This window comes from Triticum urartu, chromosome 3 (genome assembly GCF_003073215.2).
Source record: "Triticum urartu cultivar G1812 chromosome 3, Tu2.1, whole genome shotgun sequence".
In the NCBI taxonomy this organism is placed as follows: domain Eukaryota; kingdom Viridiplantae; phylum Streptophyta; class Magnoliopsida; order Poales; family Poaceae; genus Triticum; species Triticum urartu.
Genome location: NC_053024.1, coordinates 608,719,606 through 608,791,694, shown reverse-complemented (window position 1 = coordinate 608,791,694; position 72,089 = coordinate 608,719,606). Strand labels below are relative to the sequence as shown.

General features: G+C 45.2%; 1 pseudogene; it reads right to left on the bottom strand.

Moving 5' to 3' along the window:
- Positions 1 to 41,984: 41,984 nt before the first annotated feature.
- Positions 41,985 to 47,702, bottom strand: LOC125547016 (annotated as a pseudogene).
- Between the last annotated feature and the right edge of the window lie 24,387 nt (positions 47,703 to 72,089).

Here is a 72,089-nt window from a genome sequence, read left to right as displayed (position 1 = left end):
GATTTCCTCAGGTAACACCGATACTGCTGCAATGCTTCCTTGAAAAGCACAAGCAAGCTTTGCTCGTCATGACTATCCAGATTGACCCTCGCCTAGTTACAACAATGTAATGTAAATCATTGATGTGTTCAATCAGCAGAAAACAGGAAAATAATAACCATGAATAATAGCACTTACACGTAAGTTGGACAGGAAGATGTGAAAATGGTGTTTGTCTTCACAATAATCTTCCCATGATGGGAATATATGCACGTAGTCCCTAACAACATTGAAAGCATTGTCTTTTAAACTGGGAATAAATGGAATGGGGTTCCAATCTGCAGGAATTGGCTGTCTCTGTAGTTGGGATAGGTCTTCGGCTGGTGGACTTGCTGTACTTTTTGCTGGAGTGGGATTTTTCTGTGGTACAGCTGGTGCTATGGCAAATGAAATCGGTATACCTTTTGCTGGAGTCCAGGTCCTGTGTGGTGGGGCTAGTGGTGAGGCCGGTGAAGTATGGGTACAGTCTGCTGGAGTCGGTCCTACGTTTTGTGTCACTGGTTGTACAACCAATAGAAGTGGGGTGCTGTCTGATTTCTCCGGCACCACCACGTTTTTCAAGGACTTTGCTGGTGCTCCTTCAGGTTCGGCAATCACCCTCTTCCTTTTTGATGTCTGATGCACAAGAACAACATTTGAGTGGAAAAACATAGTATGATTACAGATGGAATATGTATTGATAATGGATGGGCATGGCATCTCGACATATATGATGAGTAAACTAAGCAGATGGCGGTGCAACAAAGTAGAAGAAATGCAAGACAACATATGCAAGATACCCGCAATCAATAAAACATTGCCAAATTAGAACAGGCACCTTGATGGGTGAACATGACAGGCCATCTTCCTTTGACTCCTCGAGGTTAGAATAGTCATTAGGATCATATTCTGAACAAGAATCAACAGGTGGGGAGCGTATGAGTTTCATTGCATCCAGAATGGCACTCAATGCCTTGGTGCCAATTTTGTAAGTCATTGCAGTGTTTAGCTTCAAGAGTGGACTGCTGCTAGTGCGACATAAAGCAGCTACACAGATCATAGTGTAGATATAATGGGAAAACCTTAAGCATCAGAGTAAAATCAGCAAAGTGGAACTTCCTGGAATATATGTGCTAGTATTGCCGGTACGGCTAGAAAGGCTTCGGATACCAGCTCTCTTCAAGTGAAGGTGCGGTACTGTTAATATCAGTGTAACTCTCAAAGGCGACACAGCTCCACACATTTCCTTGTTATTCTTATAGGATTCAAGTAGGCAGGCCACTACAAATCCTATTCCTATGTTTACAAGATCCTACAAATCAAAGAGGCTCAAAGTGTCCATCACAACCGACCATATAGACCTCTACACTGCAAATGTCCCTGCTCATCTTCAGTACAAGGAACATACTGTACTACTATCATACTCCCTCCGTTCCAAAATATAAGTCTTGGTAGAGATTTCCACTATGGATCACATACAGATGTATCCAGATACATTTTAGAGTGTAGATTCACTCATTTTGCTCCATATGTAGTCCATGGTGGAATCTATACAAAGACTTGTATTTAGGAACAGAGAGAGAGTACATATTAAAGAAGAATGGAAGAGGAACATGGTAAAGAAGAGCAAGCAAATTTTGGATAAAAAAATGTTGGTTGCGCAGTGCCCACACATGATGAACCAGAGCGCATTAAGAATGCAACTCCCAGCTGTCTCTCGACCATTTCAGGCGGTTGGATGAAGATCCTACGTCTGCTAACCCTTCTTCTTCCTCGTCTTTGATTCTTCCCATACAGAACACCGCACGGGCCGCCGGCCGGACCACCGGCCCCCACCGCCTGTGTTCCTCTGCCACCCCCCCCCCCCCCCCCCCCCCCCCCCCCCCCCCCACCCCCCCCCCCCCCGAGTTTTCTTCGTTTGGCAAGGCCCCACAACCACCCGAGCCCCTTCGATCGCACCGGCAAACTCTGGCGAGCTCTGAAAAATCGACTGACCCAATTTTGAAATTTAGTCTACTGTGATTTAACTAGTGTGGAATATAAAAGGGGAAAACCATAAGCATTGGGAGTATAATGTTGAGCATGCCATGGCGGATCTGAAGGTGCAAACCGGATAAAGGCAACTTCGCAACGAAGACAAGAAATCAGAGTAAAGCAGTGGCGATCTATTTTCTTGCTGTGATAAATAAGTTGAGCAGATACGAAAGAGTACCGCCTCTGGTGCGGCGCCGTGTACGCATCTGCTGAGAATTTGACGGTGCTGCGGTAGCGATAGCTGTCGGCGGTGTGGAAGCAGATCTAGGAGGGTAGACAGTGGTGGCGGGGCGCGGTGGACGAGACGGTCGTAGGAGCGACGCCGGCAAGGTGGACGACGACGGGGATGAAGCGAGAGGATGGGATGCAAGGATCCCAGTCAGAAGCTGTGGATGAGAGAGGTCGGTCTCTTTTAATGGACGGCGGCGTCGGGGTATCAGCTCCAACATGGTGGAGGAGGACGGCGGTGGATGGTGTGGCGGACGGAGGAGGGTGGGGTGGAGAGGGTGTTTTGGCGCCCACGGAGTACGAATGGGGAAAAGGGAGGTAGAGAGGAAGGGGGGAACCATGTATTCAGGGCGCGCTTGTCTCAAATGCGAGGAAATTTACAAACTTAGTCAAATTTCTACTACATCATAGCAACATTAGTCGGTTGGGGATAGGACGGTAATCTCGCATACACCGAATATTTGCCGACAAGAGTTTGTTTTTGGCGCCCACCGTGTATGAATATGAATCGGGGAGGGAGTCATTTTCGGCCGAGGACACACTGTGTTTTGGTTCCCACCGTGTATGAATCCGGGTGAGAGGCGGTTACGTCACGTTTGGGTGAAATTACAAACCTACCCCTATCGAAACCTATAGAAATCCAGCAAATAGGCTTTGTGTGGCAGGGATAGGCAGTAGTGATTTCCATCTCGCAGATTTTGGTTTCGGGCGGTTACTGCGACTTTCCCTGCTTCGTTCAAATTTTACAGAGTGCCAGTTTACCGTGCCAACTCAATTCGAATCCCGTTTGTATTCTATTTTTTTTCGGGCGGGATCCATTTTCAATTGGAATTACATTCTATATACATCATTTTTTTATATATACTTTCAAAAGCACAACAAAGAATTATGCTCCTTTATATGTATAATATGATTTACAAATACAACGATCTCGAAATCTTAATGTTGAATTCAAATTTTTTTAACCAAATTATGTTCTACTAAAATGTATGGATCAGTAATATCTACATATTAAATAAAATAGATGTGCGTGAATTCATATGAGTATGCATGTTTTATAGATCAATTTTGGTTCGAGTATGGATTACATGTATCATCATCTCAAATTCAAATATTTGAATCCCTTTTTTGTTCACTCCTTTCACGCCCATCTATCTCACATGCATGCTCCTTCAGGTAGCTATCACTCTCTTTTCTCCAGCTCACCCGCACGCTCACTTCATGTTTCTCCTATCCTCGCAAACAAGGTCTCTCGACGTCTCCCTTGAGAAGTGTCACACTCTCCCTATCATTATACATTACACGGTTTTCATTATCTCTCACGTCTCTACTGTTCTCTGTTATCACTCGGTACCTAAGCTTTCTTTTTCACCGCCACACACACAGTCTCCACTCGTCTTTCACTTTGTCTTTCTCTCTATGGGATTCTCTCACACACCCTATATGTCTCTACATATGACTCATACCACTAAAATTACTCTCTCTCTCTCCTGTAGACACAACATTTGTTGCGGTCTCCTTTTCGTCTCCATCCCAGACTGACATTATTCATTTGTTTACCGATCAGACAACCCCGACTACCGTCTCCTCTCTCTCACAGACACACACACACAACTCCTGCTTCCACTCCCCTTCGCGACTACCGTCTCTCTCTCACACACACAAAACTCTCACTTTCGCACCCCGACTCGTATTTCTCTCACAAACATTTATCGACTAGCTAGCCTCTAGATAGGTTTATACACCTGCACACTCGTGCTTCCACCATCGCATACATGTCTCTCTCCCGCTCCTTGTATCTATGTAGATTTTTCTTCCCTTCTTGAGACACGCCCTCTCGATCGTGCACACACACACTATCGTATCATTTTAAGCTGATACCTATCGCACACACACTCCTTGTGTCTTTGTCACACATGCACTCCGTCCTCCTCCACTCTCCCTCTCTCTCACACACATGGGCTTTTTGCAACAACTAGCAAGATGCCCATGCGTTGCACGGAACATCAAGATGCATTTGTATGAGTAGTTTATCTTGTGGGGGAAAAGGATGAACGAGGGAAGGCCTTATTTGCAAATGTGGAGAGGGGTGTGGGTATCTTTTTGCAAAATTGCCATAGTTTCCTTCCTATCCGTCAGATATAGATCGGACGACCTATATTGCAGGATGGCAGTCACACGATCATCACCGACAATGCTTTTTTTAAGAGTAGGGATAAAATATAGAGTTGGTGATGATGGTGGGCCTGCCATCCTGCAATGTAGGTCATCCAATTTATATCTGACGGATAGGAAGGAAAATATGGCAATTTACCCACACTCTTCACCACATTTGCAGATAAGGCCTTCCCTCGTCCATCCTTTTCTCCCACAAGATCGATGTTCCGTGCAACGCACGGGCATCTTGCTAGTAAGAGTAGAAATTAGACATATACCACTTCTCGAATCTTGAAACCAACAACATTCCTCCCTTATCTCATCAAAACCGCCAAAGGAATATATTTTGAGTGAAACATAACATATTTTTAGTGATATATGTATTTCAAAACTAGACTTTTTTTCTATCAAATCGGTGAATATGTATTAATCTACTTTGATCGTGTGGCAACGCATTGGCACATTGCTAGTAGTTATTATAATTTTTTGGACACCAGACAAACGGTGGAGTACATATACGAAGAGAAGAGGCGCACGCACGCAGTCGGCCTCTCGCTGTCTCGCACACATGAGTGTTACGTAAAGGCGATGTTAACAAATAAACCCTAAAACCCTAGGTGCACGATTGCTGCATTCGCGGGTACCGGGTACGTGGTGGAGCACCTTTGTATGAATAGTCAGCTCGCATGATAATTTGATCCATAGGAGTTGATGGTCGGGACCACAGGTGAACGACTTGGAGCGGGGTGGCTCGCGAGTTGCCACAGATCGAGTAGCCACGTTTAAAATATCATTTGTTAGCGGGGTTAATTTAATCTGCATGCATGACTCTCCTCCCCCCACGCTCGTCCAATCCGTTGTGACCAGCAATATTTCCACCCCTTCGCTCCCCCGTAATTTACTCCAACAAATATGCCCACGTAGCTGTTACTTAACTGCAGGTGCATTGGGTCACTGACATATGGGCCAAACAGGGGTCTGGCCCACATGTCAGTGATGCAACTGGACCTGCAGTTAAGTTAGTGCAGCTCAGTCCATATCTTACATAGGTGTGCCATTGCTCGCTATAAATACTGTGCCTCCCACGACATCGCTATCTCCTCCCCCTCACGTTCACGTTCATCTCTATCTCCTCCCCCTCCCTCTCACGTCGACCACCATGGCATCGCCCTCCCAAGCCCTAGGAGCCCCTCGCTGCACCGCGCGGACGGTCATGCATCGCCGTTCCGTTCCTCGCCGCCACTACTCGAGGAGGACGCGTCGGTGTTCCGCTCCTAGCCGCTACGTGACACGTCGTCGTTCCGTTCCTCGCCACCACTAGTCGAGGAGGACGTGTCAGTGGTTCGCTCCTCGCCGCGACGCGACGCGTCGCCATTCTGTTCCTCGCCGCCACTAGTCGAGGAGGACGCATCGGTGTTCCGCTCCTCGCCGCGACGCGTCGAGGTGGACGCGTCGGTGTTCCCAATCTCGCCAGCACGCACGCCGGAGGATGCGTCGGCTCCCCGCTACGAGGAGAACGCCGCGCTGCCCGCTGAGCCCCCCCAGCCTTGAGGAGCTTTGGAAAGAAATGGATGTCGCCTTGTGGGAGGCTTTGTGTCCAGCAGAGCGCGCCAAAATAGAGGCGGAGAAGAAGGCCGAGGAAGAGAAGCGCACCGCGGAACAAGCTGCCTGGGAGGCCTATGTCAGGCAATTGGCTCTTTGGCAAAAGGCTTGTGCGAGGGCCGTGAGGGTGGCGGAGGACGCCCGTGCCGACGCCCTGAGTGCAGTCGGGCCCAAGCGCCTCATCTACGCTTGGCGGTACGTGGACCGGATGCACGCTTCCAGCGAGGAGGAGTACCCGTTGGCGCCGGATCACCACACCGGTGAGATCGCGCTCGCCGGCCGGCAAGCCGCCAATCAGCACCTCACGAGTTGCGAGGCTGAGGAAGAGGCGTTGTGTCGGCGCACTTGGAAACGGCCGTGCACCAGGGCACTCGTGGCGCGCCGCAAGCACTCCTGCGAGCGACGTGGCTTTTAGGAGGAGTATAATTTTTGTTTCGTAAGGCTATATCATTAGTTTTGGGATGCAAATGATAAATCCCGAACGTTCAGGAATTTTTAGTGTCCTTAATTAAGTATGTAAAAGGGAAAGTTTGGAAACCTTGTGTATTCGTACGCATTTTGCAAGTATGTGCATATAGCACAAACTTTACTATATACTATCGCACTACACGTCTCTCTCGATATGTGCTTGCAGACTGTGCTACTCCCTCCGTCCAGGTCAATAAGTCATCTTTGGTTGTGCACCGTGACCAAGATGGAGGGAAGACTTATACACCTAGACGGAGGGAGTACTACTATTACTTATGTACTCCCTCCGTCCGAGTTTATTAGGCCTCTCAGCATCACAAGCATGTCCCCTTTTATAAGGCCCCGCGTTGGAAAGGTGCATGCATGCAACCATTTCATTGGTTGTATTGAAAGCTATTGTTGTTGGTGCCATGGCTGAAAAGTTAATACACTTCATGTGTGCTTTTTCATTGGCTGCATGCATGTGAGAGAGTGCATTGGGAGTGGAATGGAAGAATTAATGTGAGCAAATTACTATGTGTCTTTGTCTAAGAGAAGTTGTCTTTAGGCCTAATAAACCCGGACGGAGGGAGTACGTGCAAATGCACGTTTTAACATTACGATGCGGTTTTTGTAAAAGTAGAAAAACAACACTAGTCAAGCTTGTGAAATGATTCAATGCAAAACAAATGCAAAAATGCTCGTTTGATTGTTTACTTTTAGCTTCCTTCTCTGTGGTTATTTCTCTGTCGTACTTTATACGGAGTATCTCACTGGTTGGAAAGGCATGCAACTTCCCAAACCGCTCATGTATCGAATTTTTTGCCTAACAAGTTGTGCCGTGCAATTGGAATTCCAACTTGAGTACTACTACTAGTAGGAGTACCAGGGGCCAGTTCTTTTAGGCTTCTAGATTAGTAATCCCATAACTACTACGTCCGTCCTGGTTTATTGGTCCCCATTGTAATCTGTGTCAAATTTTGATCATAAATTTAACTAATGAAATGTTAGTGCATGTCACATGCACTACTCCATCCATCTAGGTGAGTAAGTCATCTTAGGCTATGCACTGTGACCAAGGAGGAGGAGAAAACTAGAAACGTTAATGTTTATTTGCTAATTAATAGCATTGCATGCAATGAACTAACCACTGGATGTCGTGTTTGATATCTCAAGTCAATAAAAGCATGCACACTCTTTATCTCTTATTGGTTGATATGTCAAGAAACAAGAAACGAGGTAAAAGTTAATGCACCGCGCCTAAGTGTTTTGGGATTATTTGGTTTTCGTAAGATGACTTACACACCTAGACGGAGGGATTACAATGGTGAGGAATAAACCAGTTAAATCTTTGGTCAAAATTTAGCACAAATTACAATGGTGAGGAATAAACTAGGACGAAGTAGTAGTTTAGAAGCCCAAATAAATGAGTAGTACTCTCCACTGTGACTAGTCTTGTGGGAAAAGCTGGGGCCTCCGCCAAAAGAACTGGCCCTAGGAGTAGTAGCTAGGGACCGAGTGTGCGAGATGAACCGGAGAAAGTAAATGCAGAGAGATAAAATGCAAAAAAGACAGAGGGATGTGATGGTTGCTTGTCCGTTTATTTTACCAGGCCACTTATTACTGGGAGTGGTTGGGTTTTGTGATATGACGGCTTTACTACCGCGCCACGAGCGGGGTGAGAGGTAAGACTCCCGTGTAGCGCCGCCCTCTACACTTCTACTACATCGGTCGTGATTTATTAGTCCCCCATTGAATTTGAGTGAAGATTTAACTGACAAAATGTTAGTGCATGTCAACAAAAACTATATCGTTGGATTTGTATTTGAACATAGTTTTGAATGATATAATTTTAGGTGACATGCATCAACATTTATCGTACTACATATAATGTTAGTTCAATTTTTGGTCGTACTAATCTATAGTAGTAAGGTGCCCAAAACTTGCATCCAAAACTTGTGAAGAAATAACACTTATTGTGCTTTGCAAGAAATGATCTTTAAGAATTAGTTTTTGAGTATCGATTGTTATACATGTTGGCTACAGATGACATGGCACTTTCTTATAGTCAATAGTTGGCTATACTATTAAGTAATATTAACCATGCCCTTATACACCTAGACAGAGGGATTAAATCCGGATGACTTGCAAGCGGGCAGAGGAGATGTAAGAAATGGTTCATCGTAAGTCTTTCACCAGTACTGTAGTAAAAAATCATACATGGAAGATTCTAGACTAAACCATAAACGGATACACTTTTATTCATGCACGATACTCCAATAGAGAAAGATCCTGCATGGAAGTCTCCACATGCTTAGACAGCGCATTACATTGAGCGAAGACTGATGATCAACATTTAACTTGATAATGCGTATGTCTAGGTGAACCTCCTTGGAGTCCCCGTGCACCGCGTCGGCGGGTAAAGGATGCCATGGGTTTTCCAAGTCCACATTGGCGGGATAGTCCCAGCTCCCCAGAGTCCAAGTCCATTCGATGAGGCCGGTGTCGCCGCCCACGCGACCCAGAGGGGTAGTAACACTGACCACGCACCCGTACATCGGCCTCGTGTCATTGTCAGCGTCAGCGGTGTCCCCCTGACGCACATTACAGAGACGGGGCGGTGGCCTGTGTGGGCCTCGCCGGTGCCCACGATCAAGAGGAAGATGCTGCCGTCCTCCTCCGAGACTAGCAAGCGGCGGTGATCCTCCAGCGACTCTGGCATGGTGAACGGGTAGCACGTCTCGTACTTGATGTTCTCCGCCAAGGGCCAGCAGTGACCGATGCACGCATCCGTGAGGTGATGCACCATGTCCGCCGGCGAGCCACAAAACGACATCGGGCACTCATAGCAGTGGACGAAGGGCTCCTTGGAGGCATCGACTAGGCCGTCCATGAAACGGGAGTGGCTGTAGGGGACGTTGCGCCAGTTGAATATATGAGCAAGTTACTACGAGATTTAATTCGAATAAGCACAAAATAAATCATGAATTCTACCACGATTTCGAACAGGAAGGACAGAAACACATACGGTGCAACGGGAGCAGCACCGTTGGCGTTGAGGTTGTCGCCCATGTCCAAACACCACGTAGACACGGTCTTTGAGCATGGTTTGTAGTCGTTCCATGCTCGGGCATTGAAGTTTGTAACTATTTTAGATTAGAATATACTACTCCTCCGGTGCTATTAGTAGAGCAGAGTCCTACTCTACTCAAGCAAGTTAGGGCATAGCACTGTAGGGAGTACCAGTACTGTGATCACTCAAGCAAGTTGTCTGGCATCGACATGACCCTACGCTACTGGTATGTGTCTCGTAAGTCAAGCGGCGTGTTGTAGTCATCATCACCTGTCCACTTCTCGTAGCACATATTCGCTTCTCCATCTTTGTCCGCACATAATCTCGTCCAATCTTCCATCCATGCTAAGGCGCCTCCCCCCTCATCCGAAACCCAAGCACTAACAATGGCAGAACCGAGCAGCGTCCACCGAAAGAGTGGCTGGAATTCGCTCCCCACAGAGGTAATCAAGCTCATTGTTTCGCGTGTGGACAATCTCACTACCATGCCGCTCGCCGCGTGCTCGTCGGGGCTGTACCGTTTACTCAAAGCCCTCAGGCCGGAGCTTTTTAAGACAGCTCCTTGCTTTATGATGCCGCCTGATCTTCAGAAACGGCGTGTCACGCAGCATAACGATCGTAGGGTGGTGAGCATCAACCCCCTTGACTGCGATCTGATCCCTTTCAGCCTCAACTACATTAACGGTATGTACTGGGTCGGCATGAACACGTCATGGATGGTGCTTGTCGACGGTCACGGCAGCTGGATGCTCGTGGAGGTCTTCACTCTTCTGGACTGCTTGCTGCTTCTGTTGCACCCCTGGCCCTGGTTGCTGCTGCTGCTGTTTTCAATGTACAATCAGTAGTATATTTTGTCTGTTGGTTGAATAAATGTGTTGTTAGAACTACAAACACAATGTTTTGGAAGTCAATGCACGGTTCGATCCTTTAGTGCCCTGTACCGTATGTAGCGCATACTATTTTTCATACGGAACACATTTTCCACTTGTTGAGAACATGCAGCCCACTGATGAAGGCCCAATAGAGAAGCCCGTAATTAACTGGAAGGGAGGCTCTCACATGAATCCGGCGCAGGTACATGCTCATGGTCCCCTAAACATAAATAAGTAAATAAATAAATAAAGCTAAATGCTCATGCACCAGTTCTTTGGGAAAATAGGTAGCCCAGTATTTCTTTTTAAAGAATACCCAGGCTAGGCCTATTTGTTTTCTCCGAATTACTGGGCTGCAAATCTTTCAAGACGAGGAGGGATGCATTCCGGCCTGGCTTAAGAGTATGGTCAATGTCTGTTAAAAGTAATATCAAAAGGGGTTGAAATTTCCAAAAAAAAAAATTATAGCAAATGGGATATAAGTTTCTTTCTTTGTTTTTGTTCATCACTGATATCTTATACGTATTTCATTGGATTTAACATGACATAGTACTAATTTATTTTTAAATTTGTTTTAGTATGGCTATTAATTTTTGGATTAAGAATATTTCGTTCCCCAACAAAAAATTGCGATTTTTTCAAAATTTCCCACATATGTAGTTAATTTTTTGACCCTGGTACTGACCAGAAAATGGCCAGCAATTCTAAAAATGGAAAACGAGCTGCAATAAATTCCATATGACTTAGAAAATGAGTAAAAATTATAAAAAATAATAGCAAATGGGCTGTACACGCCACGGATTTTGAGGCTGACTTGTTTACGCAAGGCTTTGTCAGTGAACACACGATTCTAGCAGTAGTGACTGTTGGATGTCCATCCAACGGCCGACGTGCTTCTTCAATCTCTGATCTTCCTGCTCCAGCCGCCTAAACTAGTGCCGGCGGGACTGCCTGCTCCCTCTTCTTGTGGCCCGTTGTGATGCCGCGCAGGCTTCCCTGGCCCACCCTACTCCCTCCGCTGGCCTGGCCGCACGCAATCAACTGCCTCCTTATTACGCGAAAAAATGATTCCTCCCACTGACATCTAGGGCGCACCGGTTGGGAGGCTGACCTGTGGGCCTACTGACTTGACGCGTACGCAGGGCTTATCAACTTAGTCAACAAATGATTCTAGCAGCAGTAACCATTGGATTTGAATCGAACGGTCCGGCTGCTTCTTTAATTGCTGCTCTTCTTGCACCAGCTGCCCAAACCAGCGCCGGGGAGACCGCCTGCTCCTGCCTCCAGTGGCCGGCTGTGCTGCCGTTGAGGCCTCATCGCCCCCTACTACTCCCACCGCTAGCCAGGCCCTGCGGCGACGGAAGCCTCACACCGCAGCCGAACTAGTGAACCCTCGTACTCCTCTCCGCGTGGGCATCCACTGCCGTGTCTTCCCCGGCTCCGCGTTGTCCCCTTCCTAGGCCTCGCCGTCGTCCACCGCCTTGGTGCTCTCGGCGCGGCGTGGTCAACGTGGTCAACGGCATTCTGTCAGAAGAGTATTGTACGTGGAGAGGCTGACAGCTGGGTCCACGGCCACAACCCAGTTTTTTTGTGATTTGCCAAGTAAGTCGCTTTGTCAGGCCTGCTGGGCTGCAAATCTTTCAAGACGAGGAGAGCTTTCATTCGGCTTGCCGAGAAAATGTCCTATCAGTAATGAGAAATGGCCTGTACATTTTTAAAACACATCAAACCGGTAATTAGTTTCAAATATCTTTTTTTTCATTTCGAGATTTGAAATTGCATTAATTTTTATGCGTGGAGAATTTGTTGGATTTTATATTGATATACATTTATTTTTAAAATCAGTTTGAATGCGAGTCAAAATTTCGGGATTCAAAACAGTTCGGACCGCATTGAAATATGCAAAATTTCGTATAATTTTTTAACCGTGGCCACAATATGGGTTGTAATGCTAACAAAAAGAATATGAGCCCCAAAAAACCCTTAATAATTAGCAAATGGGCTGTAAATTATTAGAAATAATGGCAGATGTGTTGTATGTTGTTTTCCACACATTTGAGGCTTTCCTTAAAAAAGGTTGACGCACAAGCAGTGACTGTTGGATGGCCATCCAACGGCCGTCGTGCTTCTTCAATCTCTGCTCTTCCTGCTCCAGCCGCTCAAACAAGCGCCGGCGGGACTGCCTGCTCCCTCCTCCCCACGGCCGGCTCTGCTGCCGCGCAGACCTCACCGCCCCACCATACTCGCATCGCTGGCCTAGCCATCCCTTTACTCACCCACACCCGCTGTTATTCTCCGGTGACGGCAGACGAACCAGTAAACCCTCGTACGGTCGTACTCCCCTCTGCGTGGGAAACAACTGCCGAGTCTACCCTGCCTCCGTGTCGTTCCCTTCCTAGGCCTTGCCGTCGTCCACCGCCCTGGTGCTCTCGGCGCGGCCTGGTCAACGTGGTCAATGACCGACATGCATCTGAAGTGGACTGTACGTGGAGAGGCCGACAGCTGGGTCCACGGCCGCACGCAAGGAAATGTCTCCTTATTACGCACAAAATAATGATTCCTCCACCTGACATCAGGGACCCACCGAAAGGGCCTCTGTATCTCGTGAAAAAAACGTTACCGCCGCTGACAGCTCGGACCCACCAGCTATATCTTCGCACGCAAGGAAGTGCCTCCTTATTACGCACAAAAAAAAGAATACTCCCCCTGTTAGCTGGGATCCAGTATAGTGGCAGGCTGACTTGTGGGCCTACTAAGTTGACGGGGACGGAGGGCTTTGTCAACTTAGTCAATATGCATGATTCTAGCTCCAGTGACCGTACGATGTCCATCCAACGGCCGTAGTGCTTCTTCAACCTCTGGTCTTCTTGCTCCAGCCGCCGAAACCAGCATCGGTCGTGCCTCGTGCTCCTGCCTCCCGTGGCCGGCTGCGATGCGGCGGACGCCTCACCGCCCCCTACTACTCCCACCGCTGGCCAGGCCATCCCTCTACTCACCCACACCCCCTCGTACTCCTCTACGCGTGGGCATCCACTGCCGCGTCTTCCCCGGCTCCGCATCGTCCCCTTCCTAGGCCTCGCCGTCGTCCACCGCCCTGGTGCTCTCGGCGCGGCGTGGTCAACGTGGTCAAGGAACGGCTTCCATTGGACATGGACTGTACGTGGAGAGGCTGACAGCTGGGTCCACAGCCGCAGCAAGGAACTGCCTCCTTATTACGTGCAAAATAATTATTCCTCCACCTGACAGCGGGGACCCACCGGACGGGCCACCGTATTTCGTGAAAAAACGTTCCCCCTTGACTGTTGGACCCACCAGCTACATCTTCGCATGCAAGGAAGTGCCTGACAGTCAGGACCCACCTGGTCGAAGCATACGTAGCGTTGTCATTCTGGTCGCGAATGTGTACGTACATATATACTGGTGGATGTAGAGGCGCGCACATGTCGTAGTAGAGGTGCGCACGTAGCATGTACACGTATGTACAGCGGCCAGGGTGCAAGAAAGAAAATACGGCCACGTATGTGTACATACGGGCGGGGTCTCGAACGCCTACTCGCGCATATGTACGACCATGGCTCGGGTACATGGCTCGGTTGGAACGAAGAAACAACGTCGTCGTTGTGTTCATGGGGAGGTAACAAAATGCTTCGTGTTCATGCGGAGGAAACGGAATGCGTCGTGTTCATGGGGAGGCAATGGAATGCGTCGTGTTCATGGGGAGGCAACGGAACGCGTCATGTTCATCGGGAGGCAACGGAACGCGTCATGTTCATCGGGAGGCAACAGAACGCGTGGGAGCCAACCGGCTGGGTCAGAATGGAAGGCGTGGTCGTGTTCATCAGGAGGGCTTGGATGGAACAGGCGATGGAAACAAGACCTGGCGTACCGCAAAACAGAGGAAACGGACCTCCTATGGTCGAAACGGGGGTCCTGTTGATCGGGAGGGGTGTGGCGTACCGCAAAACGGACGAAACGGACCTCCTGCGGTCGAAACGGGGGTCCTGTTGATCGGGAGGGGTGTGGCGTAGCGCAAAATGGACGAAACGGACCTCCTACGGTCGAAACGGGGGTCCTGTTCATCGGGAGGGGTGTGGCGTACTGCAAAACGGGACTCCAAGGGATATTGTTCATCTCCACCATCGACCTCCTCCAGCCTCCACGGGCTACCGTCGACCTCCTCCAGCCTCCACGGGCTCCTGTTCATCCAGCCTCCACCGCGCGCTACTCCACCGGCTACTGTTCAACCACCCCTCCACCGTCTACTGTTCATCCAGCCCTCCACACCACGGGGTCCTGTTCAACCACCCCTCCACGGGCACCCCTCCACCGTCTACTGTTCATCCAGCCCTCCACACCACGGGGTCCTATTCATCCAGAGGCAACGCCACCGCTCAGTGTTCATCCAACCCCCCTCCCCCCCGCAACGCTCACTGTTCATCCAATCGATCGGCTTCAGTTAGCAGTAGTAGAAAAGGAATCGCTCGATCAGGTTCAGTTAACAGTCGTCGATTGATCGCTCGGGTTCAGTAACGCGTAGCCTGCAGTGCAATCGCTCGGGTTCAGTTAGAGCTCAACGCCTCGCTCGGGTTCAGTTAGGCCAACGCCTTGCACACACGCGCATACGTGTACGAGAGAAACGCGCATCGCTCGGCCCCCGACCTCCCACCGTAACCGGGAACTCCCCAAAATTTTCCTCCCCCTCGCTTCTACCATGGTTTTTTCCGTCATGGACGGCCCAAAGAATATCATGCAGCTGCGTCTCCGGCCCGCCCAGGACGAAAAGCCCATTTTCTGTCATCATTTTTTGTCATAGAACTAGGAGCCCACCACATCTATGATGATACCGGGTTTTGTCACAATTATCGTCATAGAAGTGTCATATGTATGACAGAAAAAAATTCATTCGGCCCAAAATGTCACGGATGTGTCTTTTTTTGTAGTGCAGGCCTCAGCCCGGACGGGGCTCAACCCAGACAGCTCAATCCGGACAAGCAGAACCCGGACAGGGTCAACCCGGATTGGCTCAACCCAGCCAGCTCAACTCAGATAGCTCAACCCGGCCAGGGTCACCCCGAACACGTCAACCTGGCCAGGGTCAACCCAGATAGGTCAACCCGGACAGGTCAACCGGGCCAAGATCAACCCGGATAGGTCAACCTGGTCAAGGTCAACCCGGACAAGTCAACCCGGCCAAAGTCAACCTGGCCGGACTCGAGCCAGCCAAGTTCTAGCCAGCCCGAGGGCACTCCACTGGCAATGTTTTTAAGCATCGTTTCGCCGTGTTGGGCATACCCGGGGGTCATTCCCCCGACATGAGAGGAATTAAGGAGACACAAAAGCTCAAGCTTGAGTATTCTATAGTCTCACCTAAATAGCTTGGCGTAATCATGGTCATAGCTGTTTCCTGTGTGAAATTGTTATCCGCTCACAATTCCACACAACATACGAGCCGGAAGCATAAAGTGTAAAGCCTGGGGTGCCCCGGTAGGCATCCCACCTTTCTTCTTCAACAATTATCGGTTAGTATCGGCTGAGCCTAAGTTTTTGCTTCTTCACATGAGTTGTGCTATTCTTAGAATGTCATTTTATTTTCATTTTGCTTGATGTTTTAATAAAATACATTGATCTGAAAGTTTTTAAATAAAATAGAGTCCTCAAATAGTTGCGAGGGAGGCTAAGTAAGCGGCATTCACATCCCGTCAACGAAGCTCTTTTCTATGGAATTACTCTAGTGCTTCACTTATATCCTATTAGTAAATTGTTGAATGAATTGAATATCATGAAGTTGAAATTATATCATGCCTAGTGGTAGCTTCACATTGGGTTTAGAAAGTAAAACATTTGAGGCTTGACAATCACAATATTGGTCACACAAGCAATTCACGAATAATTAGTATAAGGAAGAGAACTTTCACATATAAATACACTATCATAGAAATGTTTTGTGATTGTGAGCCCCCATCAAAATATTATATGCCAAAATTGTTGACGTTGGACAAGGAAGACATCATAATGGTTTATGTTTGTTCATATTCGCATAGAAGTTATATTGTCATAGATCCTTCAACAAGTGGTGCTTGCCCCCCATCTTTGCTAGCCAGAAATTCCGCACCAAGTAGAGATACTACTTGTGGATCCAAAAAACCCTTAAACCCTAATCTTACTTTCAAGAGTCCACCATACCTACCTAAGGATTGAGCAAGATCCTTCAAGTAAGTTGTCATCGGTGCAATAAGGTAATAAAAATTGCTTCTAAAAGTGTGAGATCATTTAGTGTAAGTGAAAATTGAGTGTTGTACGAACTTGTGATGTCAAAGAATAAAAGTGACAGACTGCATAATAAAGGTTGCTATCATAAGGGGCAATATAGCGTGACGTTCTTTTTCACTAAGGGATTGAGCATACAAACAAATAAGTGCATGGCAACCTCTGCTTCCCTCTGTGAAGGGCCTATCTTTTACTTTTCAGTATTTACTTTTATGCAAAGAGTCAAAGTTTTTCTCCCTATTCCCTTTTTATTTTTCTCTTTTGGCCAGTATCATGTGGTGAGGAAAGATCTAGGCACATATGTCCAGTTGAATACGGTAGCATGAGTTATTATTGTTGACATCACCCTTGAGGTGTATTCGTTGGGAGGCAAAATAATAAGCCCCTATCTTTCTATGTGTCCAGTTGAAACTTTTTGCTCATGTGTACAAGGTGAGTGTTAGCAATCATAGAAGACTATACGATGGTTGAGTATGTGGATCTCTTACTTAAACTCTATTGAATAAGTTGAATTGCAATTGCTTGATGACTGAGAACATAGGTTGTTGGGTTTCAAGAGAATTCATTGTTTGAACCTTCACATGTGAATGGGTTGCCACTATAACATGATAAGTTTTATAAGAAAGAATTGCCGTTATGATGCTAGGAAAAGTGATTGAAATTATCATTGATCAAACTTGTGCACTTTGCTAGCATTCACACTTCATAAATTATTTCTTTAGTCATTTACCTACTCGAGGACGAGTAGGAATTAAGCTTGGGGATGCTGATACGTCTCCAATGTATCTATAATTTATGAAGTATTCATGCTATTATTTTATCATTCTTTGATGTTTTACAATCATTTTATAGCCACTTTACATCATTTTTAGGACTAACCTATTGACCTAGTGCATAGTGCCAGTTGCTGTTTTTTGCTTGTTTTCTACATCGCAGAAAATCAATATCAAACGGAGTCCAAACACCGCGAAACTTTTTGTGGATTTTTTATGGACCAGGAGACTCCTGGTGGGCCAGAGCAGCACCTGAGGGGTGCCCTCAGGGGGGCACAACCCACCAGGGCGCGCCAGGCCCCCTGGCGCCCCCAGGTGGGTTGTGCCCACCTCGGTGGCCTCCTGTACCACTTCTTTGCACTATAAATTCCCAAATATTCCGAAACCCCTCGGGGTTAGCCTAGATCAGAAGTTCCGCCGCCGCAGGGCTCCGTAGCCATCGAAAACCAATCTAGACCCGTTCCGGCACCCTGCCGGAGGGGGAAATCATCTCCGATGGCTATCTTCATCATCCCGGCGGCCACCACAATGAGGAGGGAGTAGTCCACGCTCGGGGCTGAGGGTTTGTACCAGTAGCTATGTGTTTAATCTCTCACTCTCTCTCTCGTTATCTATATCGTGGGCTTTGTTAGTATAGTCGGATCATATGATGTTTCTCCCCTCTATACTCTTGTTGTGATGAATTGAGTCTTTACCCTTTGAAGTTTTGTCTTGTCGAATTGAATATTCAGATATGAGAATACATGATATATATGTCTTGCGGTGTGAATACTTGAGGTGACAATGAGGTATCATATTGATTCACTTGATATATGTTATGGCATTCAACTCACGGATTCACGCGGTGATATTGGGGTAATCTATGCATAGGGGTTGATGGACGTTTTTATTATCTTTTCTCCGATAGAAACTTTGGGGTCCCCTTGTAGTTCCTTGTGTGGATTGAGTATTATGAATATGAATTTGCTTTGGTGATATTCTAGTATGGACTCTAGGATAAATTGAACGGAAAAAATAGCTTTGTGTTATTTTAGTACGGACTCTTGAATAGATCGAACAGAAAGAATAGCTTTGAGGTGGTTTCATACCCTACAAACAATTCCTATCTTTTGGTCTCCGCTAATAGGAACTCGAGAGTGATTCTTTGTGGCACTTTGAGGGATAATCATATAATCCAACTATGTTAGCACTGTTGAGAAATTGCACTAGCGAAAGTACGGACCCTAGGCCTCATTTTTAAGCATTGCAATACCGTTTTTGTGCCCGTTTAATATTTTCTACCTTTCTGTTTTTATTTATTCAAATTATAAAAATACATTTCTACCATCCATATTACACTTTTATCACCATCTCTTCGCCGAACTAGTGCACCTATATAGTTTGCCATTGTATTGGGTGTGTTGGGGATATAAGAGATTTTTGTATTTGGTTGAAGGGTCGTTTGAGAGAGACCATCTTCGTCCTACACCTCTCACGGATTGATAAACCTTAGGTCATCCACTTGAGGGAAAATTGCTACTACGCTACAGAACTCTGTGCTTGGAGGCCCAACATGTGTCTACAAGAATAAAATTGCGTAGTAGACATCACTAAATGCTTTCACTTTCGGTCTACGAGGGTATGTGGACACACTCTCCCCGCTCGTTGCTATGCTTCTCCTAGATAGATCTTGCGTGATCGTAGGTAAAATTTTGAAATAATGTGTTCCCCAACAGTGGCATATGAGCCAGGTCTATGCGTAGATGATATGCACGAGTAGAACACAAAGAGTTGTTGGCGATAATAGTCATACTGCTTACCACCAACATCTTACTTTGATTCAGCGGTATTGTTGGATTAAGCAGCCCGGACCGACATTACATGACCGCGTTCATGAGACTGGTTCTACCGACGTGCTTCGCACACAGGTGGCTAGCGGGTGTCTGTTTCTCGAACTTTAGTTGAATCGAGTTTGACTACATCTGGTCCAAGTTGAAGGTTAAAATAGCACACTTGACGAAAAATCATTGTGGTTTTGATGCATACGTAAGAACGGTTCTTGCTAGAAGCCCGTAGCAGCCACGTAAAACTTGCAATAATAAAGTAGAGGACGTCCAACTTGTTTTTGCAGGGCATGTTGTGATGTGATATGGCCAGGACGTGATGAGATATAAATTGTTGTATGAGATGATCATGTTTTGTAAAAGTTATCGGCAACTGGCAGGAGCCTTATGGTTGTCGCTTTATTGTATGAATGCAATCGCCATGTAATTGCTTTACTTTACCACTAAGCGGTAGCGATAGTCGTAGAAGCAATAGTTGGCGAAACGACAATGATGCTACGATGGAGATCAAGGTGTCAAGCCGGTAACAATGGTGATCATGACGGTGCTTTGGAGATTGAGATCAAAGGCACAAGATGATGATGACCATATCATATCACTTATTTTGATTGCATGTGATGTTTATCCTTTATGCATCTTATTTTGCTTAGTACGGTGGTAGCATTATAAGATGATCCCTCACTAAATTTTAAGGTATAAGTGTTTCCCTGAGTATGCACCATTGCTACAGTTTGTCGTGCCGAGACACCATGTGATGATCGGGTGTGATAAGCTCTACGTTCACATACAACGGGTGCAAGCCAGTTTTTCATATGCATCATACTCAGGTTAAACTTGATGAGCCTAGCATATGCAGATATGGCCTCAGATAACTGAGACCGAAATCATCTACTTATTACTTCCCAATGCCTTCCCCTAGGCCCAAAGAATGGTGAAGTGTCATGTAGTCGACGTTCACATAACACCACTAGAGGAAAGACAACATACATCTCATCAAAATATCGAACGAATACCAAATTCACATGACTACTTATAGCAAGACTTCTCCCATGTCCTCAGGAACAAACATAACTACTCACAAATCATATTCATGTTCATAATAAGAGGGGTATTAATATGCATAAAGGATCTGAACATATAATCTTCCACCGAATAAACCAATTAGCATCAACTACAAGGAGTAATCAACACTACTAGCAACCCACAGGTACCAATCTGAGGTTTTGAGACAAAGATCGGATACAAGAGATGAAGTAGGGTTTGAGAGGAGATACTGCTGGTGAAGATGTTGATGGAGATTGACCCCCTCCCGATGAGAGGATCGATGGTGATGACAATGTTGACGATTTCCCCCTCATGGAGGGATGTTTCCACGGCAAAACAGCTCCACCGGAGCCCTAGATTGGTTCCGCCAAGGTTCCGCCCCGAGACGGCGACGCTTCGTCCCCAAAACTTCCTTCTAATTTTTTCCGGGCAAAAGACACCTTATACAAGAAGATGGCCATTGGGAGGCTTCCAGGTAGCCCACGAGGCAGGGGGCACTCCCTCCACCCTCGTGGATGGTGGGTGGCCCCCCTCTAGTGCTTCCTTCGCCCAATATTTTTTATATATTCCAAAACTGACTTTCGTTGAGTTTCAAGACTTTTGGAGTTGTGCAAAATAGGTCTCTAATATTTGCTCCTTTTCCAGCCCAGAATTCCGGCTGCCGGCATTCTCCCTCATCATGTAAACCTTGTAAAATAAGAGAGAAAAGGCATAAGTGTTGTGACATAATGTGTAATAACAACCCATAATGCAATAAATATCGATATAAAAGCATGACGCAAAATGGATGTATCAACTCGCCCAAGCTTAGACCTCGCTTGTCCTCAAGCGGAAGCCGATATCGAAAAATATGTCCACATGTTTAGAGATAGAGGTGTCGATAAAATAAAATACGGACATGAGGGTGTCGTGATCATTCTTAGAATAGGAACACACACACACACACATATATATATATATTGTCATATGATTTCTTATGCTAAAGTAACAATCTATTCACAATGTCAAGTATGAATCATAAACTTCATTGAAAAACTAGCAAACTATAATCTCAGTCATTGAAGGTATTGCAATTTATGATAACATCGGAAAGAGTCAATATAAGAGTGCTACCTCTTGAGCAATGCATTGGCTTTCCCTTGAAGAGGAAAGGCTGATGCAGCAAAGTAGCGTAAGTATTTCCCTCAGTTTTTAAGAACCAAGGTATCAATCTAGTAGGAGACTACTCGCAAGTCCCTCGTACCTACACAAGCAAATAAGAACCTCGCAATCAACGCGATAAAGGGGTTGTCAATCCCTTCACGGTCATTTGCGAGAGTGAGATCTGATAGAGATAATAATAATATGATAAATATTTTTGGTATTTTTATGATATAGATTGAAAGTAAAGATTACAAAATAAATAGTAATAGAAATAGCTTGTTGACGGGAGATTAATATAAAGGAGAATAGACCCGGGGGCCATAGGTTTCACTAGTGGCTTCTCTCAAGACAGCATAAGTATTACGGTGGTTGAACAAATTATTGTCGAGCAATTGATAGAAAAGTGAATAATTATGAGAATATCTAGGCATGATCATGTATATAGGCATCACGTCCGCGACAAGTAGACCGAAACGATTCTGCATCTACTACTATTACTCCACACATCGACCTCTATCCAGCATGCATCTAGAGTATTAAGTTCATAAGAACAGAGTAATGCATTAGGCAAGATGACATGATGTAGAGGGATAAACTCACGCAATATGATATAAACCCCATCTTTTTTCCTCGATGGCAACAATACAATATGTGCCTTGCTGCCCCTGCTGTTACTAGGAAAGTACACCGCAAGATTGAAACCAAAGCTAAGCACTTCTCCCATTGCAAGAAAGATCAATCTAGTAGGCCAAACCAAACTGATAATTCAAAGAGACTTGCAAAGATAACCAATCATATATAAAAGCTTTCGGAGAAGAATCAAATATTGTTCATAGATAAACTTGATCATAAATGCACAATTCATCGGATCTCGACAAACACACCGCAAAAAGAGTTACATCAAATAGATCTCCAAGAAGATCAAGGAGAACATTGTATTGAGATCCAAAGAGAGAGAAGAAGCCGTCTAGCTAATAACTATGGACCCGAAGGTCTGAAGCAAACTACTCACACATCATCGGAGAGGCTATGGTGTTGATGTAGAATCCCTCCGTGATCGATGCCCCCTCCGGCGGAGCTCCGGAAAAGGCCCCAAGATGGGATCTCTTGGGTAGAGAAGGTTGCGGCAGTGGAAATAGGGTTTCGTGGTGCTCCTGGATGTTTTTGGGGTATATGAATATATATATATATAGTGTTAGTATTCATCACCCATGGTGTAGAATAAGCTATTCTTCACCCGAGGTAATCTTACGATCATTTCATAATTAAATTATGTTTCGAATTCAAATAATTACATTCCTATTGATTCACTACTTAAAATTTGACATAAGAAAATAAAAATATAGGTCATAAGACAAGAAAATTTGCAGTTTATGTGTATTTTAGACTATGTTTTTACGTTTGTAATTTTACGAAACATAAAATATTTTTTACGGAGATTATATATTTTTTACGGTCCCTTTTTGTGTCGGAAATAAGACAAAACTTACGGAACGTAAAATTACGGTGCATTGATGGTAAAATAGAGGGGGTGAAGAATAACTATTACTCACCCAGGATGACGAATAGCGCGACCCTATATATATAGGAGGAAGAAGTAGGTCGGTGGAGCCACAAGGGGCCCACGAGGGTGGAGGGCGCGCCCAGGGGGGTAGGCGCCCCCCTGCCTCGTGGCCTCCTCGTTGGTTGCATGACGTCCACTCCAAGTCCCCTGGATCACGTTTGTTCCAAAAAATAACTCTCCCGAAGGTTTTATTCCGTTTGATATTCCTTTTCTATGAAACACTGAAATAGGCAAACAAAACAACAATTTGCACTGGGCCTTGGGTTAGTAGGTTAGTCCCAAAAATAATATAAAAGTGTATAAATAAGCCCATTAACATCCAAAACAGATAATATAATAGCATGGAACAATCAAAAATTATAGATACGTTGGAGACGTATCAAAGAGCTTTTCAGCAAGTCCACATACTCAACTATTATTTAGTCTTTCACAATTGCTAAAACTCACGCAATACTTATGGGTATGATGTTTTAATCAGACACAGAGAAAGATAGGGGCTTATTATTTTGCCTCCCAACGAATACACCTCAAGGGTGATGTCAACAATAATAACTCATGCTACCGTATTCAACTGGACATATGTGCCTAGATCTTTCCTCACCACATGATACTGGCCAAAAGAGAAAAATAAAAAGGGAATAGGGAGAAAAACTTTGACTCTTTGCATAAAAGTAAATACTGAAAAGTAAAAGATAGGCCCTTCACAGAGGGAAGCAGAGGTTGTCATGTGCTTTTATAGTTGGATGCACAAAATCTTAATGCAAAAGAATGTCACTTTATATTGCCACTTGTGATAGGGACCTTTATTATGCAGTATGTCGCTTTTATTTCTTCCATATCACAAGCTCGTATAAAGCTTATTTTCTCCACACTAATAAATCATACATATTTAAAGAGAAATTTTTATTGCTTGCAACAATGAAAACTTACTTGAAGGATCTTATTCAATCCATAGGAAGATATGGTGGACTCTCATGGCAAAACTGGGTTTAAGGATATTTGGAAGCACAAGTAGTATCTCTACTTGGTGCAAAGAATTTGGCTAGCATGAGGGGGGAAGGCAAGCTCAACATGTTGGATGATCCATGACAATATAATTTATTTCGTATATAAGAAAACATAACCCATTACGTTGTCTTCCTTGTCCAACATCAACTTTTTAGCATGTCATTTTTAATGAGTGCTCACAATCATAAAAGATGTCCAATTAGTATATTCAAATGTGAAAATCTCTCTTTATTTATTACTTGCTATTAATTGCAACGATGACGAAAACTATGTTTGTCAGCTCTCAACAACTTTTATTCACCATACTCTTTATATGTGAAGTCACTACTCTCATAAGATCAATATGATCTCTTTATTTATTTTTATTCTTTCTTTCTTATTTTATTTCCTCAAGATCATAGCAAGATAACCAAGCCCTCGACTCGAGACTAATCTTTATTATATATAGCTCACGGACTCGATTACATAGATAAGGATCAACACAAAAACTCAAAGCTAGATTATACTAAACTTTATTCTACTAGATCAAGATATAACCAAAAGGATCAAACTAAGAAAACTGGTAAAGATAGAAGTGTGATGGTGATACAATACCGGGGCACCTTCCCCAAGCTTGGCAGTTGCCAAGGGGAGTGCCCATACCCGATACTCAGTTCTCCTTTGGTGGTGAAGAAGATGGTGCTGATGATGACAATTGTGCCTTCGGCTTTTTCATATTGTAGTTGAGGAGAGTAATTTCCTCCTTTAAATCATCAACCTCCAACTCCAACTTCAAGATCTTGTCACATAAATCTCCTTTACTCTTCTGCCAAAAACGAGAAGGAATAGATCAGTTATTAGACCGGTTAGCCATCTTAGGAGACTAGACTTCTTAAACTTCATGTGCATATCCCCAGGTTGAGGTAGAGGAACATCCTCCTCCTCCGAACTTTAATCATCGATCCTCATCAAATGAGCATCCTCATCATCATCCGTAGTTAGACCATAAGGAGATAGATCCCTAGAGGTCTTTGGGTCAGCAATGAGATGTGAGACATAGCTCTCCGTCAGAGTCTTGAGATGACATCTTGCTCTAAATCTGCTGTAGAAACAACTCGAAACAAAAACAGAGGATTGTGTCGTGGTACGGTGGTCAAAACTGTCGGGAGATTATATAATGAATTTTTACCGACCAAAAGAAGTAATGTGCAAGAAAACGGAGTCTAGAGGGCACACGAGGTGCCCAAGAGGTAGGGGCGCACCCAGGGAGGTAGGGCATGCCCTCCACCTCGTGGACGCCTCGTGTTCTTTCCGGACTACTTCTTATTTTCCTATTTTCTTACATATTCCAAAATGGAGAAAAATTGCTATTAGAACTGTTTTGGAGTCGATTTACTTACCGTACCACATACCTATTCCTTTTCGGAGTCTAAAACGTTCTAGAAAGTGTCCCTTATGTACTCCTCCGGGGTTATGATGTCAATAACATTGGTTTTAAAATTTACAGGATTACCTGAGATATAATGTTTGATTCTTTGATCGTTCACCACCTTCGGATTTGTGCCTTCAAAGTTGTTGATTTTTATGGCACCGGAACAATAGACCTCCTCGATAACGTAAGGACCTTCCCATTTAGAGAGGAGTTTTCCTGCGAAAAATCTTAAATGAGAGTTGTATAACAGAACATAATCACCTACATTAAACTCAGTCTTTTGTATCCTTTTGTCATGCCATCTTTTAACTTTTTCTTTAAACAGTTTGGCATTCTCATAGGCCTGGGTTCTCCACTCATCAAGTGAGCTAATGTCAAATAGTCTCTTCCCACCGGCAAGTTTGAAATCATTTTTGAGCTCTTTGATGGCCAAATATGCCTTATGTTCTAGTTCGAGAGGTAAGTGACATGCTTTTCCATAAACCATTTTATACGGAGACATACCCATAGGATTTTTATATGGAGTTCTGTAGGCCCATAATGCATCATCAAGTTTCTTGGACCAATTCTTTCTAGATCTGTTAACAGTCTTTTGCAAAATTAATTTAATCTCTCTATTACTCAGTTCTACTTGAGCACTAGACTGTGGGTGGTATGGAGATGCAATTCTATGATTAACATCATACTTAGCAAGCATTTTATGAAAGGCACCATGAATAAAATGTGAACCACCATCAGTCATTAAGTATCTAGGGACTCCAAACCTCGGAAAAATAACTTCTTTAAGCATCTTAATAGAGGTGTTATGATCAGCACTACTAGTTGGAATAGCTTCTACCCACTTAGTAACGTAATCAACAGCAACTAAAATATGTTATACCCATTAGAGGAAGGAAACGGTCCCATATAATCAAAGCCCCAAACATCAAATGGTTCAATAACAAGTGAATAGTTCATAGGCATTTCTTGACGTCTACTAATATTACCAATTCTTTGACATTCATCACAAGACAAGACAAACTTATGGGCATCTTTGAAAAGAGTAGGCCAATAAAAACAGGATTGCAATACCTTATGTGTAGTTCTATCTCCAGTGTGGTGTCCTCCATAAGCCTCAGAGTGACACTTGCGTAGGATCTATTCCTGTTCATGCTCAGGTACACAACGTCTAATAACACCATCCACTCCTTCTTTATAAAGGTGTGGGTCATCCCAGAAGTAATGTCTTAAATCATAGAAAAACTTTTTCTTTTGCTGGTATGTGAAACTAGGTGGTATAAATTTAGCAACAATGTAATTAGCATAATCAGCATACCATGGAGTAGTACGAGAAGCATTTATGACAGCTAATTATTCATCAAGAAAGCTATCATCTATAGGTAGTGGGTCATCAAGAACATTCTCTAACCTAGACAAGTTGTCTGCAACGGGGTTCTCAGCTCCCTTTCTATCAATAAAATGCAAATCAAATTCTTGTAGCAAGAGAACCCATCTAATAAGTCTAGGTTTAGCATCTTTCTTTTCCATAAGGTATTTAATAGCAACATGATCAATGTGAATAGTTACTTTAGAATCAACAATATAAGGTCTGAACTTATCGCAAGCTAATACAACTGCTAAAAATTCTTTTTCAGTAGTAGCATAATTTCTCTGGGCACTGTCTAGAGTTTTACTAGCATATTGGATACCATTTAATTTCTTATCAACTCTTTGTCCTAGAACAGCACCTATAGCATAATCACTAGCATCACACATAATTTGAAAGGGGAAATTCCAATCAGGTGGCTGAACAATAGGTGCAGAAATCAAGGCTTTCTTAAGTATTTCAAATGCTTCTACACAATCATCATCAAAGACAAAAGGAACATCTTTTTGTAAGAGATTAGTTAGAGGCCTAGAAATTTTTGAGAAGTCTTTAATGAACCTCCTATAAAAACTGGCATGACCAAGGAAACTTCTTATACCTTTAATGTCCTTAGGACATGACATCTTTTCAATAGCATCAACTTTAGCTTTATCAACTTCAATACCTCTTTCAGAAATTTTATGCCCTAAGACAATACCTTCATTAACCATAAAGTGGCACTTGTACCAATTCAAGACAAGATTAGTTTCTTCACATCTCTGCAAAACTTGATCAAGGTTGCTTAAGCAATCATCAAAAGAAGTTCCATACACAGAGAAATCATCCATGAAAACCTCAACAATCTTTTCACAAAATTCAGAGAATATAGCAGTCATACATCTTTGAAAGGTAGCAGGTGCATTACATAAACCAAAAGCATACGTCTGTAAGCAAAGGTACCGAAAGGGCAAGTAAAAGTTGTCTTTTCCTGATCCTCTTTCGACACGGGTATTTGAGAGAAGCCAGAATAACCGTCTAGAAAGCAAAAAAATTGTATGTTTGGATAATCTTTCTAGCATTTGATCAATAAAAGGTAAAGGGTAATGATCCTTTCTACTAGCTTTATTTAATTTGCAAAAATCCATTACCATTCTATAACCTGTAACAATTATTTGTGGGATCAATTCATCTTTATCATTAGGAACAACAGTAATACCTCCCTTCTTAGGGACACAATGGACATGACTTACCCACTGACTATCAGCAACAGGATAAATTATACCTGCCTCTAGATGCTTTAGTATTTCATTTGTTACCACTTCTTTCATCTTAGGACTTAACCGTCGTTGGTGATCAACAACCGGTTTAGCATCTTTCTCCAATTTTATTTTGTGCTGGCATAGAGTGGGACTAATGCCCTTAATATCATCAAGAGTATATCCAATAGCAGCACGGTGCTTCTTCAGAGTTTTCAATAATCTCTCTTCTTCCTGCTCTGAAAGGTTAGCACCAATAATAACAGGATATATCTTCTTTTCATCAAGATAAGCCTATTTAAGAGTATCAGGTAATGGTTTAAGCTCAAACACCGGATCACCCTTGGGTGGAGGAGGATCCCCTAAAATTTCTACATGCAAGTTGTGTTTCAGAATAGGTCCCTGTTTAAAGAATACTTCATCTATTTCCCTTCTTTCATTCATAAACATATCATTTTCTTGGTCTAGCAAATATTGTTCTAACGGATCATTAGGAGGCACGGCAATAGAAGCAAGACCAATAATTTCATCTTTACTAGGCAATTCTTTATCATGGGGTTGTCTACGAAATTTAGCAAAATTAAAATCATGAGACATATTCCCTAAACCAACAGTAACAATATCCTTTGTGCAGACTATCTTAACATTAACAGCATTCAAGAAGGGTCTACCGAATATAATGGGACAAAAGTCATCTTCTGGGGAACCAAGAACAAGAAAATCAGTAGGATATTTAACTTTGCCACACAAGACTTCAACATCTCTAACAATCCTAACTGGTGAAATAGTATCTCTATTGGCAAGCTTAATTGTAACATCAATACCTTCTATCTTAGCAGGTGCAATATCATGCATAATTTCTTCGTATAAAGAATGAGGTATTGCACCCGCACTAGCACCCATGTCGCATAAGCCATGATAGCAATGCCTACAACATGTCTATGCTTACAACAGGTCTATGTTTAACAGAAACAACAGGCACGCCTACAACAGGTCTATGTTTATCTTTAGTATCGGGTCTAGCAATTCTAGCAGCCTCATCACAGAAGTAAATAACATCCCCATCAATATTATCGACCAAGAGATCTTTAACCATAGCAATACTAGGTTCAACTTTAATTTGCTCAGGGGGTGTAGGTGTTCTAGCATTACTCTTACGAAACACAGTTGAAGCTTTAGCATGATCCTTTATTCTAACAAGGAAAGGTGGTTTCTCAATATAAGCGGTAGGAACAATAGGATCAACATTGTAAGTGATAGTCTTTTCTTCAACTTTAATAGGTTCAACTACTTTTACTTCAGTGGGAGGACGATATTTAAACCACTTCTCCTTAGGGAGATCCACATGAGTAGTAAATGATTCACAGAAAGAAGCTACTATCTCAGAGTCAAGTCCATATTTAGTGCTAAATTCACAAAAAGCATCAGTATCCATAAAAGATTTAACACAATCAAACTTAGGTGTTATACCTGACTCCTTACCTTCGTCGAGTTCCCAATCTTCAGAGTTGCATTTAATTCTTTCCAATAAATCCCATCTGAATTCAATAGTCTTCATCATAAAAGAACCAGTACAAGAAGTATCGAGCATGGAGCGATTATTGAGAGAAAGCCGAGCATAAATTTTTTGAATAATAATTTCTCTTGAGAGCTCATGATTGGGGCATGAATATAACATTGACTTAAGCCTCCCCCAAGCTTGAGTGATACTTTCTCTTTCGCGAGGCAAAAAATTAGATATATAATTACGATCACGATGAACCAGATGCATAGGATAAAACTTGTGATGAAATTCCAATTTCAATCGGTTGTAGTTCCATGATCCAATATCATCACATAGCCTAAACCATGTCAATGCCTTTCCCTTCAAAGATAAAAGGAAGACCTTCTTCTTGATAACATCCTCGGGCATACCTGCAAGCTTAAATAATCCACAAACTTCATCCACGTAGATTAGGAGCATAGCGGGATGTAATGTTCCATCTCTTGTAAAAGGATTGGCTAGCAGTTTCTCTATCATACCCGAAGGAATTTCAAAGTAAACATTTTCAGTAGGTTGAGGAGAAACTCTTTGCTCTACTGGTCGGGGTAAAGATACCCCGAACAAGCCCCTCAAAGGATTATTTTCCATAGTAACAAGTGACAGTAAATTTCAGCACAATATATAATTTTTTCCTTACCAAATTCCACCTACCAAAGGCGCTTCACTCCCCGGCAACGGTGCCAGAAAAGAGTCTTGATGACCCACAAGTATAGGAGATCTATCATAGTCCTTTCAATAAGTAAGAGTGTCAAATCCAACGAGGAGCAGAAGGAAATGACAAGCAGTTTTCAGTAAGGTATTCTCTGCAAGCACTGAAATTATCGGTAACATATAGTTTTGTGATAAGGTAATTCATAACGGGTAACAAGTAATAAAAGTAAACAAGGTGCAGAAAGGTGGCCCAACCCTTTTTGTAGCAAAGGACAAGCCTGGACAAACTCTTATATAAAGAAAAGCGCTCCCGAGGACACATGGGAATTATCGTCAAGCTAGTTTTCATCATGCTCATATGATTCGCGTTCGTTACTTTGATAATTTGATATGTGGGTGGACCGGTGCTTGGGTACTGCCCTTACTTGAACAAGCATCCCACTTATGATTAACCCCCCTCGCAAGCATCCGCAACTACGAAAGAAGAACTAAGTAAAACTAACCATAGCATGAAACATATGGATCCAAATCAGCCCCTTACGAAGCAACGCATAAACTAGGGTTTAAGCTTCTGTCACTCTAGCAACACATCATCTACTTATTACTTCCCAATGCCTTCCCCTAGGACCAAACAATGGTGAAGTGTCATGTAGTCGACGTTCACATAACACCACTAGAGGAAAGACAACATACATCTCATCAAAATATCGAACGAATACCAAATTCACATGACTACTTATAGCAAGACTTCTCCCATGTCCTCAGGAACAAACATAACTACTCACAAATCATATTCATGTTCATAATTAGAGGGGTATTAATATGCATAAAGGATCTGAACATATAATCTTCCGCCGAATAAACCAACTAGCATCACCTACAAGGAGTAATCAACACTACTAGCAACCCACAGGTACCAATCTGAGGTTTTGAGACAAAGATCAGATATAGGAGGTGAACTAGGGTTTGAGAGGAGATGATGCTGGTGAAGATGTTGAAGGATATTGACCCCCTCCCGATGAGAGGATCGATGGTGATGACGATGGTGACGATTTCCCCCTCCCGAAGGGATGTTTCCCCGGCAGATAAGCTCCGCCGGAGCCCTAGATTAGTTCCACCAAGTTTCCGCCTCGAGACGGTGGCGCTTCATCCCCAAAACTTTCTTCTAATTTTTTCCGGGGCAAAAGACACCTTATACCAGAAGATGGCCATCGGGGGGCTTCCAGGTGGCCCACGAGGCAGGGGCGCGCCCAGGGGGGGTAGGGCGCGCCCTCTACCCTCGTGGACGGTGGGTGGCCCCCCTCTGGTGCTTCCTTCACCCAATATTTTTTATATATTCCAAATCTGACTTTCGTGGAGTTTCAGGACTTTTGGACTTGTGCAGAATAGGTCTCTAATATTTGCTCCTTTTCCAGCCCAGAATTCCGGCTGCCGGCATTCTCCCTCTTCATGTAAACCTTGTAAAACAAGAGAGAAAAGGCATAAGTGTTGTGACATAATGTGTAATAACAGCCCATAATGCAATAAATATCGATATAAAAGCATGATGCAAAATGGACGTATCAATGAACTATAATATGCAAGGAATAACGGGAACAATTCCCGAGTTCTTCGCGATGCTGAAATCAGCGAAGGTAGAAATCAAGAAAGAGCATCAAGTGTTGATGGTTAATAAGACCACTAGTTTCAAGAAAAAGGGCAAAGGGAAAGAAAGGGAACTTCAAGAAGAATGGCAAGCAAGTTGTCACTCCCGGGAAGAAGCCCAAAGCTAGATCAAAGTCTAAAACTGAGTGCTTCTACTGCAAAAGGACTGGTCACTAGAAACGGAACTGCCCCAAGTATTTGGCGGATAAGAAGGATGGCAAAGTGAACAAAAGTATATATGATATACATGTTATTGATGTGTACTTTACTAGTGTTCGTAGTAGCCCCTGGGTACTTGATACTGGTTCAGTTGCTATGATTAGTAACTTGAAACAGGAGTTACAAAATGAACAGAGACTAGTTGACGGCAAGGTGACGATGTGTGTTGGAAGTGATTCCAAGGTTGATAAGATCACCATCGCACACTCCCTTTACCTTTGGGATTAGTGTTGAACCTAAAATAAATATTATTTGGTGTTTGCGTTGAGCATAATATGATTGGATCATGTTTATTGCAATACGGTTATTCATTTGAGTCAAAGAATAATTGTTATTTTGTTTACATGAATAAAACCTTCTGTGGTCATACACCCAACGTGAATGGTTTATTGAATCTTGATCGTAGTGATACACATATTCATAATATTGATGCCAAAAGATGCAAAGTTGATAATGATAGTGCAACATATTTGTGGCACTGCCATTTAGGTCATATTGGTGTAAAGCACATGAAGAAACTCCATGCTGATGGGCTTTTGGAATCACTTGATTATGAATCACTTGATGCTTGCGGACCATGCCTCATGGGCAACATGACTAAGACTCTGTTCTCCGAAACAATGGAGCGAGCAACTGATTTATTCGAAATAATATATACTGATGTATGCGGTCCAATGAGTGTTGAGGCTCGCGGCGGGTATCGTTATTTTCTGACCTTCATAGATGATTTGAGCAGATATGGGTATATCTACTTGATGAAACATAAGTCTAAAACAATTGAAAAGTTCATAGAATTTCAGAGTGAAGTGGAAAATCATCGTAGCAAGAAAATGAAGTTTCTACGATCTGATCATGGAGGTGAATATTTGAGTTACGAGTTTGGCCTTAAATTAAAACAATGTGGAATAGTTTCACAAACTCATGCCACCTGGAATACCATAGCATAATGGTGTGTCCAAACGTCATAACCGTACTTTATTAGATATGGTACGATTTATGATGTCTCTTACCGATTTACCACTATCGTTTTGGGGTTATGCATTAGAGAGAGCTGCATTCACGTTAAATAGCGCACCATCTAAATCCATTGAGACGACACCGTATGAACTAAGGATGATGATCATGAAACTTCAGATCAAGTTACTACCGAACCTCGTAGGTCAACCAGAGTAAGATCCGCACCATAGTGGTATGGTAATCCTGTTCTGGAGGTCGTGTTACTTGACCATGATGAACCTACGAATGATGAGGAAGCGATGATGAGCCCAGATTCCGCGAAATGGCTTAAGGCCATGAAATCTATGATAGGATCCATGTATGAAGAACAAAGTATGGACTTTGGTTGACTTGCCCGATGATCGGCAAGCCATAGAGAATAAATGGATCTTCAAGTAGAAGACTGACGCTGACGGTAATGTTACTATCTACAAAGCTCGACTTGTGGCGAAAGGTTTTCGACAAGTTCAAGGAGTTGACTACGATGAGACCTTATCACCTGTAGCGATGCTTAAGTCTGTCTGAATCATGTTAGCAACTGCCGCATTTTATGGTTATGAAATTTGGCAAATGGATGTCAAAACTGCATTCCTTAATGGATATCCTAAAGAAGAGTTGTATATGATGCAACCAGAAGGTTTTGTTGATCCTAAAGGTGCTAACAAAGTGTGCAAGCTCTAGCGATCCATTTATGGACTGGTGCAAGCCTCTCAGAGTTGGAATATACGCTTTGATAGTGTGATCAAAGCATATGGTTTTATACAGACTTTTGGAGAAGCATGTATTTACAAGAAAGTGAGTGGGAGCTCTGTAGCATTTTTGATATTATATGTGGATGACATATTGTTGATCAGAAATGATACTGAATTTCTGAATATCATAAATGTATACTTGAATAAGAATTTTTCAAATGAAAGACCTCGGTGAAGTTGCTTATATATTGGGCATCAAGATCTATAGAGATAGATTAAGACAGTTAATTGGACTTTCACAAAGCACATACCTTGATAAAGTTTTGAAGAAGTTCAAAATGGATCAGGCAAAGAAAGGGTTCTTGCCTGTGTTACAAGGTGTGAAGTTGAGTCAGACTCAATGCCCGACCACTTCAGAAGATAAAGAGAAAATCAAAGTCATTCCCTATGCCTCAGCCATAGGTTATATCATGTATGAAATGTTTTCTACCCGACCTGATGTGTGCCTTGCTATTACTTTAGCAGGGAGGTACCAAAGTAATCCAGGAGTGGATCACTGGACAGCGGTCAAAATTATCCTAAGTGGAATAAGGACATGTTTCTCGATTATGGAGGTGAAATAAATTTCGTCATAAAGGGTTACGTCGATGCAAGCTTTGACACTGATCCGGATGACTCTAAGTCTCAATCTAGATACATATTGATAGTGGGAGCAATTAGCTAGAGTAGCTCCGTGCAGAGCATTGTAGACATAGAAGATTTGCAAAATACATACGGCTCTGAATGTGGCATACCCGTTGACTAAACTTCTCTCACAAGCAAAACATGATCACACCTTAGTACTCTTTGGGTATTAATCACATAGCGATGTGAAATAGATTATTGACTCTAATAAACCCTTTGGGTGTTAGTCACATGGAGATGTGAACTAATCACATAAAGATGTGAACTATTGGTGTTAAATCACATGACGATGTGAACTAGATTATTGATTCTAGTGCAAGTGGGAGACTGAAGGAAATATGCCCTAGAGGCAATAATAAAGTTGTTATTTATATTTCCTTATATCATGATAAATGTTTATTATTCATGCTGTAATTGTATTAACCGGAAGCTTAGTACATGTGTGAATACATAGACAAAACAGAGTGTCCCTAGTATGCCTCTGCTTGAGTAGCTCGTTAATCAAAGATGGTTAAGTTTCCTGGCCATAGACATGTGTTGTCATTTGATGAATGGGATCACATCATTAGAGAATGATGTGATGGACAAGACCCATCCATTAGCTTAGCATAAATGATTGTTTAGTTTTATAGCTATTGCTTTCATCATGACTTATACATGTTCCTCTGACTATGAGATTATGCAACTCCTGAATAACGGAGGAACACCTTGTGTGCTATCAAATGTCGCAACATAACTGGGTGATTATAAAGATGCTCTACAGGTGTCTCCGATGGTGTTTGTTGAGTTGGCATAAATCGAGATTAGAATTTGTCACTCCATGTATCAGATAGGTATCTCTTGGCACTCTCGGTAATGCTCATCACTATAAGCCTTGCAAGCAATGTGACTAATGAGTTAGTTGTGGGATGATGCATTATGGAACGAGTAAAGAGACTTGCCGGTAACGATATTGAACTAGGTATGATGATACCGACGATCGAATCTCGGGAAGTAACATACCGATGACAAAGGGAACAACGTATGTTGTTATGTGGTTTGACCGATAAAGATCTTCATAGAATATGTACGAGCCAATATGAGCATCCAGGTTCCGCTATTGGTTATTGACCGGAGATGTGTCTCGGTCATGTATACATAGTTCTCGAACCCGTAGGGTCCGCAGGCTTAATGTTCGATGACGATTCTGAAGATCTTGTGCACCAAGCTGTGCGTGCGGAACAACAGATTAAGCGACGCCAAGTCAACATAGTTCCCGGTACCACTTTGAACACATGGCGATGCTCGCAGCATCAGAGTGAGGGTACCGGTCCTAGCTCTAGGACAGCAACATCAAATCATCCTCATGGTTCCATGCAAAAGAATGCTTCAAAATAAAGACCATCGAGGGTTGATTCTAGTGCATAGTCGACCAATCGTTCCAGTGACATAGAGTGTTTCAAGTGTGGAGGAAGGGGACATATGAAGCGTGAATGTCCTAATGAGAGGAGAGTATTACTCACAAAAGATGGCTATGCATCCGCGAGTGATGAAGAGGCAGTTTCTGACACTTCTAGTGAAAATTTTGAAGATGCTGAGAAGGTGACTGCTAGTTTCGAATCTGCTGAATCATATCCGTCCTTAATGGTGCAACGTGTGCAAGAGGATCACACTGAGGATAAGGGGCAACGTTGGAATATTTTTCAGACTCGGTGTAATGTCAGCAACACGAATTGTAAGTTGATCATAAATGGTGGAAGCTACACTAATGCTATCAGCAAGGAATTGGTGCATGCTTTAGCGTTACCTATGTGGAAACAACCGCAACCACATTGAATTGAGTGGTTATATCAGTCTGGCAAACTCAAAGTTACTTACAAGGTGCGTGTGAATTTTTTAGTTGGTGACTACAAAGACACAGTAATTTGTGATGTCTTGCTAATGGATGCATGCCACTTGTTATTGGGGAGGCCATGGCAATATGATCATCGTGCCACACATGACGGGAGGTCCAATACTTATTATTTTTGGGACGCTGGAAGGCGATGTATATTGCGGCCAATGTTTGCCAATGCTATCAAAGATGATCTTTTCAGTTCAAAAGAGGGTCTCCAAAGATACCACGAAACCGCGGACGGCTTCGTTTCAAGGAGGAGGGGATGATGTGGCCACTAGTGCAAGAGATAATATTCGGAATGTTTTACAAGTTGGTTCTTTTAGCTTTGAAGTTCCGCCAACTGAACCGAAGAAGGATGAAGTTAAGCCCACTTTCAGAACTCCATGTGCTACATAAATTATTGCAGAGCCTGTGTCGGTCAATTGATACGAGAGGGTCAAGTCGTTTGATATAATACTAGTTACGTACAAGTTTTCTTAGGAGTCCAAAGTTAGTTACTATAGGTGATCAGCGTGCCGGATAATTTATGGTTTAATTCCTTGATTTGTTGGGATAGGAAAGAGAGAGTCCAAATTAGTTAGGTCTTGTACGCAAGTCAGTTTGCTATGTACACGTCGCCTGTATAAAAGTCCAGTTACAGCCGTGCACGGAGGTAGTTGTTTTTGAGATTGATTTTTGTTATCAAGTGTTAATAGACAGAGAAAAAGGTCCCAGGTCCGGGACATCAAGTTGCTGCGTTTTCTGCGACCCTTTGTGATGGATCATATGCTGCTGCGTTGAGTTTGATATTTGTCAATCTTGCCGTAGATTACTTTTTGTTCTTGTTAAATAATAGCAAGGGCCGAATCTCTTTCTACCTCGATCATTTACGACAACAGTAGTGTGAAAGATTGGGCCACAACTCGCACGATTCAGCATCTCGCTAGTCGGTGCTCCATCAAGTGGTATCCAGAGCTAAGGTTGTTCACGGTACTGTGTTGATCAAGATGTCAACCTTGGTTAACAAGGGTGATGAGGTTGCTGCTGATTCTGAGGAAATAGTACGTCCAGTGTATGCAGATGATATTCCACAAAATATTCGGGATGGTTTTGACCACACATGCAACTACATCAAGCAATGTCATGATGCGCTCGACAAAACGATAGATGTCCTGATCACTCGGTTCGATGGTTTGGCAGACATCATCAATATGTCGGCAACGAATTCTGCACCACCACATATTGCTCCGGCTGCTCCACTGTGTTATGCACCACCGGCTCGCGACGGACATGCTGGAATGCATGATTGCCGTTTGGTGGCACAACCTCATCTTGGAGATGATGGTCTTGATGACAGCGTTGACCAGGCAGCGGGGTACGCTCCACGTCCACGACACTACGAGCCTTGTCCTGAAACTTCCGTTCATGGTGGAGTGCATGACCGAGTTGGTCAAGCTGTGCGTGTGCCTTTGGATGATGGAATTGGACGCATAAAAATTCCAATCCCTTCGTTCTCCGACAAGTGCGAACCAGAAGGCTATTTGGAGTGGGAGATGCATGTTGATCAAATTTTTTATACCCATCATTATAGTGAGGAGAAGAAAGTTCAACTTGCTGGAATTGAGTTCAACGGTTACGTGCTAATTTGGTGCACTAGAAAAAAAAGACACATCCATGACATTTTGGGCCGAACGAAATTTTTTATGTCATACTTATGACACTTCTATGACGATAATTGTGACAAAAACCGGTATCATCATAGATGTGGTGGGCTCCTACTTCTATGACAAAAAAACATGACAGAAAATGGAATTTTCGTCTTGGGCGGGCCGGAGATGCAGCTGCATGACATTCTTTGGGCCGTCCATGATGGAAAAAACCATGGTAGAAGCGAGGGCGAGGAAAATATCGGGGTGTTCCCGGTTACGGTGGGTGGTCGGGGCCAAGCGATGCACGGACGTTTGCACGTTTCTCTCGTACACACACGCGCGTGGGTGCAAGGCGTTGGGCTCTAACTGAACCCAAGAGAGGCATTCGCCTACTGTACCCGAGCGATTGCACTGCAGGCTACGCGTTACTGAACCCGAGCGATCGATCGATGGCTGGTAACTGAACTCGATCGAGCGATTCCTTCGCTACTGCTGCTAACTGAAGCCGATCGATGCTGCCTTTGGATGAACAGTGAGCGTTTGGGGGGGGGGGGGATGAACAGTTCCCGATGGGGGTGCATGAACAGGACTCCGTGGTGTTGCCTCTGGATGAACGGGACCCCGATCGATCGAGCCGGTTGGGGCTGGATGAACAGGACCCCGTGGAGGGCTGGATGAACAATAGATGGTGGAGGGCTGGATGAACAGTAGCCCGTGGAGGGGTGGTTGAACAGAGGAGCCCGAGGAGAGGGCTGGTTGAACAGGAGCCGGTGGAGTAGCACGCGGTGGAGGTTGGATGAACAGGAGCCCGTGGATGAATAGTCGCAGGTGGAGGCTGGAGGAGGTCGACGGTGGATCAACAGTAGCCCATGGAGGCTAGAGGGGCTCAACGGTGGAGATGAACAGCATCCCGTGGAGTCCCGTTTTGCGGTACGCCACACCCCTCCCGATGAACAGGACCCCTGTTTCGACCGTAGCGCTCCAACACAAGCCCATTTCCTCCGTTTTGCGGTACGCCACACCCCTCCCGATCAAGAGGACCCCGTTTCGACCGTAGGAGGTCCATTTCCTCCGTTTTGCGGTACGCCGGACCCCTCCCGATGAACAGGATCCCGTTTCGAACATGGTCGGTCGAACACAAGGTTGTTTCCTCCGTTCTGTGGTACGCCAGGCCTCGTTTCCATCGGCTGTTCCATCCAAGCCCTCCCAATAAACACGACGACGCATTCCGTTCTGACCTAGCCGGTTGGCTCCCCATGAACATGATGATGACGCAGTTTCTCCGTTCTGACCCAGCCATGTACACGAGCCTGGCCGTACGTATGCACGAGTAGGCGTTCGAGACCCCGCCGGTATGTACGTACATGGCCGTATTTTATTTCTTGCACACTGGTCGATGTACGTATGTGTACATGCTACAAGCGCGCCTCTACTATGACACGTGCGCACTCTACATCGACCAGTATGTACATACACATTCGCGACCAGAATGACAACACTATGTACGCTTCGACCAGGTGGGTGCCGACTGTCAGGCACTTCCTTGTGTGCGAAGATATAGCTGGTGGGTCCCAGCAGTCAGGGGGGTGAATCATTTTTTTGCCCGGACGCACTTCCTTGCGTGCGAAGATGTAGCTGGTGGGTCCCAGCAGTCTGGGGGGAAATGTTTTTTCACGAAATACGGTGGCATGTCCAGTGGGTCCCCGCTGACAGGTGCAGAAATAAGGAGGCACTTCCATGCGGCTGCCGTGGACCCAGCTGTCAGCCTCTCCACGTACAGTACTCTTCTGAAGGAAGTCGGTCAATGACCACATTGACCACGCCGTGCCGAGAGCACTAAAGCGGTGGACGACGACGAGGCCTAGGAAGGGGACGACGCGGAGCCAGGAAAGACGTGGCAGTGGATGCCCACGCGGAGAGGAGTACGAGGGTTCACTGGTTCGGCTGCGGTGTGAGGCTGCTGTCGCCGCAGAATAACAGGGCGTGTGGGTGAGTAGAGGGATGGCCTGGCCAGCGGTGGGAGTAGTAGGGGCAGTGAGGCCTTCGTGGCATCACAGCCGGCCACGGGAGGCAGGAGCACGCGGCACGATCGGCGCTCGGTTGGGCGGCTAGAGCAAGAAGACCAGAGGTTGAAGAAGCACTACGGCCGTTGGATGGACATCGTACGGTCACTGGAGCTAGAATCGTTCATATATTGACTAAGTTGACAAAGCCCTCTGTCCCCGTCAACTTAGTAGGCCCACAAGTCAGCCTCCCACTATGGTGGGTCCTAGCTGGCACGGGGTATTCATTTTTTTGTGCGCAATAAGGAGGCACTTCCTTGCGTGCGAGGATATAGTTGGTGGGTCCGACCTGTCAGCGGAGGGAACGTTTTTTTTGTGAAATATAGAGGACCTTCCGGCGGGTCCCAGATGTCAGGTGGAGGAATCATTATTTTGCACGTAATAAGGAGGCATTTCCTTGTGCGCGGCCGTGGACCCAGCTGTCAGCCTCTCCACGTACAGTCCACTTCCGATGGATGTCGTTCATTGACCATGTTGACCACGCCATGCCGAGAGCACCAGGCGGTGGACGACGGCGAGTCCTACGAAGGGAACGACACGGAGCCGGGGAAGACACGGCAGTGGCTGCCCACGCGGTGGAGAGTACGAGGGTTGACTGGTTCGGCTGCCATCGCCAGAAAATAACAGGAGGTGTGGGTGAGTAGAGGGATAGACATGCCATGGGTGCGAGTATTGATGGGGCCGTGAGGCCTGCCCGGCAGCACAGTCGGCCACAGGAGGTGGGAGCAGGCGGTTTCGACGGCACCGGTTTGGGCAGCTGGGGCAGGAAGATCAGAGACTGAAGAAGCATGATTGCCATTAGATTGATATCTAACGGTGTGACGCTGGTAGAGTCCATTGTTGACTAAGTTTCTTTTTTGAGAAACCTTGTGTACGCATGAACTTAGTAGGCCCACAAGTCAGCCTGCAAATCTGTGGCAGAAAACATAGAGCCCATTTGCTATTTTTTAATAATTTGCAGCCCATTTGCTAATTCTTAAGTAATTTATTACAGCCCATTTTTGGCCAAGGACCACGGTCAAAAAGTTCAACCTTATTTTGCATATTTCGGTGGAGTCCGAAATTTTGTAATCCCGAAATGATAAACATTTTTTAAGAACTTATTGATTTGCCAAAAAAACATTTTGTTTTTGTAAGCAAATAAGACGTGGGACAATTGAGTTGGTTTAAGGGAAAACCAGTGGTAAAAAATCAGCGCTGGGAGGGAAAACAACAACAAAAATAAGGATGTAAATATGAAAAGGGAATTTTATGTATTTTCAATATAATGATACGTGTATATGAACTAGTAAAACTATAGGTAGAGATTAGAAAACGGATGTAGGACATGCATTTCAAGAGGAAAATAGAACTGGGCTGTGTGTTTGATTCGGTAAAAAAAACTGCCTGCGGATGTTGTAAGACAAAATATAACTAACGCTGGCGGGCCAGAGGCCAGTAGATACCTGCTGGATCTTTGTGCCCCATTGTCGTCATGGGCTGGGCCTGTTAAAAACAAAACCAAGCCTGGGCAGTCTATAGCCCAGTTGAAACTTGCTCGACCTGAAAAAACAATATACATGCTCAATAAACGACAGAGTTCTGCAAGTACAGAGTGATAACTGGGATGCAACAAGGATATTGTTTTTTCATCATGATAATAAGTGCATGCACTTGTTTCGAAAAATTTGGAGAACTGGGAATTCGAATGGCAGGTGCTTATGCTACCCATCAAATAAAAATCAGGTGCCTGAAAAATCGTTTCGAAACAAATGATTCAGCTTTATATCCACGTCGACCCTCGGCATGATGGTTGGAAGCAAATGCCAAGTTCATACCAAAAGATCATTAACAACAATACCAAGTTGCGTACGACAAGGTAGTACAAGTACCAATACCAAACTAACTTATAATCTTTTTACTCCTGGCCCTAGTGTTCGTCTGGTAGAAAATCTTGCAGAGGACCAGCTCCCGATCCTTCTCTTGCTCCAGGTCCCCGAGGTGGTACTAGTGCATCACCCAGTTGGTCCTATGCTAGTCGACGTTCTTGTTGGTGTGCAACACCAGAACCTTTTTGCTGCCTGTCTGCCGGCCGTTGACCATCACCGGCAAGGTATTGCCGGTGTTGTGCCAAATCGCGTGCATGCCGCACTCCGACTGTATCTTGCAACGCGTCCACGTGCCTCTTTTGAACGCCCTGGAATTGCGCTGGAAGAAATGCTTGCTTAGGCCACTCAGTGTGATACCTGTAGTATTGTCGAATATAGGTTTTAGTGTACGTAGTTGGCATTTTCATAACATCTTTGGCATGTTGCAGTCACTTGTTTCACTTTTTATTAACTATCGAATTGTAATTGCTTCACCAGGTCTGCGTCTAAAAAGAAAAATAGAGCTATAAATAAAGGAATATGTTTGTGCAAGTAGACGCCGATCGGTGTCTTACCTGGAAGTTTCTCAGGATGGGTGTAGCATATGCCGTGCTCGATGTCGATGGTTGGTATGAACAAATCGATGAGAGGGTGAGATATCGCGCTGTCAGCACTCACTTTGGCCTCAAGGTGCTCGATCAGCTCCTGATCCATGGGATCGAACTTGACGCCAACCGGTAGCACCGGCCAATCCTTCTTTGACTTGCATTGGTTAATTCCAGTTATATGGTACTCAATGTATGATCAATCGACTGTTTTCAGTGAATGATGAAAGATTTCGACAGATAAGTGGTACTCCAAATCTGAAGCCAAGAATACCCGAACACGCCGCCGGGATTCTTGTATCACCTCACGCGCAGCATGTTGTCACGTCAATTCAATGTGTGGACATGATGAATAATTTGACCGACGTATACTAGTACTGCTAATGTACTACTTACTAGTCATATTTAGTGTCACATTTTAACCATAGGTTTAACTAACAAGTATGCACTTGAAGCCTAATTGATATATATATATATATCTTTCCCTAATAATAAAGCACGGATTGACTCCATGGGTTCACCGTCACAATACGCTTTCTTCTCATGTCATAGTACGCTTTAACGATTTTACGATTTATCTAGACAAAATCTTAATATAAATGAGGTGGTACTAATTTGGGGTCCGTCCAGTTCACCGTCACACCTTTTTTGCAAAATAGTCATGCTGTTTTCACTACTCAACCCGCACTCCTCATAAAAAGTCACACAAACCGGTATGTGCTGCGAGAGAAAAGAAGAAAAAAATGACCGTGCCTCGCGATCCCATCTCCAGTTTCTCCACCTCCACCCGCGGCCTTCCACCATCGTCGCACCTCCTGCCACGCCCTGCCCCACCTCACTGTGCGCCGCCAGCCGTCGCGTGCCTCCACCACCTACCCCGCCGCCCGCCTACCCCTATCTCCGAATCGAGGCGGCTCAACGAGTGTGTGCGGCGGCAGGTGGTTATCTCGCTCGATCTAATCAAGTGAAGTCTACACAGGGCGGCGGCGGACGGGATGGACGAGCGGAACGACGGTGGCGTACGGATCCAGGTGACCGGAGGAGGGAACTTGCAAGGCATCGGGGTTCTCCGGGGCAGCGCCATGGTTGCTCTGGCGTGCTCCTGGAAGAAAACGAGGAAGGATGAGAGGGAGAAAAAACCAGGTAGAAGGAGAGAAACGAGGGGGGGATGGCAGGGTGAGCATGGAGGAGGCCGAGAACCCAAGCTGCTCCCTCTAGCGCGCCCCCTCCATGGCTCGTCGTCACTGAGTGGACAGATCCAGCTGCAGGCGAGCCCTCCGGACAGCACCTCTCCTCCCTCTCGGTGAGATTGCTACCACTCTAGCCTACGTTCCCTCATTCTCTATTAGTCTGCTAGCCTGCTACAAAATCCTAGAACGATCTGGTTCCAAAGGCTTTTGCTGAATAGTGTGATTTCAAATGCTTCTGCTGAAAAATAGTGTCAATCTTCAGCAGAATTAGCATTAGTTATTCATGGTCTCTCATCCTGACTTCTCAAAAGCAGTTCAACGATGTCTATTGGGATGCCATCTGTCATGGCAAGTTTTTCATGAATCAATTCCTGCTTCTGTTTATTTATTTCTCTTCTTAAGTAGTTTCCGCTCAAAGGAAGTGCTTAACTGGAGAAACCAGATGATATAAATGAGTTAGTAAAGTTAATCTCTTGCAATATTTAGCAGAGAAGCATTATTGTTGTAACGCCCCCGATGCGGCTATATCTCCCACGTGTCGAAGCACAACTTAGAGGCATAACCGCATTGAAAGCAATGTCGCAAGTGAGGTAATCTTCACAACAACCTATGTAATACAATAAGGGGAAAAGGATACAAAGTTGGCTTACACTTGCCACTTCACACAAATACATAAATAAGTCATTACATTCATCCAATACACTCAAGGTCCGACTACGGAACCAAAATGAAGATAAACCTCAAATGCAACATAGTCCCCGATCGCCCCAACTGGGCACCACTACTGATCATCCGGGAAAGACAAGTAGTAACGACGAGAGTCTTCATCAAACTCCCACTTGAGCTCAAACGCATCACCTGGAGCGGTATCATCGGTCCCTGCATCTGGTTTTGGAAGTAAACTGTGAGTCATGGGGACTCAGCAATCTCACACCCTCGCGATCAAGACTATTTAAGCTTATAGGTAAGGTAAAGGTATGATGTGGAGCTACAGCAAGCGACTAGCATATATGGTGGCTAACATGCGCAAATGAGAGCGAGAAGAGAAGGCAAAAGCACGGTCGAACAACTATGATCAAGAAGTGATCCTAGAGCAACCTACGTCAAGCATTACTCCAACACCGTGTTCAATTCCCAGACTCCGCCGAGAAGAGACCATCACGGTTACACATGCGGTTGGTGCATTTTAATTAAGTTAAGTTTCAGGTTATCTACAACCGGACATTAACAAATTCCCATCTGCCCATAACCGCGGGCACGACTTTCGAAAGTTCAAATCCCTGCAGGGGAGTCCCAACTTAGCCCATCACAAGCTCTCACGGTCAACGAAGGATATTCCTTCTCCCAAGACATTCCGATCAGACTCGGCATCCCGGTTACAAGACATCTCGGCAATGGTAAAACAAGTCCAGCAACACCACCCGAATGTGCTGAAAAATCCCGATAGGAGCTGCACATATCTCGTTCTCAGGGCACACTGGATAAGAAATCCGTACAACTAAAACCAGCCCTCGAGTTTCCCCGAGGTGGCGCTGCAAGGGGCTCTAGTTTGGACCAACACTCAGAGGAGCACTGGCCCGGTTTTTTTTAATAAAGATGACCCTTGGGCTCCGGAAACCCAAGGGAAAGAGAGGCTAGGTGGCAAATGGTAAAACAAAGGTTGGGCATTGCTGGAGGAGTTTTATTCAAGGCAAACTGTCAAGGGGTTCCCATTATAACCCAACCGTGTAAGGAACGCAAAAACCCGGGAACATAACACCGATATGACGGAAACTAGGGCGGCAAGAGTGGAACAAAACACCAAGCATAAGGCCGAGCCTTCCACCCTTTACCAAGTATATAGGTGCATTATGATAAACAAGATAATATGGTGATATCCTAGCAATAAACATGTTCCAACAAGGAATGATCTCCAATCTTCACCTGCAACTAGCAACGCTATAAGAGGGGCTGAGCAAAGCGGTAACATAGCCAAACAACGGTTTGCTAGGACAAGGTGGGTTAGAGTTTGACATGGCAATATGGGAGGCATGATAAGCAAGTGGTAGGTATCGTAGCATAGGCATAGCAAAAGAGCGAGCATCTAGCAAGCAAAGATAGAAGTGATTTCGAGGGTATGGTCATCTTGCCTGCAAAGTTCTCAGAGTTGACTTGATCCTCGTAAGCGTACTCAACGGGATCCTAGATCACTTACTCGTCTCCCGGCTCTACCCAAGCAAGAACAAAAGCAAAAGGAACACAATCAACCACGTGCAATGCTCAAGCAACATGATGCAAAACATGGTATGATATGCGGGATGCGATATGTGATGCATATGCAAGATTTGGAAAGGAATGATAGAACCTGGCCTAAACTTGGAAATCCAAGACTGCCACTGGAAAGGTGAGTTGATTTCGGTCGAAATCGATATAAAGATCACCGGAATCGGATGCACGGTTTGGAAAAGGCAAGCAAAACAAATATGGCACTGGTCTGTGATTAACAACAAGTAGCCTTCTAAATGCATCAAGAACGACATGCTACAACACTCCAACATGACAAAAAAAATACATGGCAGGGATCCAATCATGATGCTTGACAAAAGATGAACACTAAGCTACGGCTAATTCACTCAATAGCAAGATCAAACAAGCATGGCAAAAATGCAAAAGATAACAGGTTTCAGACTTAGTAAAATTAACAGCATGTCAGGAATTTATCATCAGGAAGCAATGTTTAGAGCACGATCACTACATGCTACAGGAACATATCAAGTCAAAGCAAGGCATCGCATGAAGCTACTCAAAGCATACAACAAAAGTCCCTTAGTGACCATGAGCCAAAAGGGATCAGAAAATACAATTGCAAGCATGTGAACATAGCAAAAACATAAACAGATTCAGACTTAGTGAAAAACTGGAGCATGCAAAACAGACATCAAGTAGGCATGTTTACGAGCTCGATGCACTCACTACGAGGCAAGACATGACAAACTAATCATACACCCAGAAATTAGACATGGCATAGAAGCTAGACATGGCAAGAACAACAACATAGCATGCACGGATCAACTACAACAAGCTCGGCAAAATCGCTAAACATGTTAACAATCTGCCAGGAACATTTTATAGCAAAAGTAGAGCTCGATTGACTTAAGCTAGGGTGCTCCACAATTTCAAACAAAGACATGGATGGATATAGCACCACATTATCTACAAAACATCCTTATTGATCATGCTCAAAAGAGGCACGGATCACTAGGAAACAAAATGAACATATGGCATAAAAATAATGACATGGCAAGGACTTAGTGAAATTCTAAGTCCCTGAAATCAGCAACATTGAGTAAGCCACTTTGCATACTTGTGCTAGTCACCACATAGATCACAAAAATACATGGCATACACCCCTGTAAAGATGGCATGGCATTCTTCAAAACACATGTAGAGCTCAGGATCATAGCATGCACACATTAATCATGGCAAAAATGACAAAAGTGCATTTGCTGAAATAGATCTGAAACTATCATCACATAGCCCTCTTCCAACAACATTTCGGGTATCAAGATGAGCTCAAATGAAAATGATGCAATGATATGAAATGATCTACATGTCGAGACGAACATTTTAATATGCTACACGCACGAATCAGAGCCATGATGATGAAGTTATAATGCGTCAAAGTATGCAAAAATTATCTGGGATTAGGGTTTCGGGGAAAAGTCAACCGGATCTGGATCTGGCACTGTAGCGGGTACTGTAGCAGTACAGTAGCAGCGAGCGGCCGGTGTTTCTGGAAATGGAGGTCCGCCGGATTCCTATTCGCCGGAGGGAGGGGGTTCGCCGGAGAAGGTGACTTGCCGGGGCGTCGATGGGTGGCAGGGAGGCGCGCGCGGGTGCGGGCCGCCGGCGGGTGCAGACGCTGAGACGAGGCGGCGGTGATGCGGTGCGGCCGCGGTGAGGGACGGCGTCGCCGGCGCGGGGCGGCGCGGCGGCCGGCGAGGTCGGTGAAGGCGGCATGCGGCGCGGGAGGAGAAGGGCGGCGGGCGCGAAGACAGGCGGCGGCGGACTCGGGCTCTCAGGGGCCCTCCGCGGGCTGGGCGGAGGCCGGTGGTGCCACGTGGCACCCCTTGATTGGACGCGAGCGACGATGGCGGTTGAAATGGACACGTCCGCCAGCGAAGTTTTTGTCCGGTGCACGAGGAGAGGGAGGGATATAGGGTTTGCCCGAAAAATTCGGGGAGTGACCTTTATATAGAGGTAGAGGGAGCTAGGAAGCTCCAACTGAGGTGCGGTTTATGGCCACGCGATCGTGATCGAACGGCCTAGGTGATGGAGGAGGTTTAGGTGGGTTTTGGGCCACTCTGGAGGCGTGTTAGGATGCAACACACACGAGGCCTTTTTGGTCCCTCGGTTAACCGTTGGAGTATCAAACGAAGTCCAAATGGCACGAAACTTGACAGGCGGTCTACCGGTAGTAAACCAAGGCCACATGACAAGTCTCGGTCCAATCCGAAAACGTTTAACACCCACACACGAAAAGAGGTAGAAAGGGACACCGGAGGACATAGGAGCGCCGGAATGCAAAACGGACAATGGGGAAATGTTCGGATGCATGAGACGAACACGTATGAAAATGCAAAATGCAATGCACATGATGACATGATATGAGATGCAAGAGAAAGACAAAGCACGCGGAGACAAAAACCCGACAACGATGAAATAGAATAACTTAGTGCCGGAAATGGCAAGAGTTGGAATACAAATAAGGAAGGTTACATCCGGGGTGTTACAACACTCCACCACTATGAAAGGATCTCGTCCCGAGATCTAGGACTGGAAAAACTCCGGGTACTGAGAACGGAGGTGATCCTCGTGTTCCCAGGTGGCTTCATGGTCGGAATGATGTGACCACTTGACTTTGAGGAATTTGATAGACTTGTTGCGAGTCTTGCGCTCAGTTTCTTCAAGAATAGCAACGGGGTGCTCACGATAAGACATGTCTTCTTGGAGATCAATGTCTTCGAAGTTGATGGTGCGGTCAAGAGTCTTGAAGCACTTTCGGAGTTGAGAGACATGAAACACGTCGTGCACGTTTGCAAAGTTGGGAGGAAGCTCAAGTTGATAGGCGAGATCGCCTCTTTTGCTGATGATCTTGAAAGGACCCACGTATCTAGGGGAAAGCTTCCCTTTGATACTGAAGCGACGAGTACCTTTCATTGGAGAGACGCAGAGGTAGACATGGTCTCCGATCTCGAAAGCCAAGTCACGATGCTTGCTATCATATTAACTCTTCTGGCACGATTGCGCGGCTTTGAGATTATCACGAATGACTTTGCACATATCTTCTGCCTCTGTGATCAAGTCATTGCCAAGAAGTTGACGTTCACCAGTCTCTGACCAGTTAAGAGGAGTACGGCACTTCCTGCCATAGAGAATTTCAAATGGGGCCTTGCCCGAACTCGCTTGGAAGCTGTTGTTGTAGGAGAACTCGGCATATGGAAGACAATCTTCCCACTTCATACCGAAAGAGATGACGCAAGCCCTGAGCATATCTTCAAGAATTTGATTACTCGCTCGACTTGGCCACTAGTTTGAGGATGAAACTGTGCTGAAGCGAATGTTGGTGCCCATGGCCTTCTGAAAAGAATCCCAGAACTTGAGGTGAAGATGCTGCCATGATCTGAAGATATCAACTGCGGAATGCCGTGCAGAGAGACAATCCTGGAGGTATATAGCTCTGCCAACTGAGCTCTGTGATAGATTCTTTGATAGGAAGAAAATGAGCCACTTTAGTGAGCTTGTCGATGACAACAAAGATAGCATCATTGCCACGCTTGGACTTCGGAAATCCAGTCACGAAGTCCATCTCAATATGGTCAAACTTCCATTCTGGAATGGCAAGAGGTTGGAGGAGACCAGCTAGTTATTGGTGTTCTGCTTTCATCTTCTGCAGACATCACATTCATTCACGAACTGAGCAATCTCACGCTTCATTCGAGTCCACCAATACGACTGCTTGAGGTCATGGTACATCTTTGTACTTCCAGGGTGGATAGAGAGGAGTGAATTGTGAGCCTCGTTCATAATGACTTTACGAAGGTCACCTTTAGGCACAACAATGCGATCCTCGAAGAATAGAGTATCCTTGTCATCAAGACGATAGCACTTGTACTTGGGTTGACTCTTGGCAATCCCAATCTTCACCTTCTTCACCATAGCATCAAGAAGTTGAGCCTCGCGAATCTGATCTTCCAAAGTAGGAGAGACTTGGAGGTTGGCAGAAGCCAGAAATCCTTGAGGAACAACTTGCAGATTGAGTTTGCGGAAAGCTTCACAAAGCTCGGGTTGGTAAGGCTTGAGAATCAAACTGTTGTAGTAAGACTTCCTGCTTGATGCATCAGCAATTACATTGGCCTTGCCTGGAGTATATTCGATACCGGGATTATACTCTTGAATCATCTCGACCCAACGAGTCTGCCTGAGGTTGAGATTAGGCTGAGTGAAGATGTACTTGAGACTCTTATGATCAGTGAAGATGTCCACTTTTCTTCCCAATAACAGATGTCTCCAAGTTAAAAGAGCATGGACAATTGCCGCCAACTCAAGGTCATGATTGGGGTAGTTATTTTCGTTGGGCTTCAACTGGCGAGAGGTATAGGCCACAACTTTCTTCTCTTGCATCAACACTGCACCAAGACCTTGAAGGGAAGCGTCACAGAAGACCTCAAACGGTTTGGATTCATCAGGAGGAGTCAGAAATGGAGCAGTGACTAACTTCTCTTTCAGGGTGTTGAAAGCGATGTCACATTCAGGCGACCAGACGTACTTCACGTGCTTCTGAAGGAGGTTGGAAAGAGGCTTCGCGATCTTAGATAAGTTCTCGATGAACCTTCGACAATAGCTTGCGAGCCCAAGGAAGCTGCGGAGTTGCTTCACGTTCTGAGGTGGTTCCCAATTCACAATTGCAGACACCTTCTTAGGATTAACCGCTATGCCCTTGGTAGAGATGATATGCCCAAGGTAGAGAACCTCATCGAGCCAAAACTCGCACTTTGAAAACTTCGCATAGAACTGATGTTCTCTGAGTTTATCCAACACCAAAAGCAAGTGCTTGGCATGATCCTCCTTATTCTTGGAAAAGACCAAAATGTCATCGAGGTAGACCAAGACGAAGTCATTTGTGTAGGGGCTGAAGATGAAATTCATCATGCGAGAGAATGTTGGCGGAGCATTGACAAGGTCGAAAGACATGACAGTGTATTCATATGAACCATAGCTTGTTCTGAATGCTGTTTTAGGGATATCTTCTTCACGAATGCGAATCTGATGATAGCCCATACGGAGATCAAGCTTGGAGAATACTTGAGCAAATTTGAGTTGCTCAAACAGCTCATTGATGTTGGGAAGTGGTTACTTGTTCTTTATGGTCTTCTTGTTCAATGGACGATAGTCGACACAAAGTCGGTCCGTTCCATCCTTCTTCTTCAAAAAAAGAACTCCACAACCCCACGGAGAAGAACTTGGTCGGATGAGACCCATACGCTCTTGAATATCGAGTTGTTTCTTCAGCTCCTTCAACTCTTCAGGTCCAAGCTTGTAAGGATGTTTGCAAACAGGTTCCGTGCTAGGCTCAAGATCGATGACGAATTCAACTGGCCGGTGTGGAGGCATTCCTGGGAGCTCTTCTGGAAAGACGTCTTGATATTCGCAAACGACTGGAATTTGAGAAATGGCATCCAGCTCGCCCTTCTCATTGAGAGAAAACAGTCGAATGGTATCATCCCTTGCGGCAAAGACAATTACATCCTCAGACGAATGAATCGATTGAATCTGCGTGGCAGCACAATCAAGCTGAGCCTTGTGCTTAGAAAGCCAATCCATTCCAAGAATAAGATCGATATCCGAGCCACCAAGGACATTAGGAGAAGATAGGAACTTATAGTCACCCAATGTGATTGAAACATCCGGAACGAATACTCGAGAAGTCATTTAACGGGCCGGAGATACAATAGCCAAAGGTTTCGGCAACACTTGAGTCCCTGAAATCAGCAACATTGAGTAAGCCACTTTGCATGCTTGTGCTAGTCACCACATAGATCACAAAAATACATGGCATACACCCTTGTAAAGATGGCATGGCATTCTTCAAAACACATGTAGAGCTCAGGATCATAGCATGCACACATTAATCATGGCAAAAATGACAAAAGTGCATTTGCTGAAATAGATCTGAAACTATCATCACATAGCCCTCTTCCAACAGCATTTCGGGTATCAAGATGAGCTCAAATGAAAATGATGCAATGATATGAAATGATCTACACGTCGAGCCGAACATTTTGATATGCTACACGCACGAATCAGAGCCATGATGATGAAGTTATAATGCGTCAAAGTATGCAAAAATTATCTGGGATTAGGGTTTCGGGGAAAAGTCAACCGGATCTGGATCTGGCACTATAGTGGGTACTGTAGCGGTACAGTAGCAGCGAGCGGCCGGTGTTGCTGGAAATGGAGGTCCGCCGGATTCCTGTTCGCCGGAGGGAGGGGGTTCGTCGGAGATGGGGACTTGCCGGGGCGCCGATGGGTGGCAGGGAGGCGCGCGCGGGTGCGGGCCGCCGGCGGGTGCGGACGCCGAGACGAGGCGGCGGCGATGCGGTGCGGCCACGGCGAGGGACGGCGTCGCCGGCGCGGGGCGGCGCGGCGGCCGGCGAGGTCGGTGATGGCGGCACGCGGCGCGGGAGGAGAAGGGCGGCGGGCGCGAAGACAGGCGGCGGCGGACTCGGGCTCTCAGGGGCCCTCCGCGGGCTGGGCGGAGGCCGGTGGTGCCACGTGGCACCCCCTGATTGGACGCGGGCGACGGCGGCGGTTGAAATGGACACGTCCGCCGGCGAAGTTTTTGTCCGGCGCACGAGGAGAGGGAGGGATCTAGGGTTTTCCCGAAAAATTCGGGGAGTGACCTTTATATAGAGGTAGAGGGAGCTAGGAAGCTCCAACTGAGGTGCGGTTTATGGCCACGCGATCGTGATCGAACGGCCTAGGTGATGGAGGAGGTTTAGGTGGGTTTTGGGCCACTTTGGAGGGGTTTTAGGCTGCAACACACACGAGGCCTTTTTGGTCCCTCGGTTAACCGTTGGAGTATCAAACGAAGTCCAAATGGCACGAAACTTGACAGGCGGTCTACCGGTAGTAAACCAAGGCCACATGACAAGTCTCGGTCCAATCCGAAAACATTTAACACCCGCACACGAAAAGAGGTAGAAAGGGACACCGGAGGACATAGGAGCGCCGGAATGCAAAACGGACAATGGGGAAATGCTCGGATGCATGAGACGAACACGTATGAAAATGCAATGCACATGATGACATGATATGAGATGCAAGAGAAAGACAAAGCACACGGAGACAAAAACCCGACAACGATGAAATAGAATAACTTAGTGCCGGAAACGGCAAGAGTTGGAATACAAATAAGGAAGGTTACATCTGGGGTGTTACAACACTCCACCACTATGAAAGGATCTCGTCCCGAGATCTAGGACTGGAAAAACTCCGGGTACTGAGAACGGAGGTGATCCTCGCGTTCCCAGGTGGCTTCATGGTCGGAATGATGTGACCACTTGACTTTGAGGAATTTGATAGACTTGTTGCGAGTCTTGCGCTCAGTTTCTTCAAGAATAGCAACGGGGTGCTCACGATAAGACATGTCTTCTTGGAGATCAATGTCTTCGAAGTTGACGGTGCGGTCAGGAGTCTTGAAGCACTTTCGGAGTTGAGAGACATGAAACACGTCGTGCACGTTTGCAAAGTTGGGAGGAAGCTCAAGTTGATAGGCGAGATCACCAATTTTTGCTGATGATCTTGAAAGGACCCACGTATCTAGGGGCAAGCTTCCCTTTGATACCGAAGCGACGAGTACCTTTCATTGGAGAGACGCGGAGGTAGACATGGTCTCCGATCTTGAAAGCCAAGTCACGATGCTTGCTATCATATTAACTCTTCTGGCGCGATTGCGCGGCTTTGAGATTATCACGAATGACTTTGCACATCTCTTCTGCCTCTGTGATCAAGTCATTGCCAAGAAGTTGACGTTCACCAGTCTTTGACCAGTTAAGAGGAGTACGGCACTTCCTGCCATAGAGAATTTCAAATGGGGCCTTGCCCGAACTCGCTTCGAAGCTGTTGTTGTAGGAGAACTCGGCATTTGGAAGAAAATCTTCCCACTTCATACCGAAGTAGATGACGCAAGCCCTGAGCATATCTTCAAGAATTTGATTTACTCGCTCGACTTGGCCTCTAGTTTGAGGATGAAAAGTTGTGCTGAAGCGAATGTTGGTGCCCATGGCCTTATGAAAAGAATCCCAGAACTTGGAGGTGAAGATGCTGCCATGATCTGAAGATATCAACTGCGGAATGCCGTGCAGAGAGACAATCCTGGAGGTATATAGCTCTGCCAACTAAGCTACTGTGATAGGTTCTTTGATAGGAAGGAAATGAGCCACTTTAGTGAGTTTGTCGATGACAACAAAGATAGCATCATTGCCATGCTTGGACTTCGGAAATCCAGTCACGAAGTCCATCTCAATATGGTCAAACTTCCATCCTGGAATGGCAAGAGGTTGGAGGAGACCAGCTGGTCATTGGTGTTCTGCTTTCACTCTTTTGCAGACATCACATTCATTCACGAACTGAGCAATCTCACGCTTCATTCAAGTCCACCAATACGACTGCTTGAGGTCATGGTACATCTTTGTACTTCCAGGGTGGATAGAGAGGAGTGAATTGTGAGCTTCGTTCATAATGACTTTATGAAGGTCACCTTTAGGCACAACAATGCGATCCTCGAAGAATAGAGTATCCTTGTCATCAAGACGATAGCACTTGTACTTAGGTTGACTCTTGGCAATCCCAATCTTCACCTTCTTCACCATAGCATCAAGAAGTTGAGCCTCACGAATCTGATCTTCCAAAGTAGGAGAGACTTGGAGGTTGGCCAGAAATCCTTGAGGAACAACTTGCAGATTGAGTTTGCGGAAAGCTTCACAAAGCTCGGGTTGGTAAGGCTTGAGAATCAAACTGTTGTAGTAAGACTTCCTGCTTAATGCATCAGCAATTACATTGGCCTTGCCTGGAGTATATTCGATACTCGGATTATACTCTTGAATCATCTCGACCCAACGAGTCTGCCTGAGGTTGAGATTAGGCTGAGTGAAGATGTACTTGAGACTCTTATGATCAGTGAAGATGTCCACTTTTCTTCCCAATAACAGATGTCTCCAAGTTAAAAGAGCATGGACAACTGCCGCCAACTCGAGGTCGTCAGTGGGGTAGTTCTTTTCGTTGGGCTTCAACTGGCGAGAGGTATAGGCCACAACTTTCTTCTCTTGCATCAACACTGCACCAAGACCTTGAAGGGAAGCATCACAAAAGACCTCAAACGGTTTGGATTCATCAGGAGGAGTCAGAAATGGAGCAGTGACTAACTTCTCTTTCAGGGTGTTGAAAGCGATGTCACATTCAGGCGACCAGACGTACTTCACGTGCTTCTGAAGGAGGTTGGAAAGAGGCTTCGCGATCTTAGAGAAGTTCTCGATGAACCTTCGACAATAGCTTGCGAGCCCAAGGAAGCTGCGGAGTTGCTTCACGTTCTGAGGTGGTTCCCAATTCACAATTGCAGACACCTTCTTAGGATTAACCGCTATGCCCTTGGTAGAGATGATATGCCCAAGGTAGGGATGAGGTGGTTACCAACTTGTAATGCCCCTGATGCGGCTATATCTCCCGCGTGTCGAAGAACGACTTAGAGGCATAACCGCATTGAAAGTAATGTCACAAGTGAGGTAATCTTCACAACAACCCATGTAATACATTAAGGGGAAAAGGATGCATAGTTGGATTACACTCGCCACGTCACACAAATAAATAAATAAGTCACGACATTCATCCAATACACTCAAGGTCCGACTACGGAACCAAAATGAAGATAAACCCCAAATGCAACATAGTCCCCGATCGCCCCAACTGGGTAACCCCAACTGCACCCCAACTGCACCAAGTTGGTAACCGCTATGCCCTTGATATGCCCTTGGCAGCACAATCAAGCTGAGCCTTGTGCTTAGAAAGCCAATCCATTCCAAGAATAAGATCGATATCCGAGTCACCAAGGACATTAGGAGAAGACAGGAACTTATAGTCACCCAATGTGATTGAAACATCCGGAACGAATACTCGAGAAGTCATTTAACGGGCCGGAGATACAATAGCCAAAGGTTTCGGCAACACTTGAGTAAACAAATCATGCTTAGATGCAAAAGGTCTCGAGATGAAACAATGCGATGCACCAGTGTCAAAAAGAACTTTTGCAGGAATATTGTTAACAGGAAGGTTACCCATGATGACATCTGACGAGTCCTCTGCCTGAGCTGCATTCATCATGTTGACCTTGGTGTGCTTGGGATTATTCTTGACCACTGCGGTACTAGCAGATCTCACAGGAGGAGGAGGAGGAAGACACCTCTGATTGAAGCATTTGTTGGCATAGTGACCCTTCTGCTGACACTTTTTGCACGTGACCTTCGAGAGCGGACGGTGATACGGAGCACTTGATCTTGGAGCTTGATATGAAGTCTTGTTCTGAAAGCCTGGGTTGGGTGGGTGGGAAGATCCATTGCCACCTTTGCTCTTCTGCTGATAAGGCTGATGGAACGGAGGAGGAGGCAGCCAATACTTTTGCTGCTTAGAAGCCACTTGAGTTGAAGAAGAAGGAGTTACATCTCTGACTCGCTTCTTGGAAGCATCGCACTTGAGTTGAGCAGTCTCTTGCTTCATTGCCATATTGTAGAACTCATCGTACTTCTTCGGCTCAAAAAGGACGAGAGCTAGTTGGAGATCTTCTCTGAGGCCACCCCTGAACTAATAAATCATGCTCTTCTCGTCAGGGACGTCTTGCTTGGCGAAACGAGCGAGCCTCTGGAACAGAATGTTATACTGGTAAACAGACAAGCTGCCTTGCTTCAGGTTGCGGAATTCCTCACGCTTGCTTTCAACAACACTCTGGGGAATGTGATGAGCTTTGAAGTCTTGACGGAATTCATCCCAGGTAATCACACGGCCTCCTCTGGAATCTTTGTACTGCTGAAACCATTCTGCAGCTTGGTATTTGAGTTGGAAGGAGGCAAACTTGACAAAGTCCTCAGGCCTAACGTTGCTGCACTCGAAATGCTTGCAGATATCCACGAGCCAATCATCAGCGTCTGAGGCCTCGACACAATTGTTGAAGGTCTTTGGCTGCTTAGCAAGGAACTGGTTGAGTGTAGCAAACTGATTCTGATTGTTTCCATGGCCATGATTCCCTTGGTTGCGCTCTTGCAAGAGTTGCATGATCAGCTGCGTGTTTGCATTGGTAGCGGCCATCACAACTTGCCATGCCTCCGGAGGTGGAGGTGGTGGTGGTGGGTCAGGATTCGGAGTCGTGCGCGTTGGAGGAGCCATCCTGGAGAGGGTGACATCCGTTAGCATCTTGACAGACATATATTCAAGTTGAATCCAAAGGATAGAAATTGCAACATAAAGTCTTAACATCCGAACAAAATGAACGAATGCATTCCAATTGAAATGGTCACATTTCCATAAATTGAGAATCCACTTAGATAGAGGTAGAATAATAAAACAACAAGGTACGGACATGAACAAATACTTGGTGAAGATTACCCAATCACAAACCAAATATTTGCCGAAGAAATACTAGAGCTACAGGAATACCCACCTATGAAACTCCCAAACCTTTCCGGTTATGCAATCAGGTGTTGGGGATACAGGGGAAGCATAATATCTCACCCAAAGCTAGCAAATCCTACATCCAGCTGTATCCATCCTTCAACACATAACCAAGAAAACTTCGGAAATCATTTACCTCAACCTTTGAAAAGCATCCGTTATACGAGTTATGGCAATACTCCCGAACTCCCGCCCCAGTACTGGGTGGCGTCGAGGTTATCTCCCAACAACTGCATAAAAGAGATTTTCGATGTCGGCGAAACTCAGGTATTCCAGAATTGCAATGATAAAATTGTGACGACAACACCTCGGAGCTCAACTCCTCGGGACACTGCCACAACCCCTAAATGTCAGGAGGCACCAAGAACAATGTTCTCGTCACAAAACCATCAAAACTATTCCAAGATACCCGCATGATCCTAAAAAAATTAGTGAAATTTGAGAAGAGAAGAGTCAAAACTCTACGTCAGGAGGCCTCACCAGAGCGACGATGGGACTGAGGAGTAAAAAGAAGTCCTACTCTCCGATATATATAATACTAAATGACTCAAAACATTTTTCTAGACTCAACAACGCCAGCAATTCGATCAAGCAGGGGGCTCCTAAGGTCGGGGAAGGCTCTGATTACCAACTTGTAATGCCCCTGATGCGGCTATATCTCCCACGTGTCGAAGCACGACTTAGAGGCATAACCGCATTGAAAGCAATGTCACAAGTGAGGTAATCTTCACAACAACCCATGTAATACAATAAGGGGAAAAGGATACATAGTTGGCTTACACTCGCCACATCACACAAATACATAAATAAGTCATGACATTCATCCAATACACTCAAGGTCCGACTACGGAACCAAAATGAAGATAAACCCCAAATGCAACATAGTCCCCGATCGCCCCAACTGGGCACCACTACTAATCATCTGGGAAAGACACGTAGTAACGACGAGAGTCTTCATCGAACTCCCACTTGAGCTCAAACGCATCACCTGGAGTGGTATCATCGGTCCCTGGATCTGGTTTTGGAAGTAAACTGTGAGTCACGGGGACTCAGAAATCTCACACCCTCGCGATCAAGACTATTTAAGCATATAGGTAAGGTAAAGGTATGATGTGGAGCTGCAGCAAGCGACTAACATATATGGTGGCTAACATGCGCAAATGAGAGTGAGAAGAGAAGGCAAAAGCATGGTCGAACAACTATGATCAAGAAGTGATCCTAGAACAACCTATGTCAAGCATTACTCCAACACCGTGTTCACTTCCCGGACTCCGCCGAGAAGAGACCATCACGGTTACACACGCGGTTGGTGCATTTTAATTAAGTTAAGTTTTAGGTTATCTACAACCGAACATTAACAAATTCCCATCTGCCCATAACCGCGGGCATGGCTTTCAAAAGTTCAAATCCCTGCAGGGGAGTCCCAACTTAGCCCATCACAAGCTCTCACGGTCAACGAAGGATATTCCTTCTCCCAAGACATTCTGATCAGACTCGGCATCCCGGTTACAAGACATCTCGACAATGGTAACACAAGTCCAGCAACACCACCCGAATGTGCCGACAAATCCCGATAGGAGCTGCACATATCTCGTTCTCAGGGCACACCGGATAAGCAATCCGTACAACTAAAACCTGCCCTCGAGTTTCCCCGAGGTGGCGCTGCAAGGGGCTCTAGTTTGGACCGACACTCAGAGGAGCACTGGCCCGGGTTTTTTTAATAAAGATGACCCTTGGGCTCCGGAAACCCAAGGGAAAGAGAGGCTAGGTGGCAAATGGTAAAACCAAGGTTGGGCATTGCTGGAGGAGTTTTATTCAAGGCGAACTGTCAAGGGGTTCCTATTATAACCCAACCGTGTAAGGAACGCAAAAATCCGGGAACATAACACCGATATGACGGAAACTAGGGCGGCAAGAGTGGAACAAATCACCAAGAATAAGGCCGAGCCTTCCACCCTTTACCAATTATATAGGTGCATTAAGATAAACAAGATAATATGGTGATATCCCAACAATAAACATGTTCCAACAAGGAACGATCTCCAATCTTCACCTGCAACAAGTAACACTATAAGAGGGGCTGAGCAAAGCGGTAACATAGCCAAACAATGGTTTGCTAGGACAAGGTGGGTTAGAGGTTGACATGGCAATATGGGAGGCATGATAAGCAAGTGGTAGGTATCATAGCATAGGCATAGCAAAAGAGCGAGCATCTAGCAAGCAAAGATAGAAGTGATTTCGAGGGTATGGTCATCTTGCCTGCAAAGTTCTCAGAGTTGACTTGATCCTCGTAAGCGTACTCAACGGGATCCTCGATCATGTACTCGTCTCCCGGCTCTACCCAAGTAAGAACAACAAGCAAAAGTAACACAATCAACCACGTGCAATGCTCAAGCAACATGATGCAAAACATGGTATGATATGCGGGGTGCGATATGTGATGCATATGCAAGATTTGGAAAGGAATGATAGAACCTGGCCTCAACTTGGAAATCCAAGAGTGCCACTGGAAAGGTGAGTTGATTTTGGTCGAAATCGATATAAAGATCACCAGAATCGGATGCACGGTTTGGAAAAAACAAGCAAAACAAATATGGCACCGATCTGCGATTAACAGCAAGTAGCCTTCTAAATGCATCAAGAACAACATGCTACAACACTCCAACATGACAACAAAATACATGGAAGGGATCCACTCATGATGCTTGACAAAATATGAACACTGAGCTAGGCTAATTCACTCAATAGCAAGCTCAAACAAGCATGGCAAAAATGCAAAAGACAACAGGTTTCAGACTTGGTGAAATTAACAGCATGTCAGGAATTTATCATCGGGAAGCAATGTTTAGAGCACGATAACTACATGCTATAGGAACTTATCAAGGCAAAGCAAGGCATGGCATGAAGCTACTCAAAGCATACAACAAAAGTCCCTTAGTGACCATGAGCCAAAAGGGATCAGAAAATACAATTGCAAGCATGTGAACATAGCAAAAACATAAACAGATTCAGACTTAGTGAAAAACTGGAGCATGCAAAACAGACATCAATTAGGCATGTTTACGAGCTCGATGCACTCACTACGAGGCAAGATATGACAAACTAAGCATACACCCAGCAATTGGACATGGCATAGAAGCTAGACATGGCAAGAACAACAACATAGAATGCACGGATCAACTACAACAAGCTCGGCAAAATCGCTAAACATGTTAACAATCTGCCAGGAACATTTTATAGCAAAAGTAGAGCTCGATTGACTCAAGCTAGGGTGCTCCATAATTGCAAACAAAGACATGGATAGATATAGCACCACATTATCTACAAAACATCCTTACTGATAATGCTCAAAAGAGGCACGGATCACTAGGAAACAACATGAACATATGGCATAAAAATAATGACAGGGCAAGGACTTAGTGAAATTCTAAGTCCCTGAAATCAGCAACATTGAGTAAGCCACTTTGCATACACCCTTGTAAAGATGGCATGACATTTTTCAAAACACATGTAGAGCTCAGGATCATAGCATGCACACATTAATCATGGCAAAAATGACAAAAGTGCATTTGCTGAAATAGATCTGAAACTATCATCACATAGCCCTCGTCCAACAGCATTTCGGGCATCAAGATGAGCTCAAATGAAAATGATACAATGAGATGAAATGATCTACACATCGAGACGAACATTTTGATATGCTACACGCACGAATCGGAGCCATGATGATGAAGTTATGATGCGTCAGAGTATGCAAAACATTATCTGGGATTAGGGTTTTGGGGAAAAGTCAACCGGATCTGGATCTGGCACTGTAGCGGGTACTGTAGCGGTACTGTAGCAGCAAGCGGCCGAGGTCGCCGGAAATGGAGGTCCGCCGTATTCCTGTTCGCCGGAGGGAGGGGGTTCACCGGAGATGGGGACTTGCCGGGGCGCCGATGGGTGGCAGGGAGGCGCGCACGGGCGCGGGCGGCCGGCAGGTGCGGACGCCGAGACGAGGCGGCGGTGATGCGGTGCGGCCGCGGCGAGGGACGGCATCGCCGGCGGCGCGGCGGCCGGCGAGGTCAGTGACGGCGGTAGGCGGCGCGGGAGGAGAAGGGCGGCGGGCGCGAAGGCAGGCGGCGGTGGACTCGGGCTCTCGGGGGCCCTCCGCGGGCCGGGTGGGCCACGATGTGCTGGAGGCCGGTGGTGCCATGTGGCACCCCCTGATTGGACGCGGGCGGCGGCGGCGGTTGAAACGGACACGTCCGCCGGCGAGGTTTTTGTCCGGCGCGCGAGGAGAGGGAGGGATCTAGGGTTTGCCCGAAAATTTCGGGGAGTGACCTTTATATAGAGGTAGAGGGAGCTAGGAAGCTCCAAATGAGGTGTGGTTTGCGGCCACGCGATCGTGATCGAACAGCCTAGGTGATGGAGGAGGTTTTGGTGGGTTTTGGGCCAGTTTGGAGGGGTGTTGGGCTGCAACACACACGAGGCCTTTTCGGTCCCTCGGTTAACCGTTGGAGTATCAAAAGAAGTCCAAATGGCACGAAACTTGCCAGGCGGTCTTCTAGTAGTAAACCAAGGCCACATGACAAGTCTCGGTCCAATCCAAAAACATTTAACACCCGCACAAGAAAAGAGGTAGAAAGGGACACCGGAGGACATAGGAGCGCCGGAATGTAAAACGGACAACAGGGAAAAAGCTCGGATGCATGAGACGAACACGTATGGAAATGCAATTCACATGATGACATGATATGAGATGCAAGACAAAGACAAAGCACACGGAGACAAAAACCCAACAACGATGAAATATAATAACTTAGTTCTAGAAACGGCAAGAGTTGGAATACAAATAAGGTAGGTTACATCCGGGGTGTTACAATTGTGCATACACTAATATTGGGTTTCCTTCTCTTCGATTATAGTGCCAAACAAATAATGGTGCCTAATTGCACATACATATGTGTAGTTGTTGCCTCCAGACACTCTCCTATGGCATGATGCTCCTGCTTCCCTGCTGTTTGCTATGGAATTTAACATGTTTGTCTTTTCTGTTTGGAATTGGAGCAGATGTTGCAGAACGACGTCAACCTCCTTAGCCCGCTGGCTGAGCTACACGAAGAAAGAGCAGTGATAAACTCATAAACACCATCTGTTGGTAGTCTTTCTATTTGTCCTTAGTTATTTGTATTCTACACTAATATAGCAAGGCCAATCCTAATCTTTACTCCGGGTCACTGATAGAAGTACTGGTGTATACACATCAAAGGTACACAATGAACTTTTTGCTATTCTTATTCTTATGGGAACTTTTTGTACTTCTTTTTGTGATATACACCCATCTCGAATTCCATTTTAGGTCTATTTAATTTAGCTCTAGGTGTTGACAGTAAGAAACACTTGCAAATATACGTCTCTTGTGTATATAAATATATGCTCGCTCTACAATATAATGTAGATAATGATAACAGTAATTTAATTTGCTATTTAGTGTACAATATTTGTATTCATAAGAGGAGATAGTTATACACTTCATTGTGGTTTTATATCTGAGTTAAGAAAAAAATAGTCTTCCTCTATAGAGGTATGTTACCTTGCTGAGGCAGCTCTGCTTTTGCTCTATTTGCTGCTCTTTTGTGCTATACTACTATTCCATATAGAGAGAGATCAGAGAAGAGAAAAGCAGCCTGTTACTACTGATTTTTCATGCTGCTACTCGCTTGTTGTTACACATCTACATACAGAAGGCTGTTGCTTGCTGATTACAATCCATTCATGATATGTAGATATGTATACTTCTGCTAGGTACATGTGAACAGAGAGACAAGGAATGGAAGCTGTAGCGGTAGTCGGCAGGTGGCCACGCATTGGAAATCACTGTTTAGATACGTGACTCCAGCCACCTATGGTGGTGAGCAGACTTTGATCTTGATATGTTAGTCCAAGTGGATAAATATTATTAGGTGTTTAATGTGATGTGACTTCATTGGTTGGACGTCTACTAGGATATATGTTGTACACAACCACATATGATTTTTTTTCGAGTTGCCATATGATGGAAATCAGTAGCTTGATTTGCTGTTCAACAAACATTTATGGTATGTGTGTGTTCGCGCTTTTGCTGATTCTCACGAAAATGCTTGCTTTTAGGATGTGGTTCTTAGTTATGTGCATTTGGTATTTTGACATTGAGAACAAAAATTTATCCCAAGATCATATACCTTGAAATAAAAAGTTCTAGATGTGACTAGGAGTAATCAGATTATTTGCAAATCACACGTAGAAAACATGGATCGGCTATGGTAAAAGCCCTCATGCCATATATATCATATGGATACCTACATATCATTTTTTCCAGATGCTATTGGAAAAGTTGTTGCTTTCGAACCTTCCATATTGAGAAACTAGAAATAGTATTTATGTTGTTTACCCTGCTCTAATGTTTATTTCCCAGTTTGTGAATGGAAAGAAGATGCTTATTCTCCATGGTACAAGGACTAGCGCAGTTTTGAAATTCGTGATGGCAGACCTTTTTCACCTGATGAGTGATCATTATGTGAAGTATGTCAATAATATGGACAACATCAAGCTATTTGAGAGTAGGGGTCCAACTTCCCTGGAGATATTCTCCCTCAAATCTTACTACAACCTTTTGTTCACATTTCCTTTTGTGTAGTTGGCGACAATAAGGAATTGTTATTCACTTGAGAAAATCAAGATTAAGTCGATGATGCTATCAAAAGGAAAATGACTTTCTGAGCTAGATAGTGGCTTTCTGAGCACCAATATAGAACCTATCTGAAACCTTTCCCATGTCTGTCATAATGATCTTTTCATTTTCCTTTGTATATTAAGCTAGAGAATATTATTGTGCATTATTTTCAACCGTTACTTTTTACCCGACTGTACATTGTTCCAGTGACACACCAAAATAGCCGGTCTGCGGATCTAAAGGCGCATTGGTTTGGTGTTGGACTGATGGTGACGTACTTATGTTGCTTCCATTGTATGTGTGATTTTTTTGTTATAGAGTGAGGTGAGTTGAGCTGATTGTTGCTACTGCTATTCGTGGTTATCAGCGTGTTCCTACGCCACCCCTGGCAAGGCTGCAGCCTATTTGCGGCTCGTCCATGCCCACTCTCCATGCTTCTTGCTCGTGCCAGCAGTGAAGACTCTATAAATACATGTCATTATGTTATCCAAAATCCAATGGCAGAAGGTGAAATCTTGCTTCTTAATTACGAGAACATCTCTAAATTCTTCTACGAGTATATCATAATCATTTGTAGATTGTTGAATTATTTTGATATCTTTTTGGGGGGAATTATGGGATCCTAACCTTACATTATCTAATCATTACTCATAGGTGAGTGTGCCACAAGGCTCTCTTTGATCTAACATTTTAGACAGGATTACCACCTGAAGTAGTTTACATCATCGCAACTTACCAGGAGAAGTAAATAGTGTTAAAAATACAAAAGTTGGTTACAAATATTTTGAAAAGGTAGAATCACATTCTGATTGTTAAGGGAACTGTTTAGTGCTTTATCTTAATTCTTAATTACTCTGAAGAGATGATCTCTTGAAAAGCTTCTATTCTTCTAATTATACAGACAAGCCAATCAGTTGTTGTTTTTGTATGTCACCGTGTAGAACAAAAGTGTCATGTGATGTGACCTCCCATACAACCTGGAATATGTTCGGATGGCCATTAAGTAACTTACGTGATAATTAACTCTTTGGCCTAAAACTATAGTAAATGCAGCCCCAATTCTATTGATTTGTTCAAGCAGCTAAACAATGCAAGGAACTTCTAGATAATTAATATTGTTCAACTTTCAGGAAGTGGTATCAAGCAACATGTTGCTTGATGAAGGACCAAGATGGTTGAAGAGGAACATGAAGCGGTATGGAAATTCCTCTGGTGGCCGAGTATCTTGTCAGTCTGTTTATATTGACCAGATTAGAAGGATCACAGCATAAAAACTTAAATCTTCGACACAAGCCTTTGAGCAAAATGTGCTATCCATGGCTGATGCCATGATATATATGGTTTTGTGCTAAAACCATTTTAGATGTGAAGTCCAAACAAGGTTGAAGTGATATTATGAAGAATTTTGAGGGCCGTCAAAATAAAGAGTTATCAGTAGTGTACAACAACAATTACATTTTTAAATACTGCAAAAATTGTCATACTTATTGTGTACCTATTGCAACGCACGGGCCCTTTTGCTAGTATATATATATATATATATATATATATATATATATATATATACTGCACAACATCTCCATCATCATTATCAGTACATCCTTCAAACCAGAGGAGTGCTTCAAACTAACAACAGTACATAATATCCAACAAAAGAGGGCCGTGCTACAGTAGCAGAATACATGGCTCAGTCTAGATATCAGTACGAATCAACTTGTGCATATTTGTTGTTGGCATGAACCACATTGCCGCATGTCGGGTTTGCAAAAGCCATCCATCGCATGGAAGCTTGATGCCTTTCACACACTGAAGATTATCTGGCAACAAGTTGTGTCGACGAATCTCTGGATATGGTGATTCATGAAACCCATGGTATGATGTGTAAACACAGTCCCCCCTGGCGAATGGAAGTTACATAGCACGGTAATCATCGCCGGTGATATGATCGATGATTGGTTGGATGATTGGATAATTGAGCTCGAGGAACATGGAGTAGTTCTTGAGGCTATAAACCCGCATCTAGTTGAATACGCCTGGCCCAACGAAGCTGGGATCTTTCTCGAACATGAAGCAGCCATAGCCATCTATGTCACGAATGCCCCAGTCATTGTACTGCATGTGGTTTGATGTAATAGTTTGGTCAATTTGGTACGTGCGAATGAGCATCAAATGACCTTCGTCAGCTGAATGAGCAATAAACCACCACCCATCGGCTGGTATGATTCCAGGTCCTGGAATCATGAAGGCCAGCGCATTTGCGTCTGCTGCAACAATTCAAATTGGAGACCAAAAGGATAAAAATAAACAATCATGTTCAGAGTATGTGTGGAATTAAGATTATTATAACAGTGACACATATCATAGACAGAGAATTGCAATGCCGTGGTCATAATCATACGCCAAGTTAAAAAAATAAGCCAATGGCTTTCATATTCTAGCAATATGTCATGGTTCAAACATCATATAACAATGAGAGGAAAACAGCTATGACAGAGCCTACTCATATTCTACCATAGCACTTACTACTAGTGTTCTCATATCAACTCTAAGCAATAACATGCGTTGTTATAAAAATCTTAGAAATGAGAGTAACATATAGCAATCATGATGTTATGCTCATAATATCTATTCTAACAATCATTAGATGCCAATTGTTCTCATATCAACTCTAACAATAACATGTGTGGTCATAAAAATCTAGGAAATGAGAGGAACATATAGCAATGATGTGGTTATAGACATACTATCTATTCTAAATTTGTAACAATGAACATGCAGTCATATTCATAAGGTAAAGATGAGATGAGATAGAACAATTACACGATGATAGATTCCACCAGTATAGGCAGCCAATCTATGCGTCGACCGCGTAAACGATGCCATCATGCACTATAGCATCAGACAGAAATGTTGCCTCAACAGGATTGACGATGAGCCATAACCATGTATGGCGACCGGATTCCAGATAGACTAATCCCACGTTGAACAAGGCAATGAGCTTGTAATCCATGTAGTCTTCTGATGGTGTGGGCACTTCGCAGATTACAACTTTCAGCAAATAGAGGTCGAGCCAAAAGCTTGACGCATCTCGTTCGTAGTAGGCAGGAGTGTCCGGCGGGCCGAGAGGATCGATGGCGGCGGTATCCAATGATCGAAGGGTGATCTCTCGCTGGGTGTAGATATCCACGAGATGCCACGGACTACCGGATTGGTGGATGAGGACGATCCAGTTGGCCTTCATCCCGCCCAATAGTGGCCGCGTATGAAGGACAGGTGGACGGGTAGTGGTAGCATGTCGAGGGGCACCACGGCAACCTCCGTTGGATCGTCAAGTTGGTGTCTGGGCCACCTGCGAGGATCGGGCATCAGCAAGCAGGGTGTCTTGAAAAGAGTCGGCCGGTTGCAGACGAGTAGACGGTAAAAAGACACCGACCATGCGGCCAAATGGACGGTGCTGAGTAGGTCCATGCGATTACAGATCTGCTCCAAGAGAACATGAGGGAGGGAATTCCAATTGCGCCTCTGCGTGTCAGTCGGTTCTGCCATTGGGGTTTTCGGTGCCTGCGAGCCAGCGGGGAAGTGGATTCGGGCGGGCAAGCAAAGAAGCTTCTCCTTGTGTGGCCGAGAAGTGAGCGGGGGGATATGGTACGCGCGAGCTACCAAGGAAGATAGCGTGGGCGGGCGAGCAGTGAGCGGGGGGAAATGGTGTGTGGCCGATGATGGGGAAGAGAGGAGGAAGAAGAAGAGAGGAGGAAGAAGAGTGGAAGATGAGGAAGAAAGTGCATTAAATCTCAATTCTACTACTACCAGGATATACCATCCTTCGGAGTGTAAATAGTTACACCGATGACATGTGGGTATACAACAAGAGGGCCCATATGTCAGTTAATGGAGGACAGAAGCATGCTCTACTGGCAAACATGATGGCAGTACTGGGTAAGGCTGATTTAGTAACACCAACACGCTAGTTCAGCTTATTAATTAAGTGTCCCATCTGTTGCAGCGTGTATTGTCACTTCACTGCGAAGACTAGTTGAATAGTTCTCTCTGACTGAGATGGGGAATAATGGATCACGAAGACTTCCTTTCTACATTATCCCTATGCCTCTACGCTCACTTCACTCATTTTGCTCCGTACGTAGTCACTTGTTGAAATCTCTAGAAAGACAAATACTCCGTATTTGGGAACAGAGGGAGGATTTTACTCCGTATTTGGGAACAGAGGGAGTATCACCATATGGAGGGAATAGAGGAAGCTTGAAATATGAACATGTCAATGGGAGGGAGTAAGCCCCATGCATGCATGCAACATGCAACACTCACATGTACACATGGACGCATGCAACACTCACGCACCCAAGCAGCACACAGCACACGACGCAACACACACGCTCACGCTCAAGTGCTCAACCTACTCCCTACGTCCGTGAAAGACTGTACATTGAGAGATTTACACATTGACTAGGGCATAATTAATGCCCAAAAGTAGAGGACTTATGTGTGCATGCGACCATTGAGAGAAGAAGATTAAATGAAGGTCGTTGCATGCTGTAATTAAGGATAGACATGTAGCTTATACCTAGAGCACAAGTTGGTGCATTAGTCAATCAATATCGATTTAGATTAAAGGCTAAATGCATTGGAAGTGTAGATGTACTACACTCTTTGTTTTTTAGCCAATGTACACTCTTTGTTGGAAGACCGAGGGAGTACACGTGCATGCACTCACATACACAGCCAGGGTGGTTCGCGCGCAAGGGTTGGACTCCTGTCCCGCCTGCGTAAAGTTTTGTTTAACTGATTTCTTTGCTTTGCCAACTGACATGTGGGACCCAGAAACCAGGTGACAATTTAACCAGTCAACAAAGTGCCACGTCGACTATGTGGTCGGTCAGTAGGGTGCAATACGGTGCTCTACGATGAGCTAGTGATCGTATAATCACCACAAAACTATATATAGTGACCGTAAAGAGCATATTGTTACATACGTTGACTGTCGGTGTCAAAACTGACGGATCTCGGGTAGGGGGTCCCGAACTGTGCGTCTAAGGCGGATAGTAACAGGAAGCAGGGGACACGATGTTTACCCAGGTTTGAGCCCTCTTGATGGAGGTAATACCCTACGTCCTGCTTGATTGATCTTGATCATATGAGTATTACAAGAGTTGATCTACCACGAGATCGTAGAGGCTAAACCCTAGAAGCTAGCCTATAGTATGATTGTTGTTGTCCTACGGACTAAATCCTCTGGTTTATATAGACACCGGAGGGGGCTAGGGTTACACAAAGTCGGTTACAAGGGAGGAGATCTAATATCCGTATTTCCAAGCTTGCCTTCCACGCCAAGGAGAGTCCCATCCGGAAACAGGACGAAGTCTTCAATCTTGTATCTTCATAGTCCAACAGTCCGGCCAAAGGATATAGTCCGGCTGTCCGGAGACCCCCTAATCCAGGACTCCCTCAGTAGCCCCTGAACCAGGCTTCAATGACGATGAGTCCGGCGCGCAGATTTGTCTTCGGCATTGCAAGGCGGGTTCTTCCTCCGAATACTCCATGGAAGATTTTGAACACAAGGATAGTGTCAAGTTCTGCAAAACAAGTTCCACATACCACCATAGAGAGAATAATATTTCCACAAATCTAGTCTGCTGACACGTTTTGCAACATGACACCATGCCATGGCCCGGCCATTATTCGAACCATTTTTCTCGACCAGCACTACACATATTGCGAGGCGGTTTTCTTGACACGTCTTGTCGAAGCAGAGATTGTGTCCCCTTATTACGGGATTCTCATCAATACGGGTATGGGTAACCCAACCATGCCATCAATTACGGCGTTCGGGGAATAAGCGATTTTATCAGGTAAGTGGGGAGGTGCATCGCCTCCTCCGCCCTTATAAAGGGACAAAGATTCACCCTTTTTACCCACGCCTTCTTCCTCCTTGCTTATCCATTCTCACGCACTCGAGCTCCAGCGCCCAAGTTCGCGTCTTTCTTCTCAAACCACTCCAAGTATGTCCAGAGTGGGAGGCAAGTGGATGGTCTCCTCCGTCACGGAGGAGCACATCGCAAAGCTACAGGAAGCCGGATATCTGGTCGCGGACATCACGCACCGGCTGCCAGATGCGGGGCAGATCATCCCTACGCCCGCACCCCATGAGAGGGTAGTTTTCCTTACCCACTTTGTCCGCGGACTGGGATTTCCCCTTCACTCGTTTGTCCGCGGGCTCATGTTCTACTACGGGTTGGATTTCCAAGATCTGGCCCCCAATTTCATCCTCAACATCTCGGCATTTATCGTCATGTGTGAGGCCTTCCTCCGCATCAGGCCCCACTTCGGCCTGTGGCTGAAGACCTTCAATGTTAAACCGAAGGTGGTGGTCAGCCAGCAAGTGGAGTGCGGAGGCGCCATGGTGGGAAAAATACCTAACGTCACCTGGCTCAAAGGCTCCTATGTGGAGACCATAAAGGGGTGGCAATCGGGGTGGTTCTACATCACTGAGCCGCGCGACACCAACTAGGCGGCGGCCCCCAAATTTCGATCCGGAATCCCCACGCGGCTCACCTCCTAGAAAGAGAAGGGCATGTCCTGGGGTTCCCTGGTAGAGCTGACCGGACTCCAGACCTGCATCAAGAACATGATGAGCAAGAAAATCAAGCTGGTCAATGTGGTCCAGGTCATGCTCTTCCGCCGGATTCTCCCGTGTCAATGACGGGTATTCAATTTGGGGGAGTTCGACCCAGCCGAGCACCAGACGCTGCGAGAGCTCTTCAACACGATGCACAAGGACGTCTGGAAGGTGTTGTTCAAGGGCGCTGAGGTACCTCCTCCCCTTACTGAGGACCACGGACTCAGCGCAAAGCGCCACGCAATCCGGTAAGTTTTTGTATCTCACAGGATATTTATTTCCCCTAGTTTTAATCATATGCGGGATCTAAGCTTCCATGCCATTAACGGGACTGGGTGGAGACAGTGGAGCGGATCAATTGCCCAGCTCCCCTGCCTAAAGATCCTGCAAATGCTCTCCTAACGGAGATGCTGGTTCCGGCGCCTTACGAGGTGCTGGCGAAGAAGGCCAAGAAGAAGGCCACGGGGACCCGAAAGGGTCTCCGGCGCAAGGTTATATCGGACTCATCGTTCGATAACTTCGACGCACCCTCCTCCCATGAAAACGAGGAGGAGGAAGAGGAAAGTTCTCCCCCCAGCCAGGGGAGAAAAGAAAAGGAAGACCGCCCCAACCGGGGAGGCCAAAGGGTCCAAGAAGGGAAGGACCCTCCTTCTGGACTGCTCCACGACGGCCGCCTACAGCAGCGACGAGTGGTTACCCAGGGAGAAGCCCCTGGCGAAGTCGTAAGTATCCGGATACCATAGTAATTCATAGTATGTTTTATTGCACTGCTTCTTCTTACGCCGAATATGACTATGCAGTCCGTCCTGAGCCCGTCTTGATGTATCTTCGTCGGACGGTTCTTTGGACTCGTCGAATATGAATAGCGGTTCAATTCCGACCGCCTCCACCCCTTGCCCTACGGACAACGTCGAGGTGTTGTCTAAAAAGGCACCGAGCCGAGGGGAGGTAGTCCTAGGGGCGCCTCGAGGCGACCTTACGGACCCTGGGCGTAAAGGGAGCAAGACCCCCATGGGCTCCAAGTTCGGCCCCCGGCCGAACACTGCGCTGGAACCTTCAGTGGTTCCGGACTCCGGCAGGCGATCCCCCGTTAAAAGGGGCAAGCCGCCCGTGCCGGTGGCCTCTGTCCATCCCGAGGCACCAGACAACTTGCTGGAAGCACTTCGCGGCGCTTCCATCGACGAAGAGCACCGCACTATTATGAGTGCGATGATTTAGAAAGTTCAGTCCTCCAAAAACGGACTAACCGAAGCTTGTGCCAGCCTTCTAACAGGCTTTGAGGTAAGCAATCAAAATATAGGAA